General features: G+C 45.7%; 3 protein-coding genes across 4 annotated transcripts; 1 reads left to right on the forward strand and 2 right to left on the reverse strand.

Moving 5' to 3' along the window:
- Nucleotides 1-12,006: 12,006 nt before the first annotated feature.
- Nucleotides 12,007-22,800, reverse strand: SHISA7 (shisa family member 7). The gene is made up of 6 exons (XM_033962065.1): nt 22,712-22,800; nt 21,932-22,600; nt 19,746-19,900; nt 14,474-14,536; nt 13,508-13,666; nt 12,007-13,163 (listed from the first exon to the last, which is right to left on the reverse strand). Exons 2-6 carry the CDS (start codon nt 22,498-22,500, stop codon nt 12,541-12,543), a joined length of 1,569 nt encoding a protein of 522 aa, XP_033817956.1. The 5' UTR covers nt 22,501-22,600; nt 22,712-22,800; the 3' UTR covers nt 12,007-12,540.
- A 16,532-nt stretch (nt 22,801-39,332) lies between these two features.
- ISOC2 (isochorismatase domain containing 2) lies at nt 39,333-44,167 on the reverse strand. The gene is made up of 5 exons (XM_033961803.1): nt 43,806-44,167; nt 41,431-41,643; nt 40,994-41,064; nt 40,693-40,810; nt 39,333-40,548 (listed from the first exon to the last, which is right to left on the reverse strand). Exons 1-5 carry the CDS (start codon nt 43,935-43,937, stop codon nt 40,474-40,476), a joined length of 609 nt encoding a protein of 202 aa, XP_033817694.1. The 5' UTR covers nt 43,938-44,167; the 3' UTR covers nt 39,333-40,473.
- A 1,665-nt stretch (nt 44,168-45,832) lies between these two features.
- Nucleotides 45,833-49,259, forward strand: TMEM238 (transmembrane protein 238). Of its 2 annotated transcripts, none has more exons than XM_033961802.1 (3): nt 45,833-45,886; nt 47,094-47,593; nt 48,511-49,259. In XM_033961802.1, exons 1-2 carry the CDS (start codon nt 45,869-45,871, stop codon nt 47,583-47,585), a joined length of 510 nt encoding a protein of 169 aa, XP_033817693.1. In that variant the 5' UTR covers nt 45,833-45,868; the 3' UTR covers nt 47,586-47,593; nt 48,511-49,259. The 2 variants fall into 2 exon arrangements, with proteins under 2 accessions (XP_033817693.1, XP_033817692.1); XM_033961801.1 differs by lacking the exon at nt 45,833-45,886 and adding an exon at nt 46,625-46,894.
- The last annotated feature ends 21,360 nt before the right edge of the window (nt 49,260-70,619 follow it).

Raw genomic sequence — 70,619 nt, forward strand, 5'->3', positions numbered from 1 at the left:
TTACTCCTAAGCCTGTCGCCTTTCATCTTTATCCCATCTCCCTTCATCTTAAGCTTTCTTTCTTGTACAATCCCACTTTATTCCTGGACCAGTGGGTTTTATGCATCTCTGACCGCCAGGCACTGTGGAAAGCTTCAGATGATTGAAGCCATAACTCCTCCCTCTGCTAGCATATCTTGGAGCATGCTCAGTAGATTCTAGTCTTGCTTTCTACATGCCAAGTCTATAGGAGCTTCTGCTCGTGCTTTCTTTTGATAGTTTCATTAATGTTTCCCTTGTGGGATTGCCCTTGTGTTGTGAAGGTTTCCTGCAGGGACATCCTTGCGACGGGAGATTATCTGCTTCTGGGGGAGGGGGGTTCCCTGCGAGGCAGTAAGCCCTCTGGACAGCCTGTAGGACAGATCGAGGCTCCGGGATCGGGAGCTAGCCTTAACACAGTAAATGACAGCAGATAACCTACACAGTCTATGCAGTCTGACAGGCAAAGGTGTCCAGAGCTGTGCCTGCCAGTGTTTGCGGGCCCTGGTCACCCCTTGCTTAAATGCTGTTTGTCAGGTTTCCACTCTGCTACTAACCACGTAGGCAGCCAAATCTGATGGAGTCTTCTATGGTTATAACTGTCATCCCCAAGTATTGCTGTCAGTTTTCAACTTACCATTCAAGATGTCTTCCCTTATTCGCAGCATGTAACAATTGAACGAGGCCAGCGTTCTATTCATTTATACCAGTGGTCTCAAACTCGCGGCCCGCCAGGTCCTATTTTGAGGCCCTCGGTATGTTTATCATAATCACAAAAGTAAAATAAAACAGTTTCTTGATCATACGTCTCTTTAGCTATAAATGGCAATATTATTAAGACTTGGCCAAAAGGAAAGATTTATAAACTATAAAGAGTTTTACCTCATGCAAAATTGTCATTTCTTTAATAAGACATTAACTGTTTTTTTCTGAGGCCCTCCAAGTACCTACAAATCCAAAATGTGGCCCTGCAAAGGATTTGAGTTTGAGACCACTGATTTATGTTATAAGAACATAGCCTTACTGGATCAGACCAATGGTCCGTCTAGCCCAGTAGCCCGTCTTCATGGTGGCCAATTCAGGTCGCTAGTACCTGGCAAAAACCCAAATAGTAGCAATTGGGCTTTTTTTTTCACACATCCTGACAGATTTATTTTGTAGTCTTTCCACCCACCCTACCCCTTTTGCCCTCTCCAACCTCACACACAGATTTTTCTTCTCTCGGTTAGGTCCTAGCTCATTCTCACTGTCTAACACCAGCTCTGGCAGGAAACATATTTTAAATCTGACATATTGTAATCACAAAATAGAAAATGTATTTTTTTTTTTTTTTTTTAACATTCCACTGTCATCCAACATTTGTTTCTTTCCTACTATCTACCATCTCTCTTTTCCCCTGCCTTGTGCCCTGGGTCAAACCTCTCCATGCAGCGTCTTTCCCTTCCATTATCATGTGCAACATTTCTTTCTCTCTCCTCATGCACCATCTCTCCCTGCCCTCCACTCTATGCCAACATTTCTCCCTCTCTCTTATCCATGTATGTCTTCCTCCCCTCCACCATATGAAGGATTTCTCCCTCACCCCTTTCTATCTTTGTTTCATCTCTCCACCCCAATTCTTCATCTCCCCTCCCCACATGTGCAGCATCTTTCCTCCCCGCCCATCCCCCTGAACAGCAGCATCCCACCGATTTCCCCCCCCCCCCCACCATGAGACCTGGCATACCTCAGATATCAGATATATCCGTTCTGGTCAGCCCTCCTCTGCAATTTTTCCTGTCTTTATTGGTTTGAGATGTACAGTATTTCCAGATATGGTTTAGGGCAATGGTCCCCAATCCTGTCCTGGAGGACCACCAGGCCAATTGGGTTTTCAGGCTATCCCTAATGGATATGCATGAGAGAGATTTGCATATAATGGAAGTGACAAATCTGCTCCATGCATATTGATTAGGGCTATCCTGAAAACCCAGTTGGTCCAGGACAGGGTTGGGGACCACTGGTTTAGGGAACAAGTCAGAGAAAAAAAATCCACAAGACTTCATTTGGAAGTTTCTCTCAGGAAAATGGCTTTAATTCTCAGAAGCATTGAATTTTTTTTTTTTTTTTTACTTGAAAGACATTTACACTTTGGCAAGACAAACTGGGCAGCAAGTGGACTGATTCAGTCAGTTCAGATATAGCCAAATATTGACTTTTTTCTGACCAGTTTGGTAGTCATGGATCGACCAGACCTTGATCAGTTCACAAGCGTCTTACAACCCCTCTGAACTGGAGTAGGGACAGTGAGATGGCTTCCATGACCACCAGTGGGGGTTTCCTACTGATTTTCCTGGGGGGGCTCATGTTTCACCTCAAGGCCTTCTGGGATTTTGTAGTACCTCATCCTGCATACTTTGGCTCCTGCAGTTTATCTTATGCAATACAACAAAACTTTGAGATGAGATTGTCAAGTTCATCAGCACAGTTGTCTACTTTGTGATGCTTTGGGTCATGGCTATTGACCTTTTGCTTATTACAGCTTATAAGTACATAATCCACACTTGTGTTCTTCTAAAATGCCAATATTGAAGGTATTCCTGAACACTGCTTTTTTTTCTACCCTATCCCCATGCCATATTGTACATCTTGCATAATAACAGCCATCTCTTACATGTGGTCTTCATCATAAGGCATATGGGGACAGACTTAAAGATCTCAATCTGTATACTTTGGAGGAAAGACAGGAGAGGGGAGATATGATAGAGACGTTTAAATACCTTTATAATGTAAATGCGCATGAGTTGAGTCTCTTTCATTTGAAAGGAAGCTCTGGAATGAGGGCATAGGATGAAGTTAAAAGGTGATAGGCTTTGGAGTAATCTAAGGAAATATTTTTTACAGAAAGGGTGGTAGATGCGTGGCCCAGTCTCCCGGAAGTGGTGGTGGAGACAGAGACACTGTCTGAATTCAAGAAAGCCTGGGATAGGCAAGTGGGATCTCTTAGAGAGAGGAAGAGATAATGGTTACTGTGGAAGGGCAGACTGGTTAGGCCATTTGGCCTTTATCTGCCATCATGCTTCTATATAAATCTGCCTGAAGTTTGGCAAGACATGCTAAGTCATTGGTGTAGGCTTGCCTAGATTACTGTGGTTGAGGGTCCCTACCTCATTGAGCCTACATTTGAAGATGAGGGGGTTGAAATGAGCAGCGGTAACTTACTCAAAGCTACATATTGGCGATGGTGGAAGTAGTGAGATTAGTCTTTCTGTTAAGTTTGCACTTGCAACCTATAGCCTAGACCTTGTTTCCAAGGTCAGATCTTACAATAAATGAACCTTTTCCCCTACACATGCAGAGCATGTGTTGGAGCTTCATGTTACTGAATAGACCTCCTTTCTACAAATATGTCTCAGGTGTTCTGTGGAAGATTTTGGGAGTAAGTAATTGGAAATAAGGCAATTGAATACCTCCTTGTCCTGTGGGTATGCATTCAGAGACTGGTCTTTGGGTGAGAGAGAGGAATGGATCTTAATGATCCATTAGAAAGACCTTTTTTTGGTTGAAGACACCTAAAGCACAAATTTGTTTCTGGAATTAGCAGTATGATACTTCTAGGTTCCCCAACTCCAGCTCTGTTACGGTCTCTGTGGGAGACCTTGGGGCAAACGTCCCTTTTGTCTGCCTCCCAGTTCCTCTTTCCCGCAGCTCAACCAGCTAAAATGTTTTTCCTTTTATCACTGGCCCTTTTCTCCCTAGGTTGCCATCCTGACGTTGATGGGAAGGCCCAGAGGTGATAGTATTATTTTGAAGGGTGGGGTATTTTTGAAATAGTTTGGCACAACTCAATAAGGGGTCCATCTCTTTCTGAAGGGTATCATGCCCAGGGGTGTCATGTAAAAGGGAGCCAAAACTCAACCAGCCCTACTCCTGTCACATGATGAATGCATAGTTAAAACAGCGTGGAAAGCAAATGACGATATAGGTACCCCTCCCCCAACACACTTGTAAAATGTAGCTTCCCCATTCACCCCCCTTCAGTCCCCCCTCTTTTCCATTCAGCAAATCCGTTTACATATGGCTATAGTCCCGGAGGTCTTCTGCGGTCTTTGCGTCTTCTGTGGATCCATTTCTGTGATTTTCACTATCCACGGGGGAGGGACTGTTGGAGAAGTTATGCAAAGCAGATCTGGTGGCTGACAGTAATTGGTGTGTACTTTGGGGGTGGGTTGACACAGTAGGAGGTGGAGCTGGGGGAGGGGTAAAGGAGAAGTTGCATGGGAGGGGTGTTTATCTTGCAAGTTAAAAAAAAAAAAAGTGACCCTCCCATAATAAATGCATTTATTAAAAAAAAGAAAATTAAATATCCCCACCCCAAAATAAACATAATACCTATAAGCATGTTTTGAAGTTTTCATATAGAAATCACATATTGAAAGTATTTCCAATGCCCGCAAATATACCACGTACACAAGGAAACCCCACCGTCCCACCACAAAAAATATAAATTGAGTTCATGGAAAGTCTCTCGCCTCCCACCCTTTAAAAACAGACTCCCACCCGTTCACTCCCCCATCCCCACCACCACAATGATAAGAATCGATTAGCCCTTAATGTTAATCAGGATCTTGTCTTCTGCAGGCAAGATCCTTTGAATTACATTAGTAAATTTTTACATTTTTTTTTTTTCTAAGCAAGCTTTATTTACAAAAGAGAACACTCCCCCTCCCCCTACCAGCATCCTATAAGTATGATACACGCGTGTCAGAATTATAACTGTGGTGCAAGGTTTTGCTATGTACAAGTAGGCATGTTGCCACAGGTATATAAGGTTAAGCTGCATGTTTGTGGCATTGGAAGGGGGTGTAGGAGAGGATCCATCATGGCTGATGGTAGCTGCAAGGTTAGGGTGTGAGAATAGGTTGAGCCACTCCTGGTATTATCCTCCTTGCGTTGTGTTTATGAGATCTAAGGGATAATGGGAGGTAATTCGGCAGTAGCTCACCCTGCCTCTGCAGATCTGGAACCATTCACAGATCTAACTAAATGGAGCCCTGAGTTTTTACGTTTTAACTATGGCCACTAAAGTTGGATAGAAATACCCAAGGGATATAGAAATTTGAGGGTGGGTTGCCAACTCGCCCAAGAAAAATCCAAATAGGCTGATCAGTGCTAGATTTTTGCCATCTTTCCTCCCCTCCACCAGGTGCTTGCAGGCTATTTTTTAAGGAGTGAAAAAGGTACGGGATTGGCCTTTTTGGATTGACTTGAGTGAGACAGGAAGCCCTCCTTCCCATTCCCTTGGAAGGAAAGGGACATTTCTCCTCATTTTGCATGCATGGCACAAAATCTCAATACAGATAAGGCTGCTGGTGGGGATTTTAGTTTGTTAAAACAGGAAGTGGCAAAAGGTTGAAACACAACTTCTGCGCTATCTAGTTTTTATGTTGGCAGAGTGCTGGAAGGCATGAACCACACTAGCACTTCAAGAATTGGTTCTCTCTCATCCTCCTAACTACTTCAGGAACTCTGTGCATGGTCGATTCATTATGCCAAACAGAAGTTCACTGTAAGATTTTTACTAACTTCCCCAATTTTCGAAACATTGATCAACGACAAAAGCTGCCAAGCTCCAACCAATGTGGAAGACCCAAATAATTTAAAAGCAAAAATACATGAAAGGGAAAAATCAAAACAGTGAACCACAACCATGTCACCAGAAAGTCCAGAAAAGCTTTAAAAAATTATATAAATACATCACCTGCCCATTAAAAAAAAATATTATCCCACTCTTGGAAAAAGAGAAGGTCTTAACACACTTCTGAAGTGATTGTCACAATTCAGAAAGTAAACCTAAGCCAAAACTGGTATGGCTGAACAAACAACTAATTTTGTTTAAAGGCTGAGACAGGTCAAAACTCCCCTCTCGTGTCTGGAACAGTAGCAGTTAGAAGGATTTCCCTACAAATGAAAACTTTTACCCTAGTATTCTCAGCTTCTTGCTACTCTACCCACTTGTGCCTGAGTAAAAAATAAATCCCTCTTAAGCCCTCACTAAAGACTCCTTTGAATTTTGCAAAAAAGTCAACTTTAGTCTGCTTGCCCCAGTCTTTAATGAGCATCAGAAGGGCTAGGGGAAAGAAAACGACATTGGCTCTGAAAAGTTTGGTGGCAAAGGTTAGGGCTTTAAATCAGGCATTGACCTTATTTAAAAATACTATTGTGGAAGCCCAGAACAGATGTATTCCAGATATTAACAAAGGTGGGAAGAAGAGTAAATGAGAGCTGGCATGATTAAAAGGTGAAGTGAAAGAGGCTTTAGAGCCAAAAGAACATCCTTTAAAGAATGGAAAAAAGATCCAAATGAAGACTGTAAGAAGCAACATAAGCACTGGCAAGTCGAATGCAAAACATTGATAAAGAAAGTTAAAAAAATATGAAGAGACAGTTGCCAAGGAAGCAAAAACTCATAGTAACAACTTTTTCAGGCACATCAGAAGAAGAAAGCCTGTGAGGGAATCTGGACTGTTGAATCATCAAGGATCAAAAGGGGATCTCAGGAAGGATAAGGCCATAGCGGAGAGACTAAATGAATTCTTAGATTCGGTCTTTACAGAAGAAGATGTAAGAGATCTACCTGAACTAGAAATGTTTTTCAAGGGTGATGAAGTGGAGGAACTGAAAGAAATCTTGGTGAACCTGGAACATGTACTGAGCCAAATCGACAAGTTTGAGTGATAAATCTCTAGGACTTTATAGTATACATCCAGAGTACTGAAAGAACTCAAACATGAAATTGCTGATCTGCTGTTAGTGATCTGTAACCTATTTCTAAAATCGTCTACAGTACTTGAAGATTGGAGAGTGGCCAATTGTTATACCCATTTTAAAAAGGGTTCCGAGATGATCTGGGAAATTACAGAAAGGTAAGCCTAACTTCAGTACTGGGCAAAATAGTGGAAACTATTATTAAAATAAAATTACAGAACACATAGACAAAACATGGTTTAATGGAACACTCGGCAAGGGAGATCTTGCCTCATCAATTTGTTTTATTTATTTGAAGGTTTGAATAAACGTGGGTAAAGGTGATCTGATTGATGCAGTGTATCTAGATTTTAAGAAAGCTTTTGACAAAGTGCCTCTAATTTTCTCAGGTGAAAATGTTCTGTTGTGGATTAGGAATCTGTTATTGGACAGAAAACAGAGGGTAGGTTTAAATGGCCATTTTTCTCAAAAGAGGAGGGTAGATAGTGGAATGCGGCAAAGATCTGTACTGAGATCAGTGCAATATAACACATCTATAAATGGAAATTGAAACAAGTGAGGTGATTAAATTTGAATATGATACAAAACTATTCAAAGTGTTGTCAAAACACACGAGAACGGTGAAAAAAATTGCAGGAAGACTTTAGGAAATTGGAGGACTGGGCATTGAAATAGCAGATGAAATTTAATGTGGACAACTGCAAAGTGATGCACATCAGGAAGAATAATCCAAATCATAGTTACCTTATGCTAGGTTCCACCTTAGGAGTTGGTACCCAAGAAAAAGGTCTAGGTGTTATAGATTCTAAGCTGAAATCTTCTGCTCAGTGGGTAGTTGCAGCAAAAAAGCTAGGAATGATTGGTAAAGGGATGCTTTTGTTTCACTCCATGGTGCTTCCTCACCTTGAGTATTGCACACAGTTCTGGCCACTGTGTCTTAAGAAAGATATAATGGAATTAGAAAAGGTTTGAGGAAGAGCAACCAAGATGATAAAGGGGATGGAACTTCTCTTGTATGAAGAAAGGCTAAAGAGGATGGGGGACTCTTTAACTTAGAAAAGAGACGATTGAGGTCTACAAAATTCTGAGTAGTGTAGAACGGGTAAGAATGAATCAGTTTTTTAAAAAGTACAAAAACCAGGAGACACTCAATGAAATTACATCGAAATACTTTTAAAGCAGGAGGAAATATTTTTTTCTACTCAAAAAATAGTTAAGCTCTGGAACTCATTGCCAGAGGATGTGGTCACAGCAGTTAGAGTAGCTGGGTTTCAGAAAGGTTTGGCCAAGTTCCTGTAGTCTGCCATTGAAAGACATGGGGGGGGGGGGGGGGGATAAGCAATTACTGCTTGCCCTGGATCACTAGCATGGAATGTTGCTACTGTTTGGTTTTTGTCAGGTACTATGACCTTGATTGGCCACTTTTGGATGGGTTAGAGTAAGATGGATCATTAATCTGACCTAGTATGACTGTTCTTATGTCTCCATTGGAAATGGTCATTGGGCCTACAGGGATGCATTAGGGAAATGCAAAACTTTTGGCCAGTAAGGTGAGTAGAAGAGGGTAGCAAGCAGCAAATACAACAATAAAGGTGACCAATTGGTATTCAGTCTCTTTTATTGAAATGGACTCATCTATTTGCTGTTCACCGATGTGAAGGCAGTTTCTCCTGTTTGTATTCAAAAGTAGTAGAGGATGCTAGTTGATATATTCCATCCCAAATTGGTCAATTCAATACTAGTTTTGCTCTGGTGTACGTATGGCAGTGTAGCCCTGCTTCTCTTTGTAAATTCTGGGCATCTGGTTACATTGATGTAATTGACCTTGGTCCCTGTCTCATCTCCCTAGTAAGAGCTCCCAGCTGGCTTCAAATCATCTAGGTAAGCTGATCCAGGCTGTTGTAGTTTCCTAGTCTCATAAAAAAAAAACCCAAAAGTTTAAAGAAAGGAGGAACATCAAATCATTACATTAGAGATTTCTATTCCGCCAATGCCTTGTGGTTCAAGGCAGATTACATCAAAGTTAACAAGAATTACATTAGAAGTTTGCAGGAACAGCATAAGCGATGTCATAATATTTACTTAAGAAGTACCAAAGAGTTGTCAAGATCTTAAGGTGATAAATGTTGGGTAAAGAATTACCAAAGAGAAGTCGAGATCTTAAGGAGATAAGTTTTGGGTAAATTAGAAGCATTTTAGACTATGTTGGGTAGATAGAAGAACATTAGAGAGTATTAAGGATATAGAAAGGGTTGGGGGGGGGGGTTGGGTATGGACTGGTCGAATGTACCCTCCCTCACTATCCTAAAATCTAGGGCCTACTAGATGAGCATATAAAATTTGTAGTGGCATGATCTTGGTCTTAGAGGTTAAGCTGGACCTGGCTCTTCAGTTTCACAAAGAGGCTTTTGGACCTTACAAAAATATCATAAGCATCAAATTTGTGCTCCCTAAAGACTATCAGAGAATTGTTTGCTTTACCAACAAGCCATCAAAGACCTTAAAAGGTAGTTGGGTCTAAGCCACCGTATTTACACAAAAATTAAAGTGATGATGATCTAGCATTAAATAGATGTGTGGTAGCTTCTTGGGACACAATCTGTTCCAGCTAGACTTCATGTATTGTTTATTCAGGTTTAATATACCATCTTATATGAGAGGCATATCACGGTGGTTTACAACAGATAAAAACAAATATGCTTGAAGGACATGTGTGAGCTCTAAGTCTCTAATGCTGGCCAGATGTTCTAAGACCACCTCATCTACCCTTTACTTGATTACAAGAGAAGTGAAAACCTTTTGTGTTTATTGACCAGTTTTTCAGTTGGGACTTTGAAGATTCCAGGCCTTTGCTTTATCTTGTGCAGTCTGGGGTTTCAGGGTTTAATTATTGTTTCTGAGGTGTTAGATCAGATTACTTTATTCCATGAGGCTCTTGTATTTACATAATAGATACCTCCTTGCTTTTCTCTCATAAATTACTGGTGTCTTGCCTGACCTGTGGACACTGGAATTTTAATGGATTTCAGGAACACTTTTGCCATCTCAAGTGTCTGAATGATATGCCCTGTCATTCTGTGATGAAGGTTGGAATGCCGTTGATTCCATTTTAGGAAGGGGCAGGCCTGGATTTAGACATAAACAAAACAGCTGTCCATGATGCCAGATACCAGGTCCTCTGTCCACTGAAATCTTAAATGTAGCTCTGTGGAGGGGGCGACGACTGCTGCTCAAAGAATGAGTGTCTTCTTGGAGCTTCATTATATTGTGAAAACTAAAAGCCATTATTAAGAGCAATTCTTGACCTCTCATTGAAACTGCCCTGTAACTGGAATTTTCTAAGCAGATCAGTCAGTGTCTTCCCTTCCTAGAAAGGAAAATTGATTAATGCTTAATTGTACATGTAGAAAGTGCTGGACTGCATTTCCCAGAATGCAGAGTAATGAGAAATGAGGCTTGCACTTTGTTTTTCCACATTTATGTCCATCAAGATGTCACGTTCACGTTTGCTAACTTTAAGGATCAGTCACAAAGCTGAGCAACAGAAAAGTCTTCGCACTTATTACTGTTCCCAGGACGCTAAGGACAACATGACTATCCTAAATCTAATGCCACCATAAGTAGTTATGAGCCTGTCCCTCTGCCTCCTTCTTCTATATCACTGAGGTTCAGTTAAAAAAAAAAAAAAGCCCCCAGACATCCTTAGTCAGGGGTGTCCAATGTCGGTCCTCGAGGGCCGCAATCCAGTCGGGTTTTCAGGATTTCCCCAATGAATATGCATTGAAAGCAATGCATGCAAATAGATCTCATGCATATTCATTGGGGAAATCCTGAAAACCTGACTGGATTGAGGACCGACATTGGACACCCATGTGACCTTAGTGGTAGCAAAACATAAGATAGAAAATATACAGCGTGTGTTGATCTAGATCAGTGGTTCCCAACCCTGTCCTTGAGGACCACCAGGCCAATCCGGTTTTCGAGCTAGCCCTAATAAATATGCATGAGAGAGATTTGCATATAATGGAAGTGAGAGGCATGCAAATCTGCTCCATGCATATTCATTAGGGCTATCCTGAAAACCCGTTTGGCCTGGTTGTCCTCCAGGACAGGGTTGGAAACCACAGATCTAGATTGGAAAGGGTGGTCTGGTTCCTTCTAACTTAGCCATCTCCACAATTCCATTTTAGCCTCAAGAAAAAAGGACCCACCCTAACCACCTTCTGAACAACAAACCACCACAGGTCTTCCCCAGAGTCTGGTTGCTACGGGACTCCTCTAAAGACTGGACCCCATCATTTTAAGAGGGGACTTTGGCCCTTGAAGGAGCCTGTGGTCTGTGGAGACAAATGATGTTAGGAAAAGTTTGATTTCCTCAGAAACAAGGTTAAGTTAGAAGGAGTTTGATGGGAGAAGGGAGCATTCGCTTGCAAACTAAAAGCTCTCAGATAGCATGCCAAACTTCCATTTCCTCACCCTTCCTTCCCTGAGCCTCGGGTACTTGTTTGTGCCAGTGAAAGTCAACCTTTTCTTTTTTTCTGAAACTCACTATCTTTATTCTAGTAATCCAGTGAAACCCTTTCACTTAAGCAGTAAATCCCTTCATCTCTTCTTTTTTGTTGTCACCTAATGCTTTAGTTATTTGAAGGCCTGGGCATAGTATCTTGGCTGGGGGAAGAGTATGACATCCTACAAATGCAGGAGAAAGGGGACGACATGGGATAGTTTTGACTCTGTTCTGGGATGGACTCCAATCCTTGGTTTATTGCTTATGAACCTCAAGGTCTCTTCCTTCAGTTCTGCTCTGTTCATGATGGGGTGGCAAACTGGAATAAATGACCCATCCCTAACATCATCCTTTCCTACGGCACATGTTCTGGGATATAGGTGCAAATATGTATTTTTAAAAAGTCACTATATACAATATGGGTATATAAAAAGAATGTGGTAGGAGGAGAGTTTGAAGAAATATTGCCCACCAGTCGGGGAGGCTCAATACAGGCCTTCCCTGCTATCTGGATTTGCCCACAAAGGAGGAGCTAAGATGGTCATTCTGATTCATTTCCTAGGGTGAGGAATGCCTTTTCAACACTGTCCCTTCCTTCACTGCATGCACTTCATGGCTGTAGATTGTTTTTTTTGTTTTGTATGTGTTGACTAGGAGGAAAAGCAAAGTTTGAGAAAAAGACTCCCTCCCCTCAATGGAAACCCACCCACCTTATTCTCTAGTTAGCTCCTGTCTAGGAATATTGAGGATTGAGGATATCTCAATGTCCCAAATAGAGATGAAACAAATCCCTATTGGGATTTGGTTCAAATACACACATATGTGTGTTCAAACCTACCTTCACTATAATTATACTAAGGTAACAGTACTTTGTTACTAAAGGACCTTTGGTCACACCAACTCTTCTGGATTCAGGAAGCAACAGTCCTCCTCTCCCTTACTTCTCTCTTCCTTATCCATTTCTTCCTTTTTTTTCTACTTGTACTTTCTCTCTTTATATTGCCTGTCTCTGACATCATCAATGCATCATCTTATGATGTCACTCGGCACTAGGAAGCACCGCACCAAAATGGCCAACCAAGGAAGTTGGGCCGTTCAAATAAATATTTTGAACTATATATAAAAAAACCCCTCACAAATTAACTCATGCAATTATTTTGTTCCACAGGAAGCAAGGAAAGGGGTGCTGGAGAAATAGAAGGAATGGCCTCTTTTGTTAACAGAAACGACATAAAGAAATGGCCAACTGAAAGGGAAAGGTGTCAGGCTCAGACGGTAACTTCGTTCTTGCTACCCGTGCGGAGATGCTGCTGGTTGTGGCTGGGGAGGTGGCCAGGGATGAACTGAAGTTGTTCCACGGTGTTCTGCCGCTTGGCTGCAAAGGCCTGCCGCCTGCTCGTCGTGCCGCTGTTGCCCGCATCCCAGGTGGCCTTTGGCGAGCTGGCAGCAGTGGTGTGGGAGTTCATCTTCAGTGTGTGCTGGCAGTCCAGCATAGTGGTGCTGCCCGAGCACACGTTGCTGTGGGAGAGGGCCTTCTGGTGGCCCAGTCGGACATCGTGGAAGGGGGTGGGGCTGTGTTGTTGCAAACGCTCTGGTGAAAGCAGGTGTTCCTGTGAATGGATGACCTCACGAGACAGTAAGCGCTCATGGGACATGGGGCGCTGCTCCCGTAGAATGGTGTAGTCGTAGCGGACGGGAGGCTGGTTGTCAAGATAGGGGTTATTGTACTCGGTGAGGATGTGCTCTTGCGACATTACCCGGCGCGGTGTCTGCGACTTCTCTGGATAGCCCCCGCGGTCGTAGGTCATCTTCATGGCGTGCAGGGGCAGAGTCCCTCGCGTCAGCTCAGCAAGGTGCTTCCGCTTCATGTAGAAATCGTCTGTGTCCTTCTCTGCTTTGGGGGAGGAGAGAGAGGAAGTGAGCACATAAAGGATCTGCCCAGCTGTGGGGCACTAAGAAGTGTATAGAAACGGGGCCTGCGTAGAGGTGTTCCTATCAAACTCTGGCAGCCCTAGTTTTAGAGGTGCAGTGAACATCCCTGACCCAATATGGTAGAACTCACGATTGATTGATCTATTCTCCATACATTTCTCTAGTACCTTTCTGCTCTTACTTTTGATACATCCACAGTAACAATAATGATCTACCCCCCTTCCCCAAAGAACATCATATATCATACATGCTACACAACTCAACTAGGTAATGGATCAACACTACTATTAGGGAGGAGCTTACCGAGTCTCTTGAGGGAGCAGTACTTGCTGATGTCAGATTTCATGGCGGACTCATAGGATGGAGGCAGGTGAGAGAGGTTGTGAAAGGAACGAGAGAAGGAAAGTGTGTTGTACTTCATGGAAGAGCCTGGGAAATGGGCCTGGTTGTTCATGTGGTAATCTAAGAGGGACAGAGGTGGGAAGGAGCAGCAGGGGAAAAGGAGGTGGAGGGGATGAGGAGGAAGAGAGGGAAGATGCATGCATGTACATGACAAGAGAGAAGGTAGAAGAAAGATGGGTGAGGATAAGGAAAGAGCATAGACCAGGAAAAGAGCAGCATTATATAGGGAGAGGGGCGCAGGGTGAAGGAGAAATCCAGGTGAAGAGAAGGGGCAGGATGGGATGGGAAATGCAAGGAAAAGTGGAATAACAGCTCAGGAAAGTTGGGTTGGGAAGGGATAGAAAAGAGATAGAAAAAAATGGGGTAAGAAGGCAAGATGGAGATGGAGGAGGGAGAAAAATACATAAGTAGAGTGGAGAGAAGAGGGAGAAAAATACATTTTATTTATCCTCTAAAATACAGTACATCCTTTTGTGTTCCCCGTGTCTCTGGTTCAATTCAATTCCAAAAGTGAGTTGAATCATAGATCAAAAGAGTGAAGGTGAGGGGTAGGAGAAATCTCCATGTGCATTAATATCCCATAGTTGAACTCTCTCCCCCCCCCCAAACTAATTTCAGTTTTTGCTGGCATGAATCAATGTCAGGCAATGACTAGTCATCACATCCTTCCTCTCCCCCTCTTATCAAGAGAATATAGCATGTTGCAAAGGCTAGTGGGGGTCTTGCACTGTTCTTGAAACTCTAGGAAAGATGCTACAACCATCTTAGCTACCTAATATGCTAGTACGAGTCAGTTCTTAGCATCCCATAGCTTCTCCTATTGGATTTTCTGTCAGCTTTTAATAAGTAGATCTTTCTGTAACTTACCCAAAGTGGCCGAGTGTTTCGGGCTGTTGAGAGTCAGATGGATATAATTGTGGTGCATGTTATCTGGAAGAGGGGAATACAAAGAGGGATTTAAGCTGTGTACACAACAATGCCCCCCCCCCCCATAGTCCTATCTTGAAAAATAAAATAACATTCATTTGATCTTAGAGACATTATGCAAATTGATCAAGGATCCTTGGAATTCAAGACGCTGGGTTTGCTGGATTGTCTGTTGATCTAGAACCTATGCTCCCAGAAACTGAAGACCCTGTAGGTCTAGACCCCAGGCTCTCTACTGATCTAGAAACAGGAGACAACTACGAGGCTAAAATGTAGACTGAAGGTGCAGGAGACATTGTTGGTCTACAATCCAGGGCCCCTGATTATGCAATGATAGGACAACCCTGTTCATCTAAAGTCTGTGATTCAGAAATAGGAGACCATTGTCAAACTAGAACTAGAACCTATGCTGAACAAATGGAAGCTGCAGTCAATCTAGAACCCGGATATTTTGGTGATTCCGAAACTGGAGACCATTGTCAAACTAATACCTAAGCTGAACAGAGAGGAGCTGCTGTCAGTGTAGAACCCATGCTCTCTATAGATCCTAAAATAGACTTCCTTCAGTTTACAAGTCATCTCCAGAAGCAGGATATAGTACTGTCAAGTCTACAACTGGAGGAAAGACCACAAACTAAAGTTGAACACAGAGAAAACAAAATTTCTACTACTGGAAAAGGACAAAACCCCAACCATAAAAAAATTAGAAATAAACAGTACCAAGTAACCGATATAGCCTGCCCTAAAACTCCTTGGGGTAATGATAGATAGATGCTGCACCATGCAACTTCAAATCAACAAGACCATCCAGAAAGCCTTTGGAGTTTAGAGTCATGCGCAACCTAAGACAAATAAGAAAATTCTTAGGGAGCAATACCGTCTCATAGTTCAATCACTAGTCCTGGGACTTTTGGACTACTGCAACATCCTCTACCTGCCATGCTCCGCAAGTATGACAAAACAACTGCAGACAGTACAAAACACAGCCCTCAGACTGATCTACTCACTAAGCAAATATGACTACATCACCACCGCATACCTAGACTCACACTGGCTCCCCACACAAGCATGAATATTTTTCAAATTTTACTGTATATTATTCAAAGTAATGAATGGCATGGCCCCCTCCTATCTAATTAATCGCCTAAACCAGAACAAATCAACCAGACCTAGGAGAATTCGGACCCCATTTACTCATCCCCCAATCAAAGGCACACAGTGCAATGCAAGCAGCGAAACTAGACCACCACCTCTCAAACACTGACAACTACGTCCGTCTACAGAATATTCCGAAGGGAAATTAAAACCCTGCTATTCAGAAAATTCATCAAGAAAAACTTAAACAATCTTGTAATTTTCCAAGCAAATTCTCAACCCGGAGATTGTGATAGGGCACAGCACGCTACGGGGGTTCAAGGAAGGTTTAGATAAATTCCTGAAGGATAAGGGGATTGAGGGGTACAGATAGATTTAGAGATAGGTTATAGGAAAAGGCAGGAACCACTTAACAGGTCGTGGACCGGATGGGCCGCTGCGGGTGCGGACTGCTGGGCGCGATGGACCTCTGGTCTGACCCAGCAGAGGCAACTCTTATGTTCTTATGTAATTAGCACATTATCCTGTAACTTTTTCTGGAAATGTCTAGTTATTTTCCTCTGTAATCCGCCTAGAACTGCAAGGCATAAGCAGAATAGACGCCACTAATGTAATGTAACTGTACTGAAGAGATGAGGCCCTATGAGTCTAGATCCCATTCTCTCCAGCGATTCAAAAACAAGGGTACCACAGAACCTAGAATTACTAAACATAGGCTGGTAGAAAACTAAACCAAAATAGAAACATAGAAATTGACGGCAGAAAAGGGCCTCAGCCCATCGAGTCTGCCCACACCAATGACCCACTCCCTGACTTTTATTCCCCTAGAGATCCCACGTGAATATCCCATTTTCTCTTAAAATCTGACACGTTGGCCTCAATCACCTACTGAGGTAGCTCATTCCAATGATCGACTACCCTTTCGGTGAAGAAGTACTTCCTGGTATCACCATGAAATTTCCCTCCCCTGACTTTCAGCGAGTGCCCTCTTGTAACCGAGGGCCCTGCAAGACAGAAGATATCATCTTTGACCTCTATACGCCCCGTAATATACTTAAAGGTCTCAATCATGTCTCCCCTCTCTCTTCGTTCTTCCAGTGAGTACATCCGCAGTTTTTTTAGCCTTTCTTCGTACGTGAGTTCCCTGAGCCCCAAGACCATCCTGGTAGCCATTCGCTGAACCGACTCAATTCTCAACACATCTTTCCGGTAGTGCGGTCTCCAGAATTGAACACAATACTCCAGATGAGGTCTCACCATGGATCTGTACAGCGGCATTATGACTTCAGGTTTTCTGCCGACAAAACCCCTACGGATGCAGCCCATCATTTGTCTTGCCTTGGACGAAGCCTTCTCCACCTGATTGGCAGCCTTCATATCATCACTAATGATCACTCTTATGAGTTTCATTAACGTTTCTTATGCCGCTTGATACTGAAGCCTTTGTCGATTTAAGGAATGAGCACAATTAGGGTCTCTCCTTGCAGCTCCACCCCTTCCAAAAAGCCACGTAAAACAATTCTGCAGAGAACATTATGTCCATGCAAAAACTCATGCAAATAAACATTGTAAGGGATGAGCGGGGAGCAAAAATCCTGAGAGGTACTTTTGCACAAAAGGTTTGCTCCTGCCACAGTTGCTTTTCTCTAAAATGGGAAAATTTGTGCTGCAATAATTCAGGGTTTTCTTTTTTTTTTTTTACTGGGAGGCACACCTCCATCATCTGTTAATCATATCCCTTGGTTTCTCCTTTCAAGAGGTAAGTGGGCTCCCTCTCAACGGTAAAGATAAAAAATACCTCAAACTCATCATTTCCTAATTATTTTATGATGGTTTATGGTTTTCATATGACTTCTTTAACTGTAAGTTATTTTTTTTAACAGGGGTGGGAGCCCCGCTCCATCACACTACTGGATACATCCCTTGTATTTCTACATTGAAAAAATAACTCCTGAAATTTGAGGGTTTGGGGATGATGTCTTGGGCAGGATACAGGATGCAGGGTAAAAATCAAGCCTGATTTTCCCAAGCCACCTGTGAAACGATCGCTCATACAACTCCCCATCCCCACACACAAATTCTTCAGTTTCCTTCATCTGCCCGCTGGCTGGGGGGGATAGCAGACTGCAAGAAAAGCAACAGCTTAAGAGTGCCACTTTTGAAGGAGAAACACCCAGGCCACAGAGGAGCTTCTCCCCTTTGCATTAGGGTCAAGGGGATATCAAGGGAGCATCTGTGTAACCTGTTTCATCTTTTATCTCCACTCCTGCATACACGCATTGACGACACCGTGGATTTTTTGCCACTACCAGGAATTCATCGATGCCACACAATCTGTGTTCATCCCTGTCTTAGGAAAGACCAAGGAAAGATCTCCTTGGGGACAAAAGGGAGCAGTTATTTAACTCGAAGACATAGACTTTCCTGGGAATGGATGAATTGTTTGAAAGTCGAAGGCCAATAGATCAAAAACAGCCTATTTGTACAAGATCTGGGTACGAAAATGCATCTTTGTGGCGGAAGATGGAAGAAAAGGCTCGGTTGTCATGGTGACCATATTATATAACTCTGTGACTTGAGCTCCAAAAGAATATGTGTATCCTTGCAATGTGTCCCACAGGGGAAAATCAACAGTTAGCTTGGTGCAGAATGCACCCCAGGAGGAATTCGCCAGCCGGTGTCCGGCACAGGGTGTTCTGTTATAAGGGAAATCACCAATTAGTGTTTGGTGCAGCATAGGGGAAAATCTCTAGTCAGTGCTGACGCAGGGTGCATGGCTAGGGGGAGGAAATCACCAGTGATAGTGTGTTCAGCAGTAAATTGGAAAGGGGCTGACTTATCAATGGAGTGCTTGTTGCACCATCACTCTGAAACAATTCTTGTAGTGCTCAGAGTTGAACAGTGAGGGAGGGAGGGGGGGGCCCACAGGTATTCTAAGACAGTGTTCTTCAACCACCGGTCCATGGACCAGTGCCGGTCCACAGAAATTTCCTGCCGGTCCACATGGCCAGCACGTGCATCAGGCCCAAAACAGTGTTCTTCAACCGCCGGTTCATGGTGCGATCGATGCAGCGTTATCTTCGAGCCAGCTCCCTCTTCCTCACTGATTCAGTGCACAAAGCCACGGGCAGTGGCTCCTACGGGCATCCTGCGCCTGCATCGGAAGCCTTCTCTCTGGCGTTGCAACGTCAGAGGGAAGGCTTCCAGATGAGGCACAGGACGCGCAAGGTGCAATTAGTACTATTATGGGGGCAGGGTCTGGGATGGAGATTGGGTAGAGATGGGCGGGGCCTGGCCCACAACTTAGCCCAGTGTTCTTCAACCGATGCCGGTCCACAGAATAATTATTTTATTTCTGCCGGTCCATAGGTGTAAAAAGGTTGAAAAACACTGTTCTAAGACACATTAGGCGGACTAACCGGATACCAGAGGGTTCGCTCTCTGTTTCCTCCTGATCCACTCTGGTCTGACAGAGCCATGTCAGTAATTGACACTTGCTGGTGAACAGAAATGTCAGTCCTCTTCCCCTCAGCACCACCACATGGGCCCGTTAACATTTCTGGACACTGCCATTCAATCCAGCATCTTCACCCAGCAAAAGCAAAACCTGATATTAAAAATAAAACACCTCTGGGTTCTGGGAGAGAGGGGCGAGCTGTGCTACATGTTGCATTTCAACTAGTCTTTCTAAGAACATCACTTCCCAGTGCATCCCTGAAAACAGCAGAGATGTTAAAATATTCAGTGTGGCTGGAAATAGCATGTGTTATCTTCCTCCCACTTATCCACCTCTGGCTATCCTTCAGTTGTAACAGCTATCAGCAGAGTGTCATGCCTTCTGTTTGTTCCTGGCACTATACGTGAAGGACTGTGTTTATATCCTTCACAGGCAAACAAAGACATCTGCACAAAAACAGAGAAACCACAGGCACAGCAAGTGTGGACTGAACCTTCCCATGCCCTCACGGTTGAACTTGCACTCAAATGACTTTGGGGACATGCAACTCATCCCATAGGGGGTTTATGAAGGATTCACAAGACCTGCCACCAGCCTTTTTTTTTTTTTTTTTTATAAAGACTGGCCATTAATGAGAAACAGCCTTAGCCAGGCACTCACCATGGTTGCTCTTTAAGGGCTTGATGGGGTTGTAGAGATTCTTGGGTGGCCGGGCTGGCCCATTGTCTGGTGGGCCAGGACTGATAGAGGTGCTGTTGTTACGTTCTGAGCGGTTCACCGTGACAGTCTGATGTCTGAGAATATCCACCAGGGCTCTGCCAGCAATAATAACCATAATTAGTCTCTAGCTTCATACTAAAGATAGGTACTGCAAAGTGACAGTGGCAGGCAAAGTTAAGAATGTGTTTGACAAGTATGTAACACCAACTGTTAGCACATCCTCGTGTATTTGTTTCACAGTCCGTCTGCAGGAACTGTGTGTGTGTAAAAGGGGACTAGTAATTAGGAGTCAGAACATTCACATATCCTCAACGTTAAGATCACCAAAGAAAATGTTCATTATAACATGAAACACAGTCTGAGCTTCCTCTTCCACTGCTGTTCTGCAATAACTGTCTGAGATGGAAAGATTAGAAGCAAATCTATATAATATCCCTGCAGTAAGCTAAAATCCTGGGAAACTGGGTTCATTTCCCACTGTGGCTCCTTGTGACCCTGGGCAAGTCACTTAAACCTCCATGGCACCAGGTATGAAATAAGTACCTGTATGTAATATGTAAACCTCTTTAACTGTAACCAGATAAAGGCAGTTTATCAAATCCCAGACCCTAATTGTGCCATGGTCCGCCTCGTTTTTGTACTTTTGGAAAGACTAAACGAGCAATTCACTTCTACCCACTCCACACATGATTTTATAGGCCTCTTATTAAATTTTCCCCATCAGTTGTCTCTTCTGAGTGGACCGAGTGATTTTAACATGCTGATATCACCTCTGAATGTAGCTGAAAATTTGCAGGTTTGCTGGAATCTCTGGCCCAGCAAAGAGAGGGAGGGGAGGAAGCCAGGAAACTTGTATGGCGTTTCAGTAGTTGAAATGGGAATTTTGGCATTTAATAGGGAGATCCTAATGGAATTTATACAGCTGAATGACACAGGAAAGAGCTATTTTAAGAGAGTGACACCAGTGAAGTCTATGGGGGTGAGTGAATTGGGGGAAGAGATGTTTAGGAGTGTGATACCTTGGGGTTAAATGATATGGGGTAAGAGATATTTGAGAGGGTGAAACCATTGACGTCTATGTGGGTAAATGATGTGGGAAGAGATATTTAAGAGGATAATACCATTCAAGTCTGAGGGGGTAAATGATGTTGGGGAAGAGATATTTAAGAGGACGACACCAGTGAAGTTTATGGGGGTGAGTGATGTAGGGAGAAGATATTTAATAGGGTGACGCCATTAAATTTATGGGGGTGAATGATGTAGGGAAGAGATGTTTGAGAGGGTAAAACCATTGAAGTCTATGGGGGTGAATGATGTAGGGAAAATATATTTAAGAGGGTGATGCCATTGAAGTCTATGGGGTGAATGATGTGGGGGAAGAGATGTTTAGGAGTGTGGGGTAAGAGATATTTGAGAGGGTGAAACCATTGACGTCTATGTGGGTAAATGATGTGGGAAGAGAGATTTAAGAGGATAATACCATTGAAGTCTGAGGGGGTGAGTGATGTGGGGGAAGAGATATTTAAGAGGACGACACCAGTGAAGTCTATGGGGGTGAGTGATGTGGGGGAAGAGATATTTAAGAGGATGATACCATTGAATTCTGAGGGGGTGAATGTTGTGGGGGAAGAGATGTTTAGGCGGATGATACATTGAAGTCTATGGGGGTGAATGATGTGGGGGAAGAGATGTTTAGGCGGGTGATACCATTGATGTCTATGGGGTGAAAGATGTGGAAGAGATATTTAAGAGGGTGAATGATGTGAGGAAGAGATATTTAAGAGGGTGACACCATTGAAGTCTAAGGGGTGAGTGATGTGGGGAAAGAGATGTTTAGGAGGGCAATACCACTGAAGTCCATGGGGATAAATGATATGGGATAAGAGATGTTTGAGAGGGTAAAACCATTGAAGTCTATGGGTGTAAATGATGGGTAAGACATATTTAAGAGGGTGATGCCATTGAAGTCTATGGGGGTGAGTGATGTGGGGAAAGAGATGTTTAGGAGAGCAATACCACTGAAGTCTATGGGGTGAATGATGAGGAGAAGAGAGAAATAGCACTAAAGATCCAGGAAGTAGATGGACAGGGAAACTATTCTCTCAGTCAAATGCCAACTATCTCACCTGGGTACATTTATCTCCCGGGCTTCGGGCTGGTTGGATGCCCGGTTGAAGGCAATCTTGGCTCCAATACCCACAGCTAGGGTGAAGCTGATGACACCACAGATGACATAGACGGTGCTGTTGGTCTGGTCCTTCAGCGGGTTGTATTCCTGGACTTTCCCGTTGGCAATTGTGGTGCTGGCTTGAGGCTGGTCAACCCAGATTGGTGTCACATAGTTGCGGCAGCTCTTCTGGTCCAGCCGCTCGTGGCGGTCCTCACAGCAGAATCGGTAGTAGCAGGTACCGCAGCAGAAGCGGTAGGTGCCCGTGGAGCAGTTGAATGTGTTATCATAGTGGCCCATTACATCAAAATACCCGTAGCAGATGTCCGCCGCTGTGGCATTCTGCGGCGCTATCAGCTTCTTCACGTGGGCCAGTAGTGTGGGCAGTGGCCAGCTGTGGTTGGTAGGCCGGACACCACCCAGCACCTTGTTGGCCGCTAGGACATCCAGGAAAGTGCAAAGGAGCAATACTGTCATATGGCCCATTGCAACAGGTGCCAGCGCTGGCACCGAGACGCCAACACACATTTCTATAGACTCCTGCCCTGGCGCTCTGGAGATCGGTTGCTGGCTTTTGTTTCCCTCTTAAGGTTTTGTTCCTTTTTGCTCAAAATGTTTGTCCGTGATACTAACCGGGAATAATAAAAAAAAGAAAGCAGGAAGCAGAATTTTTTTAATGTCTGTCACAGTAGCAAGTGCTGGGGTTTTATTAACAATAATTTAGGAAAAAAAAAAACACCTTAAAATTGTATTTCATTGAAAATCTGTTAAAGGTTGAGTTCTAATTGGGGGGGGGGGAAGCAAAAATCTTTTCACCAAAGAAAACCTAGAGAAAGAGAAATGAATTAGTAAGAAAGATGCTTTGAAGGTTTGGTCTGAAAAATCCCAACATTATCCAAAGGGACACACCCACGATAAAACAGAACACCTCACAAGCTGCCACCGGTAGGCCTAGTGACACTCCCAAGTTTTCCTATAAAATTCCCAGAATGAACGCCAGTACCAGAATATAAACACTCTAGACCAGGACCTGTGGCTCTTTGACCACATGGCTGCGGCTCTTCTCTTGTTTCATTGGGTTAGTGGCAACAATTCCTACAGTCACTCCTCTGCCGCATCCTGCCATCTGTCAGTACTTCCTGTTTCTGCCTGGGCAGGTTAGCAGCAGGCAGCTGTAGGAACTGCTGCTGACCCATTGAAGCAAGAAATATTTGTGAGTGGGGTGGGGGTGGGGTGGGTGAGAGGGAGAAATGGACATAAGGGTGGAGGGGGAAGGAGAGAGATGGTGCATGAGGAGAGAGGGAGAAATGGACATAAGGATAGAGATAGTGCATGAGGAGAGAGGTAGATATGGACATAAGGATAGAGATGGTGCATGAGGAGAGAGGGAGATATGGACATAAGGGTGGAGGGGGAAGGAGAGAGATAATGCATGAGGAGAGAGGGAGAAATGGACATAAGGATAGAGATGGTGCATGAGGAGAGAGGGAGATATGGACATAAGGGTAGAGGGGAAGGAAAGATGGTGCATGGGGGAGAGAGAGATATAGACATAGGAGTGGAGGGGAGGATGAAATGGTGCATGGGGAGAGAGGGAGATATTTTTTATTTATTTACTTAATTTTTAATTTTCTGTAAGTACTTGAAGTTTTGTTTTTGTGTTTAATGCATATATACCCATATTGCATTAAAAATCGTATCTCAAACCCCCCTTCTCTACCCATTGCAGCTCTTTGTAAATCTTGGGTCAAACATTACGATAAAATGGCTCTTTGCTTTAAAAAGACTGCTAACCCCCTTCTCTAGACAAAACTTCATCCTTGTGACCCCCTTTCCCCGCTCCCAGCCCCCTTTTTTAGATTCCTAACCAAAGTCGGCATTTTTATCATACCATTCCTCCCAAAACAGTCACACAGAGATGCAGAATTGATTTCTGCCAACCTCATTCTGGTGCATTATGGGATTTGAATGGGTAGAATCATGGACTACAAATCCCACACTGCTTTGGGATGTAACTATAAAACCAGGACCAGCCAAAAAATTTCCCTCCTACACTGGGTAACTTGACAGCTCTGTATAGGAGGCAGATCTCTTTCAATTAAAGGGAATCGCTGGATTTTGGACAGTTAGGATGAGGGTGAAAGGTTGAAGATTCATGGGAAATCTGAAGAAATATTTCTTTATGGAAAGCGTGAAGGTTGTTTGGAAAGATCTCCCAGAGGAAGTGGTGGAGGCAAGGACTATATCTGAATTCTAGAGAGCTTGGAACAAACACAGGATCTCTGAAGGAGAGGAAGGGATTGTAGAGATTAGTAGTTGGTGTGGATGGACTAGATAGGCTATAGTGTCTTTTTCTTTTTGTATCATTTATTTATTCAGTTTTCTATACTGTTTTCTCAGGGGAGCGCAGAACGGTTTATATGAATTTATTCATTTTTTCCCTCTCTGTCCCGGTGGGCTTACAATCTATCTAATGTACCTGGGGGGTGGATTATGTGTTTTCCTTTTCAATGCTTCTCTAGAGTTGGGAGCAAAGGGAATTAGAGAGAATGAGCTCAAAGACTGAGAGAGCTTTCATAAATTACAAGGCATCACAGAAGAAAAAGATAACAGGCTACAATACTTAGAAAAGCTAAGAGCAGCTGGTAAAGTAGTCCGGCAAGCAAAGATGGAAATGGAGAGGAAATAGCCAATAAGGTAAAATTTGGAGACAAGACGTTCTTTAGATATGTGATAGGAGGAAGTTCAAAAGTGAGACTCAAAAGTGAAGGGGGGGAGGGGTATGTGCAATGCATAGAATCGGCTAAGGTGGAACTGCCCTGGATCTGGACTGAAAAGTCACTAAATGGGTTAGAAACTGGTTAAGTGGAAGAAGACAGAGTAAAGGGTAAATGGATTGGGACTTGATATACCGCTTTTTCTGTGTGTGGTTAACATCAAAACGGTTTACATGTCTTAGGTACTTATTTTTGTACCTGGGGCAATGAAGCATTAAGTGACTTGCCCAGTCACAAGGAGTTGCAGTGGGAATCGAACTCACAACCTCTTAGTGCCGAGGCAGCTGCTCTAACTACTAGGCTACTACTCAGAGGAAAAGGATGTTTTTATCAGTGGAGAGCCGTAGGGATCGAGCCTTGGCCTGACTCTTTTTAACATCTTTGTGAGCAAAATTGCAAAAAGGCTCTTAGGTAAGATTTGTCTCTTTGCGGATGATAACAAAACAATGGTCCAGAGATTGGCAACTAAGATTTACAGCTAAAAAAAACGCAGGGTCATGCACTTGGGCTACAGAAACCCGAGGGAGCAAGTTTATTATGGCTTGATATACCGCATTAAGTGAACCATTTACCTAAATCTCAAAAGCATCCTTAGAGACGTTTTAAGATTAGATTTGAAATGATTAGAGTTCGTTTCCAGTCTAACGCTATTGGAAGAGCATTCCATAGTGTGGGAGCGACTACAGAATAAATGGTTTTGTGAGTTGTGTCGTAAAATAACTGACAAACAGATGGAACTGTAAGAAGATGTTGCTGAGACGATCGTAGTGTATGCGAGGTTTCGTAAGCGATCAGAAGTCTGTCGATAAATGAAGGAGAGTGATTGGCCTGAACATTGAATGCAAGAAAGAAAATTTTAAATATGATTCTATGGGAGACGGGCAACTAGTAGGTCTTTTTCAAAAGAGGTGTGACATGGTCAAACTTCTTTGCGTTAAAGATAATTTTTATGGCAGTATTATGAATGATTTCTAATCTCCTGGTCTCTTTTTGGGTGATTCCATAGTAAAGGGAATTGCAGTAGTCTAAGGTAGAAATGACCAAAGAATGAATGAAAATATTAAGAGATTTTGCTTCTAGGATTGACGCAAGGGACCCTATTATCTTAAGTTTGAAGAAACATTTTTGAATTACAAAGCTAATTTGTGTTTTGAAAGAAAGTGCATGATCAAGAATCACACCTAAGAGTTTAATATTTTTGGTGTCAGGTCAAAAGCGCGCCGGGACAAAGGCGCGCCCAGACAATTGAGCACAGCGTGGAGGCGCGCCCCGCTCAAAATTACTGTTTTTAGGGCTCCGATGGGGGGGGGGGGCGTGGGGGAAACCCCCCCACTTTACTTAATAGACATTGTGCCGCATTGTGGGGGCGTTGTGGGGGGTGTGAGGGGTTGTAACCCCCCACATTTTACTGAAAACTTAACTTTTTCCCTGTTTTTAGGGAAAAAGTTAAGTTTACAGTAAAATGTGGAGGGTTACAACCCCTCAAACCCCCCCATAACGCCGGCGCGATGTCTATTAAGTAAAGTGGGGGGGTTCCCCAACAAAACCCCCCGTCGGAGCCCCTAAAAACTGTCATTTTCTTCGGCGCGCGCCTCCGTCTTGCGCTCAGTTGTCGGCGTGCGCCTTTGTCTTTCGCGCCGTTGTCTATGAACCAATATTTTTTACTAGCTCAATTGGGGTTGAAGAAATGCATAATGGGAAAGAAAGGAGAAGTACTTCTGTACCTGAAAGAAGAGGGAAACTTGAGGTGATTGTTTGACAATCTTAAGGTGGCTATGCAGGTAGAAAGGGCAACAGCCAAAGCCAGAAGGATGCTCGGATGCATAGGGAGAGGAATGGCCAGCATATAAAGCAGGGCTGCCCAAGTCTGGTCCTCGAGATCTAGTGGCAGGCCAGGTTTTCAGGATATCCACAATGAATATGCATGAGAGAGATTTGCCTGCACTGCCTTCTTGGTATGCAAATCTCTCTCATGCATATTCATTGTGAATGTCCTGAAAACCTGGCCTGCCACTAGATCTCGAGGACCGGACTTGGGCAGCCCTGATATAAAGGATATTTTTGATTGAGACATTTAAATCTCTGTGGCAGGTCTCTTTCAACTGAAAGGAAGCTCTAAAACAGGGGTAGGGAACTCTGGTCCTCGAGAGCCGTATTCCAGTTGGGTTTTCAGGATTTTCCCAATGAATATGCATGAGATCTATTTGCATGCACTGCTTTCAATACATATTAATTGGAGAAATCCTGAAAACCCGACTGGAATACGGCTCTCGAGGACCAGAGTTCCCTACCCCTGCTCTAAAATAAGAGGGCAAAAGATGAAATTGAAAGGGTAGACCAGGGGTAGGGAACTCTGGTCCTCGAGAGCCGTATTCCAGTTGGGGTTTCAGGATTTCCCCAATGAATATGCATTGAAAGCAGTGCATGCAAATAGTTCTCATGCATATTCATTGGGGAAATCCTGAAAACCCAACTGGAATACGGCTCTCGAGGACCGGAGTTCCCTACCCCTGGGGTAGACGCAAGAGCATGGGACAGGCATATGAGATCTCTTAGGGCAGGGGTAGGCAATTCCGGTCCTCGGGAGCCGGAGCCAGGTCAGGTTTTCAGGATATCCACCATGAATATGTATGAGATGGATTTGCATGCACTGCCTCCTTGAGTTGCAAATCTCATGCATACTGATTGTGGATATCCTGAAAACCTGACCTGGCTACGGCTCTCAAGGACTGGATTTGCCTACCCCTGTCTTAGGGGGAAAAAGAGAGAGTAGATGATATGGCCTTTATCTGCTGTCATTTTCTGTTTCAGTGTTTCTAAATAAGTTTGACGCTGCTAATGAATGAGAGAAGGGGCTCAAAAGACATTGAGAGAGCATTCAAATGAGTGTGACACATTCCTAGTGAGAGCCTTCACACGAGTGTTGACATGCTCCTAATGAGTGAGTCCCGGCATCTTGAGTCTGATTATCTCGTTAGTGAGAATGGGGTCCAATCACCTTCCAGTATTGATTTACAACTGGTTCCGCTGTCCTATACATCCAGTCCATCCTTCCTAGATCCTACAAATACGGCGACCCAGTCCTCAACCAGACCTTTCTTCCCAAGCCTTTTATCCTAAGATATACTAACCCAAACCCTGGCCCATCATTCCCGGGCCTGCCCCTCCAGTCCTGTTACCAAACTCCTCCTCCCTAACCTGTCTCTCCCGGGCGGGAGGCCTGCTATCATATAGATACCCACTCAAGCCCCCCCTCAACTTGCCTGTCCTAAGCATGTTACTTTAAAGACATAAAGATATATAAATAGGATGGTGCTGTAATTCCCACCATGTTTATGCTTATTAAAATCTGGTATCCTTCAATTTACAAGAGATCAATGTGGCTTACAAAACACAAGAAAATCAGTTAAAACAAGAAAAGAACGCTATTATCAACAGGAAAGGCCTAATCTAAATATTGAGGAGAAGAAACCCCCCCCCCCAAAAAAAATTTTTTTGTTGTGGTCTCGTGATTGCAGTCTTCTCATGTCCACTAACAATCTAAAAATTACCTCAAATTAAATGCCAAATTGAAAAAAAAAAAAAAAAGAGTTTTCAACATAGACTTAAATCTTGGAAAAGAATGTTCACTTCGAGTAACTTGTAGAAGGTCATTCCATAAAAAAGGAGATAGAAAGAAAAAAAAGCAGAATTACGAGTTGATTCATAATGAGCCATTTTTGGTGAAGGAAGTACCAGTCTCTGAGGGTTCATAGACAACCCTGCGAAAGACAAAGGCGCGCGCCGACAACTGAGCGCAAGACGGAGGCGCGCGCCGAAGAAAATTATAGTTTTTAGGGGCTCCGACGGGGGTTTTTGTTGGGGAACCCCCCCAGTTTACTTAATAGAGATTGCGCCGGCGTTGTGGGGGGGGTTGTAACCCTCCACATTTTACTGTAAACTTAACTTTTTCCCTAAAAACAGGGAAAAAGTGAAGTTTTCAGTAAAATGTGGAGGGTTACAACCCCCCACACCCCCCACAATGCGGCACGATCTCTATTAAGTTCCCCCCCACCCCACCCCCGTCGGAGCCGTAAAAACAGTAATTTTGTGCGGCGCGCACCTCCGCACTGCGCTCAATTGTTTGCGCGCGCCTTTGTCCCGGCGTGCTTTTGACCTGACACCGTCTCTGAGAGTCAACCGACCGTAATGGACATGTTGGGGTCTATGGAATAGTTACAGCAGCCACGTATGATGAAGCTGCTTAATATAGAGCTTTAAAAGTCTAACAAAGATTTCTTATTAATCTTCCTTGCTATGTCTGGAGGAAACTGGTGGGGACAAAAAGGGGCTAAATTTGATCTGGGCAGGCAGGCACATCTCCTATAACACTAGCACTGATAGGACCAGTGGCATAGTGGGGGGGATAGGTCTGCCTCGGTTGCCCTCATGGTGAGGGTGCTGGCACCCCTCATTCCTCTCCGCTCCTTCCCCCCACCGTACCTCTATCCCTCTGCCAGCATCGGTTCTTCCTCTATGACTGCTGGGTCCCATGACTAGGAACTGATGTCAGAGGAAGAGTCGGCGCGGGCAGCGAGTTGGTGATGCTGCTCGCGCTGGGGAAGTTAAGAGTTACAGGGTAGGGAAGGAGTGTGCGTTGCAAGGGGAGGGGGCGAGGACAGTGCTGGTAGATAGCTAATGGACATAGCCCCCCCATGTATGCAAATGCTCCCAGAGGAGGGTGGAAGTGAGGAGAGACACTCAGGCAGCCTTTGGGTGCCTGTCATAAAACATCCACTATTAAGTGTTTCCAAATTATTACTGAAGCTGTCCTGTGTCCACTGCGTGGTTGCTGATCAGAAGCAGCCATGTTTGGGGTAATCATAGCACAAAGCATGGTGGAAAGGGGAATAACCCAGTAAGGGAGAGAAATAAGACATTATTTTAACATTTCCAAAATAAACATTTAAAACCAATTATATATGACATCTACAGCTGTTAAAATTAGAACAGTTAATTAGAAGGTACAGAAGAGACAGACAATTCAATTCCAGAGAGTGAAAACTCAGGAGGTTGGATGGGGTGGGGGCATGAAAGGAAATGGAGGAAAACAATGGAAAGTGGGAGAGAAAAATGTGAGAAGGGAGGAGGGGGAGCAAGAGAAAAGGGATGAGGGAAGGAAGAAGTAAGGAAGTAGTGGGAAACAGGAAAGAGGGAGACAGGGAGGGAAAGGGAGGCGGAAACATAGGAAGGGGGAAGAGAGGGAGAGAATTGAGACAAAGGAAGGCAGGGAGAAAGAGGGAAAGAAAGGGAGACAGGAAGAGGAAAGAGGGAGACTCACAAGAAGGGGAGAGAGGGAGGGAGACAGGAAGTGGGGAGAGGGTGAATTGAAAAATGGAAAGGGAGACACAGAAAGGGAAGAAAACAGAGGAAATATGGGGAGCCACAGGAAGCAGGAGAGAGATGGAAAGTAGGAGGGGGGAAATAAGGAGGGAAGGAGGAAAAAGGGAAAGGGGGAGAGGCATAGAAAAAAGGAAAAAGAGTGGGAGCAGGGTGGGAGACATATAGAAATAAGGGAGGGAAGGATACAGAGGATTATATTCCATGAGTTTTGGGGATGAGGGATCATAAAGTCCATCCTAAGCTTCTGTTTACTCCCCTATCCCCTTTCTATCCAGCCATCTGTTTCTCTCTTCTTTCTCCCTCTATCAATCTTTCTTTGCTCTCTTCTCCCCCTCTTCCTGCTCATTACTTTGGATCTTTCCATTCCCTCTCCTTCTTTCCATCTATCCCTCGGTTTCTTGTCTTCCTCCATCTCTTCCTCAGTGTGTCTATTCTCCGTCTCATGGCTCTTTCTTCTCTCTCACCCCCCCCCCCTCATCCCTTGCAGAATGCGCCCATCGCAAACCCAACCAGGCAGCCTCTACTGTTTCCACAGCAACCATGAAATGCAAAATCTGCCCTCCCCGACCCTGCTGTCTCTCTCCCCCTTCTCCCTAGTGCCATGTCTCTCTCCCCCACCCCAATTCATTTTCTCTGGTCCCTTCTCTGTATGCAAGACCCGTATAAGAGACCGCATAGTCATACAGCTGCACAAATATGCACACACACATGGCCATATACATAAAAACGCTTATAGGGACATTAACAGACCCCACAGGCTGGCAACACTGTCAAATCTATTACGCTCCCCCCCCCCCCCATGAAAAACAGTCAAGATGCTGACAGCCATGTGCCCCCCTCAAAAACATTGTGCTGCAAAGGAAAAGGTGTGGGATGTGGTCCCCAAAACATGGACCCCCTCCCCACTCCATCCTGGGGGTGGGGGGTGAGATGTTTTTTATCCCCTAAGGATTGCATTACAGATTCCAGACACACTGGCTTCTCTCCCCATCCTAGCTACAACACACACACACACCTCATAATAAACCAGAAAATGTCTAAGATAGCAACAGTTAACAAGGCATAGCGATATACAGCATTTATTACTCCCATCCCCATCAATCCATTGTACAAGTTGTGCAAGGAAAATCAAATCCATTCCCACTGGGGAAGGGAAGACAGGTTGATGACAAAGCCTCCTGCATATTCTGAACTGAAAAAAATAAAAAATAAAATATATATATAATATAATTCTCTCTCTTACCTCTTTCAGTAGAAAATTCAGCATCCACAAAAATACAAAATAGTAACCTTTGATATTCCAAAGGGAATTTCCATCCATGCAAAAAATAGAGATATTTTTGTCATTTACAATAAAAAACAAACAAACCCCCAAACAACAGTCTGTTGCTATTTTTCTGGGGAGGGGGATGGCGTTTCCTTTCTCTCCTTCACCTCTTTGGGGTATGCATCTCTTTTAATCTGTTTGAAATCTGTTGCTTTTTTTGGAGGGGGGGGAGGTCTTTATTAGATTTTCTCTTTCCCTCTACTTCCCATTAAAAAACGAACCTTAGAAAGAGCAAATAAAAAAAAAAAAAAAATACAACCCCCCCCCCTTTTTCTCTCTCCAAGAATATTTTTCTTCAATTATCAAAAGAGAAGGAAGTCCAGAAAATAACCCCCACCCCCCCAAGATTCCCCCCTGCAATGAAGCGCCTGCATTTAAAAGGAAAAGAAAATAACAACTGAAATTCCCCCCCCCCTTTTTTTTATTTCAGGTCCAAAAATACAAGCCCGGGCGAGCTTGTGCTTGTGTTAAGACATGATGCTGGGGGCCTGCCATTGGGCAGCATCTTGAGCTTCCCATTGGCTGTGGGGCTTCCAATGGGGTTTCCCATTCATTCCCTCCCACCCTCACCCTTGGGAAGATTTCATTAAGAACTGGGGAGATGTACCCCCTCCTTATACCTGGCCCAGAGTAAGCATTGGGGGCTTGGACGGCACTCCCCACAATTCTATTCCTGTCTTGTGTTCTACACTGATATAAAACATGTGCCCCTCATTTGTGGCTCTGTGCAAATTTTTGGAGCAAATGCTTCTGTGCAGACCTATGTGTATGTCCACCTGTGTCTATGGCCACCTTAAGAGGATCAAACCCCACAAAAGTGGATCCATTTCTGACCTGACCCCAAAGCATGCATGGATTCCATAGTCCTGATTCCCCTGTGAGAACAATTATCTTCCTCCCGACAAACGCAGCAGCACCACCAAGACTGGTTCAGCTGTTGATTTAGGCGATATGACAGCCTGAATACGTGTGTGTATGCATACGCAGACAAATATTCATATATTTACATGTATTTCTGCAAGTGTGGGTTTGTACCGGTATCCTGTTGCTCCCAAGATCTGAATAGATGTGACAACGGAATAGTGATCTGGGGAAAGACGTGTATAAACATCAGGCACAATAAAAACTGAGCTGCCAAATGATGCAGTTCCAGTGGGGAAATTTCAAGCCAGTCCTGGATGTCTGACAGCCCATCATGATGCATTGTGGGACCGACAGCACTAATTTCAACAGGCAGAATCAGAGACTACAAATCCCATAATGCAATGTGAATTGAGTTCAAAACCAGTACTGTACCAACCTAAATTATCCCGACAGGACATGGATAAGTTGGTAACGGCTGTGCTTTATTTAACTTATTATCTTCCCTTTGTTTCTAGGAAGAAATAAAAATACACACTGAGTACTCCAGTCCTAGAGGTAACAGGCACTGTATTCCCATCCCCATCCCCTGAACCCTCCAATCCCAAATGTGACAGGCTCTGTATCCATCTGTAGAGTTCTAGAGGGACTAACTGTGTACCAGTGTGTCCATCCCCTGAGCACACCAGTCCTAGAGGCTCTCTCTGGGCAGTTACATTTTCCCCAAATCAGACCTAAGGTACCTGTAAAAAAGCAGAAATTTTTAATATTCATAACACTCTACATTTTGCTTGAGTCTCTTCTGGTATTTTCAGCCTCTGTGCTCTCTGCATTTTGCTGGAATATGCTTTGATATTTTCAGACCCTATGCTCTCTGCACTTTAGTGGAATATGCTCTGGTATTTTCAGCCCCTCTGCTCTCTGCATTTTAGTGGAATATGCTCTGGTATTTTCAGCCCCTCTGCTCTCTGCATTTTGCTGGAATATGCTATGGTATTTTCAGATCCTGTGCTTATTCACTTTAGTGGTATTTTCACCCCTGTGCTCTCTGCATTTTGCTGGAATATGCTCTGGTATTTTCAGCCTCTGTGCTCTCTGCATTTTGCTGGAATATGCTCTGGTATTTTCACCCCCTGTGCTCTCTGCATTTTAGTAGAATATGCTCCGATATTTTCAGCCCCTGTATTCTCAGCATTTTAGTGGAATATGCTCTGGTATTTTCAGACCCTCTGCTCTCTGCATTTTAGTGGAATATGCTCTGGTATTTTCACCCCCTGTGCTCTCTGCATTTTCCTGGAATATACTCTGGTATTTTCAGCCTCTGCGCTCTCTGCATTTTGCTGGAATATGCTCTGGTATTTTCAGCCTCTGTGCTCTCTGCATTTTGCTGGAATATGCTCTGGTATTTTCAGACCCTGTGCTCTCTGTACTTTAGTGGAATATGCTCTGATATTTTCAGCCTCTGTGCTTTCTGCATTTTGCTGGAATATGCTCTGGTATTTTCAGACCCTGTGCTCTCTGTACTTTAGTAGAATATGCTCTGGTATTTTCAGCCCCTGTATTCTCAGCATTTTAGTGGAATATGCTCTGGTATTTTCAGACCCTCTGCTCTCTGCATTTTAGTGGAATATGCTCTGGTATTTTCACCCCCTGTGCTCTCTGCATTTTCCTGGAATATACTCTGGTATTTTCAGCCTCTGCGCTCTCTGCATTTTGCTGGAATATGCTCTGGTATTTTCAGCCTCTGTGCTCTCTGCATTTTGCTGGAATATGCTCTGGTATTTTCAGACCCTGTGCTCTCTGTACTTTAGTGGAATATGCTCTGGTATTTTCAGCCTCTGTGCTTTCTGCATTTTGCTGGAATATGCTCTGGTATTTTCAGACCCTGTGCTCTCTGTACTTTAGTGGAATATGCTCTGATATTTTCAGCCTCTGCGCTCTCTGCATTTTGCTGGAATATGCTCTGGTATTTTCAGCCTCTGTGCTCTCTGCATTTTACTGGAATGTGCTCTGATATTTTCAGACCCTGTGCTCTCTGCATTTTAGTGGAATATGCTCTGATATTTTCAGCCTCTGTGCTTTCTGCATTTTGCTGGAATATGCTCTGGTAGTTTCAGACCCTGTGCTCTCTGTACTTTAGTGGAATATGCTCTGATATTTTCAGCCTCTGCGCTCTCTGCATTTTGCTGGAATATGCTCTGGTATTTTCAGCCTCTGTGCTCTCTGCATTTTACTGGAATGTGCTCTGATATTTTCAGACCCTGTGCTCTCTGCATTTTAGTGGAATATGCTCTGGTATTTTCAGACCCTGTGCTTTCTGTGTTTTGTTCGAATATGCTCTGGTGTTTTCAGACCCTGTGCTCTCTGCATTTTAGTGCAATATGCTCTGGTAGTTTCAGACCCTGTGCTTTCTGTGTTTTGTTGGAATATGCTCTGGTGTTTTCAGACCCTGTGCTCTCTGCATTTTAGTGCAATATGCTCTGGTAGTTTCAGCACCTTGGTTCTCTACATTTTGTCTGTGTCTCCTGCTGGTATTTTCAGCTCCTGCGCTCTCTGCATTTTGCAGGACTCACCTTTTGGTATATTTAGTCTATGTGCACTCCAAGGTACGATGCCCCAAACCTTTTAAAATTCTCCTGTGAAGCAATGAAATGTATGCTGAACTAATTGCTAATGCTTTTTAAACAATAGATCAGAACAATATTTGAACATTCATAGGAACATTGTATTTTAACATATTAAAACAATGGCATTATAATTTCTGTAGAAAAAAAAATGGATCAAAAAATATATAGTAGCTGGAATGATTCAGGAAAAATCAAAGCAGCATTAAAATGACTTAATAATAATAAAAAAGCCTGTCCGATGGTGCAAAAAACAATAGTAGTAGAAAAGGACCTAACACGGTGTGCTTTGGCACTTGGCCTTCCTCAGGAGACCATGTGACATGAAGATTAGTCCAAAAAGATAAAGGACGGGTAAAAAGCAAAAAATGATGCAGCTAAACGCACTAAAATCTGCTCTATGTAAAACACAGTTTGAACAATCTCAACAGAGTAAAAATGATGGATGCTCTGTTGCGCTTGCACAAACTGTGTTTTAACTTAAGAGCGGATTGTATTGCATTCAGCTGCCTGATTTTTGCTTCTTACCTGTTCTGTATCTTTTTGACCAATCTTCGTGTCACATGGACTCCTGAGGAAGGCCAAGTGCCGAAACGCAGACCGTATCGGCTCCTTTTCTACTATTGTTTTTTGCACCATATGTTGTCTATATGACACTTTAAAAAAATTATTTTTAGAGCTTGTTTGATTTTTCCTGTATCAGTCTAGCTACTATATATTTTTTGATCCACTGTTTTTTTTTTTCTGTGCTTCTTCCTTTGTGGATTCTTTCCCCCCCCTTTTTGGGGGGTTGGTTAGTATAATTTCCATAACTGAAAAATATTTCTAGGGTGAAAACGCTGCAGGCCCCTTAATTTCAGATAATGCTGAAATGACATTAACTGATTGTAACAACCCCAAATCGCCACAAGCTACCCTCTCACCAGTAAAATGTGTATGGAAGCTTAAGAGAGAGAAATTTGGATTGTGTTGTGCCCCAGCTGATTCAGTACTTGTGGCTGCAGGGTTGGCTGGTGGAAGGGAATAGGGAGGAGATGCTAGATTCAAGGAGAGAGTAAGGGAAGGACAAACAGGAGGTGAGTAGGGAAGAGATGAGGTGCTCAACGCCTTAGTAGGAAGGTAGACAAGGGGATAGCAAGGGGGAGATCCTGACCATCAGGGGAGGACTGGGAGGGAAGATGCTGAATCAGGACGTGAGTAGGGACAGATGAGGTGGGAGAACAGCAAGATGCAGGTGACCTGGTGTAGGAAGGGAGGGAGATGCTGGTCAGAGGGGTAGAGGAATGCAGGAGAGACTGGGCTCCAGGCATGAAACCCAGATGAAGGTAAGCCTAGGCTGTCAAGACATCCCTGGACCTGGCCCTCGCTGTGCTGTGTCTCCTTGAAACTATCCATGACCATTCTTGGTACCACGCTGGTCTGTGTTTTGATCCCTCTCTTCAACCTTGCGTTCTGCCTCAGAATCCCAACCCAGATTTGACCCTTTCCTTAGGTCTGCTTTCACAAATGCTGCGGCCCCCATTTGTAGTGGCAGAAGAGCACCTAGAAACCACAATCTCTTCTGCCTGCTGTCCAGTTAAGTCTTGTCCCAGCGGCAGCAGGATATGTTAAAACCCCCTCTAACCTGAAACTGAGGAGAGGCTTACATATCAGGAGTAGAGAATGATGCAGGGAAAAATGTGTCCCCGTCCCCACAAACTATCTGATCCCATTTGCACAAGCCTCGAATAGTTATGATTTTATACTGAACTTATTTTACTAATGTATAAAAAGAAACAATATTTTGTACAATTATCATTTTATAAATCAGAGCAAGAATCAAAAATCCCCATCACCCCTCTCCTCCCCCTCGCAAATATCCCCTCCACTATTGAGAAAACTGAAGTCAAATTACTACAGATGCTACATAGAAAAATCAAGGTAACAGAATACTACAGTCACACTTGGCAGGAAAAGTGTTAGGGGAGGGCAACTGCCCCATGGTCAGAGAGAGAGAGAGAGCCCTAAGCCAGCTGGAAGCTAAAGAAGCACAGCTTGGGCTTTGCGGTCCCCAGTTATGTCTAACATCAGCTCTAGTAGGATACATATTTCAAATCTGATATATTCTAATGACAAAATTGAAAATAAATTTATTTTTTTTTTCTACCTTTTGTTGTCTGGTCATTTTATTCTTCATGTAACATTGGTCTTGGGCTCTGGTTTCTGTTTCCATCTCTCTACTCTTAGCTCACTAGGGTCTTCTTTCTCCATGCTCACTATCCATCTTCTATCTCTGTGTATGTATTGTTCCACATGTTCAGCATCTCCCTTCTCTGTCTCCTATACATCCCTTTCTAGTATCTCCCCATCTTCATCATCTTTCTATTGCAATACCCCATGCACAGTATCTATATCTCCTGTCCAGCATCCTCCTTATTCTCCATGTTTAGCCATCTTCTGTGTCCATATACCCTCCTATGTCTATCATTACCCCTCTGCATCCATATACCATCCCCATGCATTCCCCTTTTTGTCCTTGTTCCTATGCTCCCATCCATTCCCAACATCTCCCCCCTTTTTATATATTTCCGTGTCCAGCTTCTCCCCTCTCTTACACCAATGTGTCTGTCATAACCTCTCTTCCTTCTGCTATGTTCAATATTTCACTCACTCTTCATCCATCTCCTTAATTCAACTTTTCTCTTTCCCTATTCCGCCCTGCAGGTCCTGCACCTTTCTCCCTTCCCATGGGTCAAATATCCCTATCCCCTTCCTTCAGCGTGCAGGTGTGAGTCTGGCACTTCTCCCTTCCCTCCAGCTCCACTCCACCCACATGGGCCCAGCACTTCCCTTCTCCCCTCAATCCCCAGACCAGATCCAGTAACTGTTACCTTTCCTTTCAGCAGCCCAAGAAAACCCCTCCCTCCTTCACGGGTACAGCAGCAGCTCCTCTCATGGTTCCCACAGCCCTAACACCCTCCCTCTCTCTCCCTAATTGTCGGCGGGAACAAAAAGAAAAAAAACCACACAAACCCACAACTGTCCTGGGTTGGTCCCTTCCCACCCCACCTACCAGCCAGTTGGAAGCATCCTGCATACATCGCTGCTCCGAGAACCTTCTTGCTGCCCTCCTTCCAATGTAACTTCCAGTGAAACCGGCAGCAAGAAAGTTCCCTGAGCAGCGCTGCGTGCAGAAAGCTTCCAACTGGCTGGTAGGTGGAGCGAGAAGGGGGCCGATCCAGGAGAGTCGTGGGTTTGTGGGGTGTTTTTTTTCTTTTTGTTGCTGCTGGCAATTGGGGAAGAAGGTTTGAGGGCTTTTAGAACCGCAAGAGGGAGGGGGGGGCTGCTGCTGGGAAGGGAGGCAACTCATGGCAGATTGTTTACGGGGCGGTGAATGGCCTTGTCCCTGAATCCGCAGCAACCAGTTGATTTCTTCCCCTGTTCCTGCAGGTTACCCATTGGAAACAGTCACCGTGTCATTCTCTAATGGGCCCACGATTAAAGAAAACGTTAAGGAGAGAGGATAGGAAAGGGAAAAGAAAAAGCTTTTCCTGTCAGCTCCTTTTCACTTCTTAGATTCCCCCCCCCATCTTCCTCCCTTTCACTCTGGAACCGCCACCCCCCTCCAAATTTGGGAATTATGCTTAGGAGAAATGTGCCAAGCACCAAACATTAGCTGTGATTTCTTTATACATATTCAAAGAGAAATCAATACTGGAAAACACTTCTGGCTAATATATGCAAATTGGCATGCACATCAGACTCTCTCAGCTTCGCAGGCAGGCTGCTGTAGATTATACAGGAGAAACAAGCATTCTTTACAGCAGATGTGCTGACAAAAATAGGACTTTAATATCTATTCAGTCAAAATAAAAGTAATTTCTTAATATTCAGTTTAGATGCTGATGTATAAGGAAATCAGTTCGCTTAGCAGTTTAAAAAACATAAGAATTGCTGTTGCCTGGTCAGACCAGTAGTCCGCTTACGCGGCAGCCCTCTGGTCAAAGACCAGCGCCCTGAGACTAGCCCTACCTGCGTACGTTCTTGTTCAGCAGGAACTTGACTAACTTTATCTTGAATCCCTGGAGGGGGTTCTCCCTTATGACAGACTCCACAAGAGCGTTCCAATTTTCTACCACTCTCTGGGTGAAGAAGAACTTCCTTATGTTTGTTCGGAATCTATCCCCTTTCAATTTTAGAGAGTGCCCTCTCATTCTTCCTACCTTGGAGAGGGTGAACAACCTGTCCTTATCTGCCAAGTCTATTCCCTTCACTACCTTGAATGGGCTTGGATTACGTCCTGAAAGAGAGGTCCATAGGCCATTATTGAGATGGCTTGGGGAAATCCACTGCTTGTTCCTAGGATAAGCAGCATGAAATCTGTTTTACTCCTTGGGCTCTAGCTAGGTATTTGGGACCTGTGTTGGCCACCGTTGGATACTGAGCTTGGTGGCCCTTTGGTCTGTCCCAGTATGGCAATTCTTATGTTCTCATCGTTTCTTACCCTCCTCCCTTTGCCTGGCTAAGGTGGTCATCGATTCAGTGGGAATTTAGGACAGAAGGGAAGTGGTGGCATCACTGTGCTGTTCGTCATCAGCCCAGCAGGGTTGCACCGTTACCTGTAAGCAGCGATTCTCACCCAGTCCTCAGGACACATCAAAACGCATTAGCTAGATTTCTATACAAATCTATGTCATGGGAATCCTTAAAACCAACTTGGTTGGTTGGGCATGTCCAGAGGATCGGGTTGAAAAGCACTGCATACAGCACGGAGAGCTGAAGCACAAATCTTCTTCAGAAACCCTTTTGGTATCACATTGATAGATGATGAGTAAATACAGCACGGACAGCTGAAAAGTGGATGGTCCTCAGAGCCACCTGCAGTCATCAGTGATAGGTGTAAGGTGTGGATACAGTATAGACAAGTGAAATGTGCATCTTGATCAAACCCTGATGCAGGCATGCACACAGCTGTGTGGGCAGTTTTACAGTGCTTCTGCTATATATGCACACAGAAAAATCTCTTAAATCACATTTGAAAGCCTATTAACACTTCAGTTTAGTTCTGCCTTTGCTTTCTTCTTCTCGCATTTCCCCCCCCCTTTCCTCCTGTTCTTACCTCTTGCTTAAGTAAACCTTTCCTGCCCTTGATTTGTCATTTTGTGTCTAGTATTGTTAATTATACAGAGTACATGACCCTGTTGTGTTTATTTTATTGGTTTTTATTTTTTTAATTATTTCCCTTTGATTTTTATCTATCGTTAACCGCTTTGACTTTTTTTTTTGTTACTAATGACAGTATTTCAAATAAAATAACTGTAACTCTGCATTTCCCTTTAAGGTAACCAACTTTGAAAAAAGACTTCCTCCTAAATCGGAAGCAGCAAAAATCAGGGGATTTCAGGATAACAAAACAAGGCAAAAATTTGGGCAACGTTCTCTGGCTCTTAAGTGATTTTACAAAGAGAAATGGGATACAGTGCTTCCACCCTGCTCTCCCTGCACCATCCTTGAGCTCCGATTCATCCTCCCAAGTTCAGCCGTAATGGAATCAGCCGAGAAGAGGACCCTGGAGGAAGGACAGTAGGCCGCTGTCTGGGGCTGGATCTTTGATGATTCCTTGAAGCTTGAAAGAGAGAAAAGCAAAGGGAATCTATGTGAAAGAGGCCAGCTCACAGTACTCAGATCAAGAAGCAGAGCGTGATACAAGGGGAAGAGGGAGAAAAGGAGATGACAGCTGGAGAGGGAGAAGGCATGGGGGAGCAGTTACCTCTTTAAACCTGGGGTGAGCGGCATCCTTAGCCAGCTGGAGGATGGCACCTTCGCTTGTGGTAAGAAAGGCTCCGCTCTGTTTCAGTCGAGCAAAAGCCAGGAACCGGTCCACCTGACTGTAGACGGGAGAGAGAAGAGGTGAGCTGATGTGCCCTTGGAGAGAGACAGGAAACCTCCTTGCTAAGATCAGCACTCTGAAAACTATATAGACAATGGAATAACACAAGCCTTAGGGCAACAGCTCGATGCAGATGTGGCAGGGAGAGGCTAACCACAAAGGACTTTTTTACTCACTTTACCTTCGAGAGGAGCATGCGTCTGCCACGATGTGGACATCCAAGCCCTTTTCCAACAGATCGAGGCTGGTGCTCTGCAAAGGGGACAAACCAGAGGATGTATAATCAGCAGCACAGAGAAACAAAAAAAAAAAGAAAGAAAGAAAGAGGATTTATACAGCAGGTCCGATACCCAGGGCAAAGCTGAATATGGCTTCTAATTCACACCAACGGCTGCACTATAACTTCACGAGTTAATCAGTGCCAGGGATTAGAGAGGTGAATGGCATCTTTGCCCATTTCTCTTGTCTGTCTCACATGACTAACAGCAGTGAATGCTGTGAAGCATTCTGTCCTAAACAGTCTTGGAAGCTTCCAAGTGCAAATTTAGACCCACCACAACATCTCAGCCGACACAAAGATATCTGTCTTATTCTCATCCCTGTTGCCAGGGTCTATACCATGATGCAGGCTTGGGTCTCAATTCCACACAGAAGCACGGAGCGTAGGTCTGGGACAGCACGCAAAGCCTCCTCCACCTCAGGTGTCAGCATACTGAAGCAGGTCTTGCTGTATTTCCTCAGGTCCTGGGCACCCAGCTCTGGCACCGTGGGACCCAGCCCCTTGGGGTACTGCTCTGTCACAATCACCGGGATGTCCAGCACCTGAGCTGCCTGAAAAAAGAACCCCCACAAAAGAAAAAACCTCAGAGACAGTAGGTCTTATCTCTAATAAAAAAATTAAAAAAAATACAAGGCCTAGATCAGTGGTTCTTAACCTGGGTTCGACCGAACCCCAGGGGTTCGGTGAGTCAGTCTTGCGGGTTCAGCGGAGGTCAAAACACACCTCCGACTCATATAGCGCGCAATCCTTTTCGAGGATGCTGGACATAAAAACGAAGAAAAGGAACAGACTTTGTTGCGAGAATGACATGAGAGTGGCACTTGCCAAGGTAAAGCCGCGCATTTCTGAACTGGTCTCTGAGAGGCAACAGCAGAAGTCACACTGATTTGCAGTAAATTTCATTATTATGTTATTATTATTTGAAATATAGGAGAACTTTTTTGTTTTCAAAATTGATATAATTTTTTCCCTCACTGTATACCTATGTTTTGAATTTGTAAAAATCATATTTTATTTTTCCAATAAAGAAGGGTTCGGTGAACACGCATATGAAACTGGTGGGGTTCAGTACCTCCAACAAGGTTAAGAACCACTGGCCTAGATGTAAATTAAGATGCTACAAAATACATTTCCAACTAGGGGCCCTCCAGTCCTAGATGGGACAGGCTCTGTATCCCCCTGTCCATCCCCTGATCCCCAAATCCTTGAGGTGACAGGCTCTATATCTGTGTCCATCTCCTGATCCCCCCCAGTCCTAGAGGTGACAGGTAGAGAATGACATGGGGACAGATTTTCCCTGTCCCATTCCTGCAAGCTCTGTCCTCATGTGCAACAAAGCCTCAAACACTTTAAAATCATAAGTGTTGGAGGCTTGTGGCGGTTAAGGCCTTCTGGTCAAAAAAAGCTTCACCACCTTATGGAAGCTAAGATCCATCAGAAAATACTTTGACGCCCCCTCATTCCGCCTACTTGTGCAATCCTCCATCTTAAGTCTAGTCAACTACTGCAACATCATCTACCTGGGATCTTTCAAAAAAACCACACAAAGATTGCAAATTATTCAAAACACGGCAATCCGACTGATCTTCGGACTAAAAAAATGGGAACACAACTCCCTATTACCACAAACTTCACTGGCTACCCCTAGAAGCAAGAGTACTATTCAAGTTCGCCTGTTTCTGCTACAAATCCATCCTTGGCTCGGCCCCCCTTTACTTAGTACCCCATTTTATCCTAGACTGCCCATCCAAACTCACACGTAGAACCCACCTGTTTAGCTACCCTACCCTAAGGACCTGCCGTTACAAAAGATATCTAAATAGAATTCTTACCTTCCTAGCAGGTCATCACAATAACTGGCGGGCCCACATCATCTCACGCTCTTCATCCTACTTAAACTTCAGGAAACTACTAAAAACTAATCTTTTCACCCGATTCATACCCTAAGACCCTATGCCCACCCTGGCCCTCTATCTCTATATGTCCTTTACGCAGATTGTCTTGACCTTCTTCCCTGTACCATTTCATTGCCATAATTGTATCCATCTTTCTTTCTGTTTGTACCATTTTTTTTCTCTCTGTTGTACCATTTTTTTTTCCCTCTAACACCTAATTTTATCTGATTGTCCCATTTTTGCCGATTGTCCAGCCCTTCTTCGTTGTAAACCGCCTAGAACAGGGGTGTCCAATGTCGGTCCTCGAGGGCCGCAATCCAGTCGGGTTTTCAGGATTTCCCCCAATGAATATGCATGAGATCTATTTGCATGCACTGCTTTCATTGTATGCCAATAGATCTCATGCATATTCATTGGGGAAATCCTGAAAACCCGACTGGATTGCGGCCCTCGAGGACCGACATTGGACACCCCTGGCCTAGAACTACTATGGCTTTGGCGGTATATAAGAAATAAAATTATTATTACAGGGATGGTCAACTGTGTCCCCGTGTCATTGTCTAGTGCAGTGGTTCCCAACCCTGTCCTGGAGGACCCCCAGGCCAATCGGGTTTTCAGGCTAGCCCTAATGAATATGCATGAAGCAGATTTGCATGCCTCTCACTTCCATTATATGCAAATCTCTCTCATGCATATTCATTAGGGCTAGCCTGAAAACCCGATTGGCCTGGTGGTCCTCCAGGACAGGGTTGGGAACCACTGGTCTAGTGCCAGGCTGTGTACGCCTCTAGCCTTAGGCAGGGCAGGCTGCTCCTCACCCGCAGCATACGCGCCGCCACCGACACGATCTCGGGGAAAGCGGCGATATTGGGGCGGAATTTCTCTTGCATGTCGCAGAGGAAGAGGACGCTGGACTTCTGGCTCAGCTTGCCGAGCTTCCGGAGCGCCATGGGCGGTGCAAGGCGACTCTAAACCCGTCCGACGGCTCCTCTTTGCACGGCGAGCGCACGAGCTCTTTCCCAAAGTCCAAGGGCTCGCGGGCAGCCGTCCGATCACGCGCCTCCCCCTCGGCTCATCGGAACGCGGCCGCGCGACCACATGGTCCCGCAGAGGACAAGGGGGCGTGGCTCGACGCGGCGCCTCGCCTACTGCGCAGCCAACGGGAAGGCGGCGTTCTGAATCGCGTGGCCGCCCGGCAGTTCAAGAGGGTGAGGGGGCGTGGCTCCAACCCTTCGCCTTTCTACAGCCAATGGGAGGCGGAGAGGGCTGCTGATTGACAGCTTGCGGCGGACTTAGTACTTTTAAGGCTCTTAAACCCCTGGCTTTTGTGCGCCACGCGCAGCTTTCCGTGCTTTGTGTGATGCTTTGCAACCCGGTCCAAGGATTCCCATGAGCTGTCACTTTACCCTCGGCTGTTGATTTTCACCGGAAAAAGGAGCCCGGATTGAGACGTCCGGGTTTTAGTTCCATGGCTTGCAATGGTAGTAAAACCCGGACGTCTCAATCCGGCCTCCTTTTTCTAGAGCAGGGGTCTCAAAGTCCCTCCTTGAGGGCCGCAATCCAGTCGGGTTTTCAGGATTTCCCCAATGAATATGCATGAGATCTATTTGCATGCACTGCTTTCATTGTATGCAAATAGATCTCATGCATATTCAGTAGGGAAATCCTGAAAACCCGACTGGATTGCGGCCCTCAAGGAGGGACTTTGAGATCCCTGTTCTAGAGCCATATGGTAACCCCTACACTAGGGTCCTGTCAGATGTCACTTAATGCAGTGCTGCAGTCTGAAGAGGGAGGGAGGGAGATCCTTTGCACACCCTCATCAGGATCCAGTGATCTCTCTCTTTATGGCAGTGGTTCCCAACCCTGTCCTGGAGGAACACCAGGCCAATTGGGTTTTCAGGCTAGCCCTAATGAATATGCATGAAGCAAATTTGCATGCCTATCACTTCCATCATATGCAAATCTCTCTCATGCATATTCATTAAGGCTAGCCTGAAAACCCGATTGGCCTAGTGTTCCTCCAGGACAGGGTTGGGAATCAGTTTATGGAGTGTATGCATAGCCTAAATCAGGGGTAGGCAATTCTGGTCCTCGAGAGCCAGAGCCAGGTCAGGTTTTCAGGATCTCCACCATGAATATGTATGAGATGGATTTGTATGCACTGCCTCCTTGAGATGCAAATCTATCTCATGCATATTTTTTGTGGATAGCCTGAAAACCTGACCTGGCTCCGGCTCCTGACCGGAATTGCCTACCCCTGGCCTAAATGGTTAGTGGAGCAGCTTGAGGAGCTGGGTTTGATTCCCACTGCATTTCCTTGTGACTCTGGGCAAGTCACTTAACCCTCCAAGGCTCCATTTACGAAAGAAAAAGTCTCTATATAATACAGGGGTAGGGAAATCTGGTCCTCCAGAGCCGTATTCCAGTTGGGTTTTCAGGATTTCCCCAATGAATATGCATTGAAAGCAGTGCATGCACATAGATCTCATGCATATTCATTGGGGGAATCCTGAAAACCCAACTGGAATATGGCTCATGAGGACCGGAGTTCCCTATTCCTGATATAATATGTAAAAGGCAGTGTCTCAAACCCCATTCCCTTCTCCCTTCCCAGTGCAATCTGCAGATGGAAAGAGATCTTATTGTATAATTCTCTTATAAGAGCTATTCCTGACTGCACTCTGAAAATCCTCACAAATGTCTACTCTTCAGAGTTTCTTTCCCTCCAGAATATTTCTATTCAAGACATATTTTATAAGCAAGACTAATCCCTGGTAGACCTAATACAGTGGTCTCAAACTCAAACCCTTTGCAGGGCCACATTTTGGATTTGCAGGTACTTGGAGAGCCGCAGAAAAAAAGTTGTCTTATTAAAGAAATGACAACTTTGCATGAGGTAAGTGGATTATCTGAAATCTGATAGTGAATTATCTGAGATCTGAAATTATCAGAAGCAATTAAGGAAATATTGCTTCTGATGTCAGCTAAACACAGCTGAAAGCAGTGCAACTTGCAGAAAGTGAAAAACTATTAAAGTATCAACTGCAAGAGACAAGATTTTGGACCTCGGTATTACAAAGAATGATTCTTTAGGGCAGACCTGCACAACTCCGGTCCTCGAGGGCCGAATCCAGTCGGGATTTCCTCAATTAATATGCATTGAAAGCAGTGCATGCAAATAGATCTCATGCATATTCATTTGGGAAAACCTAGCCTGGCGAAGGTTGAAGTTGTGCAGGCATGCTTTAGGGAAAACTTGTGCCTTAAGTGTCCGGCGGTCATGTCTGCAACCGCCTCCACCTCTCACCTCCTCCAGCACTGGACATACGCACAAGCTGCACTGCCTTACGTTCTGGAACATTGTCCGCCTCACTGCTGTAACCTCACGCAAGCGCTTTCCTGCGTCTGTACGCAACTGTGAGGTGGAGTGAAGAGGACAATCTCATACAGATGCAGGAAGGCGCTTGCGTGAGGTTACAGCAGTGAGGCGGGAATGTTCCAGAATGCGACCACCGGACACTTAAGGCACAAGTTTTCCATACAGAATCATTCTTTATAAGGGCCTCAAAATAGTACCTGGCGGGCCGCATGCGGCCCTTGGCCCACAGGTTTGAGACCACTGATATATGTTTTATGAAAGGTGGGTGTAATGAGTGCAACAGTTCTCAGCTCCCCCTTTAGGGTTGCTGGACTGAAGATATTAAAGGTGCAGATGCAAGGTATAGGTGAACTTCTGCCCCTATCTCCCATTCCTCACCCTTCCATCTGCTTGAGAAATTCCTGTGAGCCGCTGACAGAGTCTGGGATTAGAGCTGAGGCAAAGGGAGATAAAGTGACTCCCCTAAGGCCACACCCTCAGTCAATGACAGAATCAGTGATTAGAACAGAGGCACAGGGTTACAAAGTGATTGACTTTGTAATTTCCCTTCCTCTCTCCTTCATCCCCTTTCAGTCTCTTTTCTTCTATCCTGTTCTCCTTCCTCCCCCCCCTTTTTTCTTCCTATCTCACACTCTCTTTTTCACTTTCTCTGTCTCCTCCTCCTCTCATGATCTCTCTTCTGTCATAACCTGTTGAACTGGTTTATCTGTGTTCCTTTTTACAGTTCTCCCTGTCACTAGACGTGCCCAGACACTGGCAGGCACGGGATGAGGAAGCTATGGCTGCAAGCCCCTTTGCCCGCTGCCGCATGGCGCTTCTTTTTGCTGTTCTCATGGACCTGGCAGGGGTGGCATCCCTCCTGGTAGGCATCTTTGCCCAAATGCAGGTGAACCAGCGCGACTTTGGTGACCTGCTGATCTACACGGGTGCCATCCTCGTCTTCCTCAGCCTCATTGGGTGGATCTTCTGGTACACAGGCAACCTGGAAATCTCCCCAGAGGAACTGGAGCGGGATTATGCTGTGAAGGGCGGCACGCTGGCTCGCCTGGCCCGCAAGATCTCCCGTCGTTTATCCCAGGGCACCCTGAGGACAGCTGGTAGGAGGAACAAGGACGGCGCCTCTGCGAAACCCATTGCCAAAGCCACCGATAGCCTGCGTTTAAGCCATGTCAGGGTCCCTCAAGGTGAGCCGCCTGACCCCAACAGTGAAGCCTGACCCGGAAGGTAAAGAGTTTTGACTTTTCTTTAACTCCCCTCCCCCCTTGGTCTATACATCTGGAGCAGGGATCTCAAAGTCCCTCCTTGAGAGCCGCAATCCAGTCGGGTTTTCAGGATTTCCCCAATGAATATGCATTGAAAGCTGTGCATGCACATAGATCTCATGCATATTCATTGGGGAAATCCTGAAAACCCGACTGGATTGCGGCCCTCAAAGAGGGACTTTGAGATCCCTGAATTAGAGTCTCTTGCCCTTACCACCCAACCTTTTCCTTGGAGAGGGGCCTCTTCCCCAAACCTAAAAAGTAGGTATGGGGCTCACTCCAGTCACCTCCAGCTCACCATAACCTACCAGAGAGAACCCCTTCCCCACCTCTTTCTGCATCCCCATGGCATCCTAACCAGGCCATTTCCTTTTATTTATTTTTTTAAATTGTCCACTGGTCTTTCTTTACCTTCAGCCCATCCGGTACTCACTTAGCATTTGAGCACCTTAGAAGGGTAGTAGGGAGGGGGTGTAGGAATTTATACTGGCCCTGAGCTCTCTCTCCCCTCTGATGCTGGCTTGGGCCACACTGGGATGATTTAGTGGTTCCCAACCCTGTCCTGGAGAACCATCAGGCCAGTTGGGTTTTTGGGATAGCGCTAATGAATATGCATGAGAAAGATTTGCATATAATGGAGGTGACAGGCATGCAAATCTGTTCCATGCATATTCATTAGGGCTATCCCAAAAACCCAACTGGCCTGGTCCTCCAGGACAGGATTGGGAACCACCGGTTTAGATGTATTGATATCCATGAGGATGAGTTGACATTTGGTGAAGGCAGGAGCTTTCTAGTGCTACTGTGTAATGCTACCTGGGTTTTGAAGGTGAATAAAATACACTTTGTTTTGAACACCTCCTCTTTGCTTAATTTCAGGTCCTGCACTCTTCCGGGGACCCTACCTCATCCCACCCCACCCCTGATCTCTGCTGCTCCTCAGATCCTGTGTTTGGAATTGCATTCTGAAATTCCTGCACTCTCGCCGACGGAGTGATTTTGGATGAGAGGACATGAAGGACAGAGAGAGTTGAACAGATGGAGAATGGTAGATGAAAGCTGGGCAGTCCATGGAAGTGGGGAATCCCTCTGAAATTCCAATCAGCTGGACAGGGACCCCGCCGACAACAGGGCCTTTAGGTGTCTCTCCCGTTGATTCAGTCACTAGCAGTAACTTCAGTTTCCTGTGGCTGCCCATGGTGGGGTGTGCCGGACCTCCATCCCTGAGGACTACTGCCCCGGCCACTCACCCATCTCGCCTGCCCCTCTCAGTGACCTTGGATGGAGGAATATGCTAAGCAACGGTATGACTGACAATGTATTAAGCGATAAGTAAGAAGTGGAAGGAATTAGAGAGTGAGGGATGAGGGATGGTGGCTTCATCAGGGAGGGTTGAAGCAACACCATCTTTCTCCTGCGCCAGTTCCATTTCCCCAGGCTGCCTCCCTCCCGTGATGTCCCGGACCTGACCACAAGAGCTGTCCTCACCCCGGGACCTGACAACTCACCCCGGCCCTTCCATCTGACACTGAACCATACCTGATGCTGTGGGGAGAGAGAGACAGGGTGAAAGTAGAATATTTCTTGGACTGTTAGTGTTTTACACAATAAATGTTGGATTTCTTCAATGCGTTGTCTTGTGATTCTGCCCGGTGGCATCTGGGTGATGTAGGTGAGTGGAGGGTACTTCTCCTTCTCGCCACCCCTGGTGACTTGGCAGAGAAAACCCCGATCCTCTGCTCTACTCAGGCCCGCTGCTGTAACTGCTGAGTGGCGTGATCTGCTGGACTGGGGTCCATGGGGTCAAGAGCCCTCTGCAAGGCTGTGGTCGGGAAAGGAAAGTGAGGCTGGAATAAGCTTCCTGATCGCAGGCCACTTTACTGAATTCTGTGAGATTTAGGGATAGCATCCAGGGGGAAGGCATACAATATGAGCTGTAGAAGAGATGGGCAATGCTCCTCTCTCCAAACTTGATTTCTTCCTCTCTTCCACCGTGTCACTCTTCTGTGCCGCTCACCTTGTTAAGTAAAAGTGATAAGCCCTGTGGACAAGAGCAGAGGAAATTTAAAGTAAAGACTGTGAATCTCCCTTTCTAAACCCCTCCCCCATCCTCACAACGCTCTGTCTGATAAGAGCTTTGGCTCTCGCTTCTAAGCTCACCCCATCCCACTGCTCCATCCTGGGAGTTGTGTCCCTCTCTCCCCCTCCCTCTCCTTCCTTTACCCTCTCCATGGACCTCATTCTTACCCTTTCCAGCTCTCCCCTTCACCTTTTTCTCCCCCTCTGTTACTGTCATTTCTCTCTCCCCATCTTCCTCTCCCACCGATCTCCCTTTGGTAAATGAGGCGTGCCCACCTGTCACCTCAGTCCACCTGTCATCCTCCCTCCCGAGGACATCGCTGAGCTCCACTCCTTTGCACCATTCCTTTTCGTCCTCTCCTGTCTTCTGCTGTCTTCCTCGGACTCCTCGAGCAGCTCTAGCAGGTAGGCACTGACATCGTCCTGCCTTCGCTTCTCTGCCGAGGCCTCCTGTGCTTTGAGCTTTTGTCTCTTCCTGAAGGAGACAAGGAGGAACCTCGGGTGACGACCGACTCCTGAGCCAGGGAATATGGGATCGCCTGCAGATGGCCAAATGAGGGGATCTGTATCCCACTGACTAATGCCCTCGCAATAACACTCTGCGTTCCATTGCCTGATACACCAACCCTAGTCATTCCTCTATAACAGGGATCTCAAAGTCCCTCCTTGAGGGCCACAATCCAGTCGGGCTTTCAGGATTTCCCCAATGAATATGCACTGAAAGCAGTGCATGCACATAGATCTCATGCATATTCATGGGGGAAATCCTGAAAACCCGAATGGATTGCGGCCCGCCAGAAGGGACTTTGAGACCCCTGCTCTATAACACTGTATCCAGCTGTCCGATGCACTGACCTCATTCCCTCCCTCTCCATAACACTTTCTATCTTTCCATCTAATGCACTTCTCCCTTCGGTCCCTCCGTATAGTACTGTGTATTCTACCCTTTAACCTACTGGTATAGATTTAATATCCTGTTCCTTACGTAATGAAACAGAAGGCGACAATTGAGCAGAGCAGCAATCCGCCTCCCACGATGGCTAGAAGTCTGTACCGTTGCATCGTTTCTGTAAGGAAATTAAATTAGTGAGAGAAGTGGAGCAGGGACCCCCCTCCCTCCCCCCCACACACATTGGGCTCAGAATTAATGGAACTAGGCTGAAAAGAGGGTCCTGGTGCCATGAGCTCTGTGTCCCCTGTTATTGATCTCCCTTTCCTCTTTCTTCATATAGTTCAGCAATCATAATATTAGTTCTCAGTTAGGGAAGTCCCAAGCGTGTCTGATAGTATAGGTGAATCTTCCGCTGTGACAAAGAGTAGTTCAAGGAACCTCCCCCTCCATGTCGAGCAGCTTTTTTTTCCTATTCGCCCCCTTCTCCTTTCCTCCCCATCCCAAAGTTTGCACCCACTTGTGTGCTAAGGCCTGCTGGATCCATTTGTGGAGGGGGTGGGAGCGTGCAGGCACTCAAAGTCCATCACCAATTGCACTATCTCTTCTGTAGACATATTGACTGCTGCTTTAGTGCCCTCCCCTAAATTGTGCCACCCTAGGTAGATGTGTAATCTGCCTAGTGATCAGGCCAGCCAGGGGTTCTCAGACTCCCCTTTGGAAGGCAATTTCCAGCCTGGCTGGTAGGTGTCATTCTTGAAGAAGAGCTGGCTCTTTACCATCCCTACGATTGCGACCAGCTATGTGGGTGTTCTGGGAACTTGAAGATGCCCAAGTTTCTATCTGCCTCCCACCTCTCCTCTCTTTCCAGCTGCCACAAGGGTCCAGAAGATTTTAGCAAGTGGTGCTGATGCCTAATCCCCTTAACCCCACTACCAAGTGCCCTGGAGGGCAAAAAGGTGCTGAGTACTCACTGAGCAGGGAGGGCAGGACACAGGCCGCAGCTCGGAAGCAGCAGTCAGCCTTCTTGCAGAGCTTAAGGTCGGTGATGGCCTTTTTCCAAACTGTGTGGCATCTGTTTCCAGGATTGGGAGGGCCACACTCTGCTTTCATCAAAAAAGAGGAGAGAAAAAGACGCATACTGTAACCAACTGACATGTTGGGGCATCAGGTCTCTGCTAGGGTAGGTGAACCGAGAAACCCAGAGCAAGGATTATATGCAAGGGTGTGAGTGCCTTTATTAAAGATGCAGCTTACTCCATCTCTGTCCTGTGTCTTTCCATTTCACCTTCTCTCTCTCTCTCTCTGAATCTGTCCGTTTTCTCCCTCTCTCATTTTGTGTGTATCTATCTTAGGGTGACCAGGTTACCCATTCCAGAGGGGAGGCTTTTTTTGACCAGTCCTGGATTTCAGCCAACCTCATCCTGGGACCTGCAGCACTGATTTCAATGGATAGAATCATGGACTACAAATCCCACACTGCTTTGAGATGTAATTTTAAAACCAGGACTGGCCAAAAAGTCTCCCTACTGGGATGGGTAACCTGCTCACCCTAATATATCTCTCTTTCTGTCTGTCCCTCCTACTCTCTGATTCTGCCTTCCTCTCTCTCGGAGTTGGATTTGGGAAATGTCCCCAGCTTAACACATTGTCAATGCACCATATAAAGTGGTTATAAACCTAGGGTTGCCATACGGCTCCAGAAAAAGAAAAGACGGAATGAGACATCTGGGTTTTACTTCCACTGAAAGCAATGAAAGTAAAACCTGGATATCTCAATACATCCTCCTTTTTCTGTAGCCATATGGTAACCCTAATCAAAAAGTGTAGTTACTTACCTGTAATGTAGGTTCTCCGTGGACAGCAGGATAGTCAACCACATATGGGTGTTGTCCCAACAGCTCCCAATTTGCGGATAAGCTCTCCAATAGCTCAGAGAGATATTTTTTTTTTTTTTTTTTTTTTTGCTCTGAGCACGTGCAGTGCCCGGGCTCCACGGGGTATGCCCGAGCACTACCCATTTTCCACTGCTTCCCCCTAATCTCCAGGATGTTCCTAGCTGTGGCTGGGTCGGCCGTACGGGGAGGCGGGTGGGACTGACTATGTGTGGCTGACTATCCTGCTGTCCACGGAGATGATGTCAGTGCCCATACTCTGTGAAGAGCTCCCCGGGACTGCCCCTGTTGCCGGGGAGGAAGGGAAAGTCTGTGCTGTAATTGGTTGGCAGCAGTTTCCATCATGGCTGGTTGCTGAGGCAGGAAGGAGGGGCACTTCTGGGATTGGTTGCCTACTGCCCTGCACATGGCTCAGCTCCGGAGCTTAATGGAGTTCTAAGAGAGGAGAAATGTACTGAGATTCAGACCCAGGTGCTGTAGAGGTTTCTCCCGACATGAGGGTCATCCCAGGTGGGGTTTTCAGGGAGATGGGAGAGGTCTGCAGGCCCCTAAGAGGGAAAGAAGCATGGGAGTTACTTTCTCCTTTTTTTTCAGATCAGGAGGAGGGGCTGCAGGAGTTTATCAAAGTTTCCCAAAGCAGTCAGAAACTTACCTTGATGCATGCAGGGACTCAGGGCAGAGCCTGGGCGTCCTGAAGGCTCCTTACCCCTGCCAATTTTACATACCCCATTGCTGCCTTACGATCAGGCTAGCTGTGCAGGCTGATTCCCAGGCTTCACTCCTTTCCATGGAGTTTCTCAGTGCCCTCTTCCTCAGCTGGAGTGCTCACGAAACCAGGTGGGCACAATTCCAGGGAGGGCTGGTTTGGCTTACGTGCGTGAGGATACAAGCAGGCACAATGTAAGCAGGGGTCAGCTTGCGTGCTCATGAAGACATGTGTGCACAATGCAAGCAACACGGAACCTCATGCACCGGATCCAATCCGTGGACGCACAATTCATGAGGGTCCAGTGCATTAATCCTTCTCCTGCATCCCAGGTATTTCTTTGATGATTAAGGCATCTTCAAGGTGATGAGCAGAAAAGTTGTAATGGAGATCTGTAGAAAATCCAACCGATGGGAATGGGCGGAAACTAAAGACTGGAGATTAGGGGGAAGCAGGGGGAAATGGGTAGTGCTTGGGCATGCCCAGTGGGGCCCGGGCACTGCACGTGCTCAGAGAGAGAGAAAAAAAAAATCTCTCTGAGCTATTGGAGAGCTTATCTGCAAATTGGGAGCTGTTGGGACAACACCCATATGTGGCTGACTCATCCTGCTTGTCCTAGGCTAGGAGAACCGCACATCTGTGATCTGCAAATATGTTAATGCTGGGAGACCCCCAGCCAGTCAGGTTTTCAGGATATCCTAATGAATATGCATGAGAGAGATTTGCATATAATGGAAGTGACAGGTATGCAAGTCTGTCTCATCCATATTCAGTACTATTGAGAGTTTTAGAAGCTATTAATCAGGAAATGGTGGTCCCACAATAGGAGATAGTTTGGTATTCCATATTCACTAGGGATATCCTCAAAACCCGACTGACTGGGGGCCCCCCCAGGACAGGTTTGAGAACCACTGCGCTAATGTACCTCTGCAGAATCCTGACTGGCTTTGATACCTGAAAAATGTGGATACAAATGCAAAGGGGAAATTTGTTGGGGCAGGGAAGTGTCAATTGCCCACATGTATTTATGAAATATGTGGTTCTCCCCTACCCCCCAAATGCTTTCCTCAAGATCTAAAAATCTAGTGCAGATCAGACTTATTTATTTTTCTATACTGTTCTCCCAGAGGAGTGAATGGTTTACATGAATTTTTCCAGGTACTCAAGCACTTTTCCCTGTCTGTTCTGGTGGGCTCACAATCTTCCTAATGTACCTGGGGAAATGGGGGGATTAAGTGATTTGCTCAGGGTCACAAGGAACAGAGTGGATTTGAACCCACAACCTCAGGTGGGAGGGGTAGATATTGGATGTAGAAGGTGAGAGGAGACAGACTCTAGATAGAAAGGGGGAGGGATCAGACACACTGGATGAAAGGGGACAAGTAACAGATAAGCTGGAATGTCTGGGGGAGAGAAAAAAACAGATGATGGATGTAAAGAAAAAGAGAGGGAGGAAGACATTGAATGGAAGGGAGGAGAGGTGGGAAGATGCGGATGGAAGGGAGGAAAGAGAAAGATGGGGCAGACACTGAATAGAAGAGAGAAAGAGAAATTAAGCAGATGCTGGGCTGAAAGGGGAGAGAGAAAGATGAGCAGATGCTGGATGGAAGGGGGAGAGAGAAGGATGAATGATGGATGGGGTGACAGAGAGGGCAGAAAGGAGGGAGAGAGGAGATAGATGCTGGGCAGATGCTGGGTGGAAAGAGGGGCAGATGCTGGATGGGAATGGAGGAGAGGGAAAGGACAAATGCTGGCTATAAGGAAATGCTGTAGAGAGGAGGAAATGCTGAATGATGGAAAAGAAAGATGATATAATTAGTGACAGACTAGGAAATAAGAAGAAGTTGAATAAGAGAGCCAGAGTGAGGGAAAGAAATGGGAAGCTAAACGTAGACAGAGAAGACCATCCAAGCTCATGGGACTTCGGGAAGCTGGATCATTCCAGTAGCAGCAGAGCAGCTTTCATCCTTGCTTGCTGCATTCCAGAGTCTGTGTGCCTACATGACAGAGACTGTTGCTGCTGATTCGTCGGGAGCTCAACGTGTGCCAGACCCAGACCGGAAATGAAGTAGGCCTCAGTATAGGAACCCCGGGTCCATCCCCGTGGGAGTCCCATGGGTCTTGGAGGGGTCTCCATGGGAGTCCCGTTGACCTTGGGGGGATTCCCATGGGATTCCCGTGATCCCTGTACCCCGTACCCATGCAGGCCTCTAGTCCCTACAAATTTTGGTGCTCAATAAGGGCAAAACCAGGTCGACCTCTCAAGGGGTGGTGAGGCCACTTTCTCCTTTTGGGAGACACAACCAGAAAGGTCTACAAGTTTACGCTATGCCTTTTGGGGTTAACTGTTAAGAGTGGCTTGGTAAAAAAGCAGCTCATAAGAATAGCCATACCGGATCAGACCAATGTTCCGTCTAGCCCAGATGATACAAGGGTTTCGAAAAATAGTCCAGATTCCAGAACCCTGGACAGAGATTAACAGTGTTGTAGCTTGATAGGGCATTTGTGCTTGCAGGTGGAATGTAAGAAGTAAATAAATAAGGAGACAAGGTTTAAGTCTAGGCTACTGACACTGGTGGGCACACCATGACCATAAAACCCATTGACAACCTTTAAATTTTGCTCATAATATCCTTAGAGAAGAGGGTAAAGCCTACCTTCACCTTGTTTTTTATAGCAGAGATTCTCCAGGTAACAACAGCCGCGTTGCTCGCACACACTGCGCTCGATAATGGTCTCGTTGTGTTCACAAGCCTTGGTGTTCTCTTGGGACGTGTCGCAAACTGAGGTGGAAGGGAAAATAGTTAAGTGAAAATCTGGTTCAGCCTAGCCCAAGCTGTAGGGAGAGATGAAGGAGTGGCAGTGCTGGGGACCGAAGCCCCTCTGTGTATCCCCCAGGACAGGAACAGCTGGGGAGGGGCTGAAGCCCCCCTGTGTATCCCCCAGGACAGGAACAGCTGGGGAGGGGCTGAAGCCGCCCTGTGTATCCCCCAGGACAGGAACAGCTGGGGAGGGGCTGAAGCCCCCCTGTGTATCCCCCAGGACAGGAACAGCTGGGGAGGGGCTGAAGCCCCTCTGTGTATCCCCCAGGACAGGAACAGCTGGGGAGGGGCTGAAGCCCCCCTGTGTATCCCCATGATAGAGACAGGATTGGGGAGGTGGGAGGAACTTACAGCATTAGGTAAGGGCTTGAGACAGACAGAGATAAAAAGTACAATCTTTTCCTTACACAGTGGCTTTAAAAATGTCCCTCTGTGCTCTGTGAAATAATAAAGATGGTTAGTGAACAGCGATACAGCACCCCTTTATTACAGTAACTCCTGATTTCCAGTATTGCACCCAGATCCTTCCATTATCCTGTATTCTCCGTTATATCATAGAGCCTTCCCACCACGGGGAGCATTTGAGGGTGTAGACTCGAGTCTGATTCTCACCTATCTGTGATAACCCCTGTGGTATGTACCAAGCCAGCAGCCAAAGGGCCAGAGCCAGAGTATATGTGGCCCCTCCCCCAGCCATCATTCCCCTGCCTTTCTCACACTCCCATCGCCAGCTGCAGAACTGCAGTCTTTGGGTTCAGGAGCCAGAGCAGGGGTGCGCGTGACAAAGTTCTCCCCCCACCAGGGAAAAGTGAGGAGGCTTTCTGTGCATGATGTCGTAACGTGGGTTCCAGCGGGGATGTCACAATGGGACATTCTACTGGTAATGTCACAGTATCCCAGCTTCAGAGCGAGAGACACCACTGGAAGCCTGGTGTGTTTACCTCTGGAGAAATGGGGTTTGATGATTGCCTCCCCGTCATAAAATGGGTGTGCGCCAGACGACAGCGGGTATGCTTTTACCTTTGCCAAAAGTGGGCAGGGACAGCAGAGATGCTCCTACTGAAATGCAAAAAAATAAAACAAAGGACCCACAGCCTTGTGTCCAGCTGGAATTTTCAGAGGAAAACTCCGTGGTGCATAATTATTGCTGTTAATGTGGTGAAAAATGAAAAACTAAGGGGTCATAAGAATATAAGACGTTGCCTCCACTGGGTCAGACCAGGGGTCCGCTCCCGCGCGGCCCATCAGGTCCATGGCCTGTAAGTGATCCTTTGTCTAAAACCTTTCAATCCCCATTATTCTATCTATACCCTTCCATAATCCTATCTCTACCTCTATCTATATCCCTCAATCCCCGTATCCTTCTCTATGCCCTTCATGATCTTGTAAGTCTCTATCATGTCTCCTCTGAGTCTCCGCTTCTCCAGGGTGAAGAGCCCCAGCCTTTCTAGCCTGTCTGCGTGTGAAAGGTTTTCCATACCTTTTATCATTCTTATCGCTCTTCTCTGAACCTTCTCAAGTATCTCCATGTCCTTCTTTAGGTACGGAGACCAATATTGGACACAGTGTTCAAGATGCGGGCGCACCATCGCGTGATACAGCGGCATGATGACTTCCTTCGTTCTGGTTGTAATACCCTTCTTAATAATACCCAACATTCTGTTTGCTTTCTTTGAGGCTGCTGCGCATTGTGCCATTGACTTCATTGTTGTGTCCATCAGCACACCCAAGTCTTTTTCAAGGTTACTTCCCTCTAGCACTAATCCCCCCATTTGGTAGCTGAACATCAGGTTCTTTTTCCCTATATGCATGACCTTGCATTTCCCTACATTGAAATTCATCTGCCATTTATTCGCCCACTCCTCCAGTTTGTTCAGGTCCCTTTGTAGGTCCTTACATTCTTCCACAGTTTTAACCCTGCTACAGAGTTTAGTGTCATTCGCAAATTTTATAACTTCACACTTCGTCCCCGTTTCTAGGTCATTTATAAATACATTGAACAGCAGCGGTCCAAGTACTGACCCCTGCTGAACTCCGCTCGTGACCCTCCTCCAGTCCAAGTAATGGCCCTTCACTCCAACCCTTTGCTTCCTGCCTGCCAACCAGTGTTTATCCCATCTGTGTACGTCCCCTTCCACCCCGTGGTTCCACAGCTTCCTAAGTAGCCGCTCATGGGGTACCTTGTCAAAGGCTTTTTGGAAGTCGAGATAAATGATGTCTATGGGTTCCCCTTTGTCCATCTGGCTGTTTACCCCCTCAAAGAAGTGCAGTAAGTTTGTTTGGCACGATCTTCCTTTGCAGAAGCCATGTTGGCTCGCTTTCATTAGTCCATTTTTTCCAATGTGCTCACAGATGCTATCCTTTATCAGTGCTTCTACCATCTTTCCCGGAACCGATGTCAAACTTACCGGCCTGTAGTTTCCCGGGTCACCTCTCGACCCCTTTTTAAAGATAGGTGTAACATTTGTTTTCTTCCAGTCCTCCGGGAGCTCGCCAGTTTTCAAGGATAGGTTGCAAACTCGTTGGAGCATTTCCGCTATTTCGTTTCTTAGTTCTTTTAGTACCCTTGGGTGGATTCCGTCCTGGCCTGGTGATTTGTCGCCTTTCAATCTATCTATCTGTTGGAGGACATCCTCATGGCTCACCTCTATTGTCGACATTTTTTCTTCTTGGTCTCCATTGAAGATCTCTTCGGGTTCTGGTACACTGAACAAAGAAACATGATGGCAGATAAAGGCCAAAAATGGCCCATCCAGTCTGCCGATCTGCAGCATCCACTATCTCCTCCTCTCCCTAAGAGATCCCATGTGCCTGTCCCACGCTTTCTTGAATTCAGACAGTTTTTATCTCCACCACTTCTACTGGAAGACGATTCCATGCATCTACCACCCTTTCTGTAAAAGAGTATTTCCTCTCATTCCAGAGTTTCCTTTCAAATGAAAGATACTCATCTCATGAACATTTATACTGCTTAGGTATTTAAATGTCTCTGTCATATCTTCCTTCTCCCTCCTTTCCTCCAAAGTATAGAGATTGAGATCTTTAAGTCAGACCCCATACACCTTATGATGAAGACCACACATCATTTTAGTAGCCAGAGTCTTATAAAGGGGCATCGATACCTCCTTTTTCCTACTGGCCATACCTCTCCCTATGCACCCTAGCATCCTTCTAGCTTTCACCGTTGTCTTTTCAACCTATTTGGCCACCTTAAGATCATCACATCCAATCACACCCAAGTCCCACTCCTCTTTTGTGCACAAAAGTTCTTCACGAAGCTGTGGTGAAAGGTAGACTTAAGGCTAGATTCACAAACCTGCCCGATCAGGCAGGTCCGATGAATTCGCGAAGCCCCAATATGCAGATGGGGGCGATCATAGTAATGTCTCCATCTGCCTTCCCGGATCGCTCGAAAGCGATCCCTGCGCATGCGCTGGACCTCAGGGCCGGCATAGATTTTTTTTTTTTTTAAAGGTGATCGTTTTAATGGAGCCTGTGGTTTTATCCCGCTTAAGCCCGCGGGTTAAAACCACGGGTTAAAACCACGGGCTTGCAGTGCGGGGAAGGGAGGCAGGCAGGCAGCGTGTTCGGGGCAGACAGGCAGGCAGCATGTTCGGGGCAGGCAGGCAGCGTGTTCAGAGAGGCAGACAGGCAGCGTGTTTGGGGCAGGCAGGCAAACAGCGTGTTAAAGGCAGGAAGGAGGCGCGTTCGGGGCAGGCAGGCAGCGTGTTTGGGGCAGACAGGCAGGCAGCATGTTCGGGGCAGGCAGGCAGCGTGTTCGGGGCAGGAAGGCAGGCAGCGTGTTCGGGGCTGACAGGGCAGAGAGCAGGGCGGCAGAAGGCAGGGCAGCCGGAAAGGGCTTCAGCGACTGGTCCTCAGCAGTCGCTTTCTTTTGATTGGCCAGCCCAGTCGGTGCTGGAGGGTTTTCTTTAGTGAATCAGGTCCCTGCCTACTTTGCATGCTGTTGCCCTCATTTGCATGCACGGATTGGAGGATGGTCGGAAGAGAGGTAAGTGAATCGGGCCCGTGTCGCAAACCGATCGGTACACGATCGGTTTGCTTAGTGAATTTAGGCCTTAGTGTGCCTTTAAGTGGGGTTTCCCCACTTGCTAAAGACATTTTTACCACAGCAGTAAAACAGCCAAGTTTCCTGTTTTTGAATCCTGTACTAACCAATCGGTGCACTGTAACGTAGCTTTGCTAATTAGCACAGGAATGCCGACTCTCTACCCCTTCCACATAGATGCTAAGGGTGAACCATCCCAAAGACAGAGATCTACCATGCCAAGGACCAAGACTGAAAGCCATAGTGTGAGGTTTTTCAGATAGTACACGTGAAAGGTCACTTGGACACACAAAGTCAGAGGCGTGAAGAAAGTACAAGAAATTTATTACGGTATACCGGACTCTAGTGCAGTTAATAGCCTGCCTACTAGAGTGTCAGAAACAGGAAATACACGGACTTTTATGCCCTTTTTGCAAACTAATATATGCAAAAACTACAATTTTCATTTGTTACTTCTATAACTTTTCTACAATTATTATTGGTCCTAAGCTCACACTAGCAGGTCACTTATCTAACTCTTACAGTTCTAAATGTAAAATGTACAGAAGGGCAGGGTACATCATGGCTCAAACTCTTATCTATTTAGCTTACAATGTGGTAAGGCAGGGACATACATTTTAGGCAGATGAAGTCAATAGATTGTACACTTTCTTCAGCTATGTAGGCCAGAGCAATATTTTAAACAACAGTTAACCATTTCATGACCCTACACGTGCAGGGTATAAATCTAAAGTGATTTAAGTGTATCACCTCTTTGCAAATGGATCAAATCAGCATTACATGATATTAACTTTTGTTTGGAGCCTCTGAAAGAATACAGTTAAGTGGGGAGCAATTTGGGAGCTGAAAATTATCTTCCACTCAGTAGTTAAACATATATACACTGGTTTCAGAGCTCATATATTTGAAATATAGGAAAAGGGACAAGGCGAGAAGAAGCAGTGCATAACATTAGAGTTCCCATACAGCGCAGCCTAAAGGTCCATCAAGCCCTGTTTCCAACAGTGGCCAACCCAGGTCCCAAAAGAATAAAATAGGTTTTATGCTGCTTATCCTAGGAATAAGCAGTGGATTTCCCCCAAGTCCTTCTTAATAATGGCTTATGGACTTTAGTTTTAGGAAATTAGCCAAACTTTTTTTAAAACCCTGCTAAGCTAACTGCTTTTACCACATTCTCTGGCAACAAATTCCAGAGGCAGGAAGGTGTACTCAGATTTCTTCTTATGGATTGGACCATTTGGTTTACTTCTCTAAGGCTTCCCTCTCATGAAAGCAGTGATCAAGATGAGTGAGAGTAAGAAAGCTTTCAAATGAGTGTGATATATTCCTAGTGAGTGAAACTTGGCATCTCTGCCTCCACCAAAAATTTTAAAAATAAGCTTGCACATGAGGGGAGAGTAAGAGAGACAGGTTCCAGGTTCTAGTGCAGGTCTGGATTGTCCTATTTTGGCCCAGTGGCAGGACACTACGGATTCTGCAACTCTGGTGGATTTTTATTTTCTTTTACCTATTTTACCTTGATTATTCTGGAACAGGACGAGGGGGAATGTTAGGGTAACCATGATTATTGGGGGCAGGGGGTGCAAGGTCCTTAGTAATACATTCCAGGCACAGGGAAAGATTGCAACGTGGGACCAGTTCAGCTCATGAGAACTGGCTTGCCTGGGGGGGGGGGTCTCTTTTCCTATGTGGCTGACTATCCTGCTGTCCACGGAGAACCTACGTTACAGGTAAGTAACTACACTTTCTCTCTTCTCTTTGGAAATGTGCCTCTTCTCTCTCTGGATTTTGCTCATTACAGGAGGAAACATATTTCTCCTTCTCTTTGTTGAACTTCTACAGACAGACTCTGACTTCTCAGGGTTTCCAGCTCAGTTTGTGTCTGCTTGTTTAAATTTCTTATTTATGGTCTCTTTTTTGGGTGTTTGAAAAGGGTCTTCCCCTATTCTTTTTAGTAAGGGGTTCTCTTCTACTAGTGTATAGCTTCTGCGTAGGGATCTGTCACAGTCTGGCTGGTTCAGCTTTCCCCCAGGAGCTGTTTTTCAGTTCTAGGCCCGGTGTAATATCTGCGGTGCTGCCTTTTCCTAGTTAGGCTTGTTGCTTTGCGAGTCTTGGGAGTTTGGGCTGCTGTAATGTGGCAGGTCACCTTCCCCTCCCCCCCCCCCCGTTTCCTCTTTTCTCCGTCTTCCCTTTGTGCTTGTCTCTCTGTGTCTAGATCGATGGCTTACAGCTCACAGTCATGCCACTGACCGGAATTGATGACCGGGAGGAGCTGGGACATGTCACCAGAACACACACCAGCCACCGTCACAATGCGCCGACGCAGTGTCTCTGCCTCCTACGCCTGATGATGCCACCCTCGATCTCCAGGAGTGGTCATCACCCTTAAGGGTCTCCTTGGAGAGGCGCCATCCTAGAATTTATGGAGATGGAGGAGGATGACCCGGCTCGTGGGCTTCGGCTGAGAACGTGCTTGGCATTAATCTAATCTAATCAGGGATTTATGGGTTGAGCTGTGCCTACGATGTAGGTTCAAAACTTTTCTCTTCAAAGATGTCTTCAACATCTCTCCATCAGACACTGACAAATACATTAGCAGAGAATGACAAATGTTTCCTAAGGAGTGACCCCCCCTCCTACTTCCAGATGCATAACATGCTAATGTCTTCTCGAAAGTTTTTTGTAATATCGCTGTCTGTATTCAGTCTCTTCCTCTGTAAACCACTCTGAACTATTTGTGGTATTGTGGTATATAAAAATAAAGTTATTACTGTACTTTCCTTGCCCCCTCCCTGTAATTTTATTCCCCAGTGTCGTTTTCCTTCTGATCATGTTAGTTTTCAAATCCCCGCTTATTATTTTATTGAACATTATATTGCTTTTATTTCCTTTTAAGTTACATTTTAATATAAAACTTATTGTAAACCGTTTAATTATTACATGATAGACGGCATATCAAATAACAAATAAACTTGGAAACTTACAAACTGAAATACAGCAAAAGGAAACTTAAGAATACATTATGGCAAAGAGAAGCATAGGCTAAGATCATTGGGGATTGAAAAGATAGAGAGGACATATGGTGCTCCTACTGACATCACTTCCAGGTGCCGCGCACAGGAAGTGACATCAGAGTAGGGTTAACATATGGCTCCATAAAAAGGAGGACAAATTGAGACATCCGGGTTTTACTTCCATTGCTTTCAGTATTCAAGGTTTATTAAAAATTTGATTAATCGCCTATCATAATTCTAGGCAATATATAATAATGTTTAAAAAAAAGGGACTTACAAATTTAAAATAATCAGCAAAGCCAAAATGAAGACAAAAACCAGACGAACAAGGAACGAAAGGAATAGGGAAGGGTAAAACAAAAAGGGATATCTCAATCCGTCCTCCTTTTTCTGGAGCCATATGGTAACTCTACGTCTGAGGGAGAGCCAAGATGGTCACGAGGAGCACGTTGAAGTTGTTGATCACGCGGTGAACAACAAGCGGTATGGGAGAAGGGAAGGGGGCCTACGCGAGCGCAGCAGGGGGTGGTGGTGGAGATGAGGGCAGGGGAGGGGCACTCCCGCCCCGGGTGAGGTTTCACCCTCGCTGTGCCACTGATTTCTCCCATCGCATGCCATAAGGAAAGCAAGACTAAAAGTCCCAGCATGCACTGGAGTAAACCCAGGACCAGATCAGCCCTGCCAGGTGAATCTGCATCCAGTTGGAACCTCCTATCTGAATGTGTGTCTCCCTCATAGCGTGGTGTCTCTCCCTGGATTTGCCCTCTCACCTTTCACAGTTTGCGGAGGGGGGGGGGAGGATAGGGTTACTATATGGCTGCAGAAAAAGGAGGATGGATTGAGACAACCACGTTTTACTTTTATTGACAGCAATGGAAGTAAAACCCGGATGTCTGAATCCATCCTGCTTTTTCTGAAGCCATACGGTAAACCTAGGTGGGGGTGAATTAAGAACTAAAACTTTCTGGTGCACCAGGGGCAAAACCAGGGACTGGATTGGCTCTTTGGGTTGACCTGGGTGTAGTGGAAACCAGCTGGGTGTGAGACATGTACTCTCCAGGCCTCTAAAGGAACCCAAACATTGAGTCTTTGGCTTCTACTTTAGTTTCTGTTCCCTGATTTCAGCACAGAAAAATGCACCTGGGAAGGGAGGCAGGAATGGAGAGGATGGGGGGGAGGGAAGAGAGAGAGAAAGGAGCTGCTGACTCAGCATTCTTCCCATTTTCCTGCCCCTCGCAGATGTGACTTGAGTCTTTGGCTGCCAGTCTGTGATTCCTACCCCCCCTCCCAACCACATCACTGCATTGTGAATTTCATCTGTGAGAGAAATGTAGACCAAGGAGAGAGTATGGAGCTGAGCTCTAATCCCCAGCTCTGTCCCTGACCCTATGTGTACAACCTGGAAGTGAGTCATTTTATCTCCTTGTACCCGAGTTCTAATCATAAGAACATAAGAATTGCCCTACTGGGACAGACCGAAGGTCCGTCAAGCCTAGTATACTGTTTCCAACAGCGGTCAGCTGCTATCTTTGATATACAGTATTACCTCAGACAGTATGCACAATTTGATTCATTTATGTAGCATATATAATTCTTTATAGCATGCATACCTCTTTGTTTAACTCTATACGAAAGAAGGTATCCTGCTGCTGTATCGGGCGATGGTGCGCCCGCACCTGGAATACTGTGTCCAGTTTTGGTCGCCATACCTTAAGAAGGATACGGTGTTACTCGAGAGAGTTCAGAGAAGAGCGACACGTCTGATAAAAGGGATGGAAAACCTTTCATACGCTGAGAGATTGGAGAAACTGGGTCTCTTTTCCCTGGAGAAGAGGAGACTTAGAGGGGATATGATAGAGACTTATAAGATCATGAGGGGCATAGAGAGAGTAGAGAGGGACAGATTCTTCAAACTTTCAAAAAATAAAAGAACAAGAGGCCATTTGGAAAAGTTGAAAGGGGACAGATTCAATACAAATGCCAGGAAGTTCTTCTTTACCCAACGTGTGGTGGACACCTGGAATGCGCTTCCAGAGGACGTTATAGGGCAGAATACAGTACTGGGATTTAAGAGAGGATTGGACATTTTCCTGCTGGAAAAGGGAATAGAAGGGTATAAATAGAGGATTACTGCTCAGGTCCTGGACCTGTTGGGCCGCCGCGTGAGCGGACTGCTGGGCAAGATGGACCTCAGGTCTGACCCAGCAGAGGCATTGCTTATGTTCTTATGTAACCCACCTAGAACTCTAATTAATGAGGATTTGGTGAGACATAAGATTGCACCATAACATAACGTATCTTTGGTAGATCCTTGTCCAGCTTCTCCATCTGTGCTGGAGGTCTGTAGATAACCCCTGCGCGGATACAGGTTCCATCTTCTCTTTCCAGGATGATCCATATACTTGTAGCTTCTTTCTTTTCCCCATGTTCCCTGCATTTCTACCACTCGGATATTATTTTCCACAGACAGCACCACTCCTCAACCTTTTCGGCCCTCCCTATCCTTCCTAAGATAGTCGCATCCCATTTATGGGAATCATTGAACCATTTCTCTGTATTAGCAACAATATCCAAGCCTTCCTCAAACATCAGGGCTTGCAAAAGGTTAGTTAGAGCATTTGTGCTCCCTGCTTTCCATGTTTGGATGCTTTCAACTATTAGCTTTGCCCTTTCCAATTCCTGGGAATGACTTTCTGAATTCCCTTTCTTCTATTTATAAACTCCCACTCAGTAGCTTTAAATGTCTAGAAACACTGCATTTAAAGCATCCTTTCCATTATCACTCTGCCCCTCCTCAGGTTCATTGTGTAGCTGGAGCTCCTCTACTCTAAACATAAAACTTCTTTAAGACTGCCAACTGGGTCCAGAATAGCAGGATAGGACTGATCCAGTTCTAGTTTTACCTCAGTGCGTGCAATGTCATGCTTTTCGTAGGGCATGCAATAGGGAACTCGGAAGTCCAAGTCCTTGCCTGCAAGGGAGTAAACCCAGCACTGGATCCAGTTGGAAGCCTTACAGATGTTTTATGTTTAAAAGTAGAGGAGCTTCAGCTGCACAGCCAGTTTGAGGGCAGAGCAGGCAGTCACTCTGCACAGATGAGAATGACCCTATTAAGATTTAAGCAATTCAATCTGCATTCTGAGGAATGACCACAGGAGGACAGCACTGAGCTATTAAATATAGTTCTCTCTAAAGTAATTGGTACCCTCGTGTGGCGCTATCCAGAATAGCACCTATAAAACTTGAGGTCCATCCCAATCCAGGACATTTGCAAAGTAGCTACCTGGTAGTCTGTACATACTTTTACCAAACACAACTGCTTAGACCAGAGGTGTCCAACCTGCGGCCCCGTGAAGTATTTTGTGCGGCCCCGGTCGAAGGCGATGCAGTGTTTTCCTCTGCTGCCCCCGGGTGTTCACCGTCTTGCCGGCTCCCTCCTCTGTCTTGCTGCAGCGTTTGCACAGCCCCAGAAACATTTTTTTCAGCCAATGCGGCCCAGGGAAGCCAAAAGGTTGGACACCCCTGGCTTAGACCAAGGTTTGGCTCAAGATGTTTGCTTTGGACAGTCAGTTTTATGTAACCTCTTTGAATTATAGACTCTTTCCACCTCCCGTATGCTTCCTCAGCTTGGGACTCACCAACAAGTGGGGCTGCATATTCCCTGCCTGTCTCTGGAGAAAGCATGGTTGCTTACCTGTAACAGGTGTTCTCTGTAGACAGCAGGGGAATGCAGCTACACTTGCCCACCCACCGTCCCCTTGTCTCCTCTTTTATGCTAGGAACAAAACTGACAGGAACGGGGCAATCCTGCTCATGGTCAGTAAGCTAAAAAGCTTACTCTAGCTAGGGAAGAGCCCGACGCGATTGGCTCACTCAGAGACTTCACCTTCTAGGAGAATATGGATCTGCAGGTCTAACCCCCAGCTCTGTCCCTGACCCTCTGTGTACAACCTCGAGGTGAGTCATTTTATCTCCTTGTACCCGAGTTCTAATCATAAGAATTGCCATACTGGGACAGACCGAAGGTCCGTCAAGCCCTGTATCCTGTTTTCATCAGTGGCCAACCCAGGTCCCAAGTACCTGGCAGAAACCCAAAGAGTAGCAACATTCCAGAGCTGAGATTGTGATGTCATAATGCCTCATTCCACCAATGCCTAAGAGCCAACCTCAACAGTGATGTCACAACGTCTTCACTGTCCTAGACTTGGCTCACATAAGAACATAAGAGCTGCTGTACTGGGTCAGACCAATGGTCCATGAAGTCCAGTATCTTGTTTCCAACAGTGGCCAACCCAGGTCCCAAGTACCTGGCAGAAACCCAAAGAGTAGCAACATTCCAGAGCTGAGATTGTGATGTCATAATGCCTCATTCCACCAATGCCTAAGAGCCAACCTCAACAGTGATGTCACAACGGCTTCACTGTCCTATACTTGGCTCACATAAGAGCTGCTGTACTGGGACAGACCAAAGGTTCGTCAAGCCCAATATATTGTTTCCAGGTCCCAAGTATCAGGCTGTGTCTATCACTTTTTGTGTGTGCAACCCTGTGGAGAGTCATTTTAGCTCCCTGTGTGCAGCATCTGAGCGCTAATGCATAGCTCTGTTGCTACCTACCAGTAGTATGTCTGAATTAGTGGGTCTAGGTGGAGATTCTCCTGTGTTGCTCCTTCTCCTGCAGACAGCATGGATGATTTTCCTCCTCCCAGAATTTGGGTTTGTCTGCTCCTGGTTTTCCAGAGTTGTGTAATTGCGTTCCTGTGTGCTTTGTTTAGTTGCACCTACACAATCCAGGTTGGTGGCATCACACACAATAAGGAGTGCGATCTTCCTAAGGGAGTGGCATCCCTCTTCCTCTCTGTCCTGCCGCTCCTCTCCTTGCCACGCACGCACCTGTTGCCTTCTCCCGTACCTTTCCTACTTCCCTGGTGCGAGGTTGCTGCCTGCGTCGGCATTGGCGCTCTCTCTAACGTCACTTCCGTCTAGGAAGGGACGCCAGAGGGCAAGCCGCCACCGACATGGGCACGCTGCTCACACCGTAAAAGTTAAAAAGGTGCGGGGGAAGGAGGCGTGCATGGCAGGGGGGGTGGGGGAGGGGCACCGCTCACCCTTACTAAGCCCCTGCCTCAAGCCATCCTCTTTTTTCTGGAGCCAAATGGTAACCCTATGAAGGAGAATTTCATGCTGACAATGGCCAAGTCACTGCTTCAGGACATGATCCTCTTATTTAAACTGTCCACCTTCTAGCTTTTCAACGGTCACGCCCCGAAGCAGTGACTTGGCCGTTGTCAGCATGAAATCCTCCTTCAGCGCTGTTAAGCTAAGCGTTGCAATATCGGAGACCGATGACGAAGCAAGTGAATCAGGAGGTCTTAAATCCCTACGTGAAACGAGTCGCTTCCGAGGTCTCAAAGAGATACGTTTGCCAGTACAGCGCTGGGATACTATTGTTTTGTTGGGGATGTAAGCTCAACCCCAGGACTGGCCAAAAAGTCTCCAGCCTGGAACTGGGTAACTTGGGTATCTCTGTGTTCCCTACAGCAGTAGACTTAGATGTCACCAGACTCTGCATGCTTCCAATCAATTTCCTATCCACCCCTCCCCTTAACCACTGTCTTCAGCACCAGTAGACCCCCCGCCTTCTCCTGTGTCTTCCACAGCCTCCAGAGTTGGAGCAATGACATGGTTTTTCAGACTATTCACACACTCTAAGCTAAGCTGTCATGTCTGTGTCAGCCGCAAGTCAGTCAACCCCCCCACCTTGAGACCACAGTCTCACCTCCAATCAGTCACTCTATGTCTCTCTCCAGCCCTATTTTTATACCACTCCTAGGCTTAATCCTTATTCTGTTAAAAGTAACTTTTCCCAAGATTCAGAAGCTGCCTTCTTCTCTCTAATGTAGTCAATACTCTCCCCTCCCCATTTCCTCATAATTTTCAAAAGAATTTGTAATGGGTAAAGTTTCAGGTTTTATTGAGGCCTGGATCCACTTTCAATATGGCTTCCACAGGCCAGCTAGGCCTTTCGCCTTTCCCACCTCCCTCTCCCTTGACTCTTTTACACCCCAAACAAGTTTAAGCCTAAAAAGAGGCCATTTTGTTTATTCCACTTTGAATCCTCCTGCACTACCTTTTCAAACTCAGAAACCATGAAGAGTGCCAAGGTCTTTTTGGTGATACTGTAATAATTTCAGAGTAATGTAACCTACTTTTTTCATTTCCCCCTCCCAAACACACAAATGTAGAGCCATCAAGAGACCTAGTTCCAGAGGAGAGATTTTTGGGCTAGTTTTGAACTTGCATCCCCAAGCAGTGTGATATTTCTACTCATGCTTCAGGATAGTGTTACTTGAAATCCAGGTTTGACCTAAAATCTCCCTCGTGGAACTGTGTAACTTGGGGCCTCTGTAAAGTTGTATTCTTGGAAGTCCTGTCTTGACCTACAAGGTTACATAGGTTGTCTGCTGTGAATTTGGAATCCATTACCTGCCCTCAGGAGCTTCCAGACTTTGCAGAAATTGCTGGGACTGAAAATACCAGAGGAGACTGAAGCAAAATGTAAAAAAAACACAGGGGCTGAAAACTACAGAGGAAAAAATCCAGCAAAATGCAGAGAGCGCAGGGACTGAAAATACCAGAGGAGACCAGTAAAATGCAGAGTGCAGGGGTTGGAAGGGTTTTGCCACAGAAGCTGGAAATTCGAGATCATGGAAAATCCATCTATTTCACTTCCATTGGTGAAGTTTTTTCCTTTGATCTCCCATCCTGACCGCCTGCGTAGAAGACGAAGACCAGGTGTGTGTGTATTTGTGTGTTTGTGGCTTATGTTCAAAATTTCAAAGGCTTCAAGTTCCCAGCACCTCCTTGCAAGAGACCCTCAGGGCGAGCTGAGTCACAGAGCTCACCTGCTCCTCTCTTCTCCTTGCTCCAACCCTCTCTCTACCTGAGTGAAGGCTTTACAATTATAATCCCTCTCCATAATCTCCAACAAGAACCAGCTCCCCACTCACTGGTGTAGTAAGGGGGGGGGTGATCCACCCCAGGCATGGTCTTCTCGCCCCTCTCCCCCCCCCCCCCGCAGCTCACATGCGTCCCTTCCTTTCCCTCGTATCTCTTTAATTTTGCCTGCACGAGCAGCATTACGAACTTAATGCCTGTGTCGATGTCGCCTCTCTCTGATGTCACTTCCAGGCCCTGAACCTAGGAAGTGACATCAGAGGGATAGCCGACACGATGTGGACAGCAAGTTTGTACATGGAAAATGAAAAATGTAAGAGTGAAGGGGGGCACGCACGCGGAAATGGTGGTTGGGAAGGAATGGAGGGGGCCACTTACCATCGCTATGCCCCTGGGGCACCCTCCACCATCTCTCTGCCTTGCCCTGGGGGCTTCAACTTTGCAATCAGATATCACTTCTACAAGCCATTTCAGCCAGTCAGATGATGCGTCTCTTGGATCACAGTCCATGCTGCCCCCTTTGCATGGCTCCATCTCGGATCAGCTCAGTGGACCCCAGCTT

This window comes from Geotrypetes seraphini, chromosome 10, assembly GCF_902459505.1.
Source record: "Geotrypetes seraphini chromosome 10, aGeoSer1.1, whole genome shotgun sequence".
Classification (NCBI taxonomy): domain Eukaryota; kingdom Metazoa; phylum Chordata; class Amphibia; order Gymnophiona; family Dermophiidae; genus Geotrypetes; species Geotrypetes seraphini.

Excerpts from the sequence above, each read along its gene's own strand:
- ISOC2 (XM_033961803.1), bottom strand. The coding sequence starts at position 43,937 with ATGGCGCTCCGGAAGCTCGGCAAGCTGAGCCAGAAGTCCAGCGTCCTC. Across the intron at positions 41,065-41,430 it reads AGACCCAAGCCTGCATCATG|AGCACCAGCCTCGATCTGTT; the intron begins GTATAGACCCTG and ends TCCCCTTTGCAG. Across the intron at positions 40,811-40,993 it reads GACGCATGCTCCTCTCGAAG|TCAGGTGGACCGGTTCCTGG; the intron begins GTAAAGTGAGTA and ends TCCCGTCTACAG.
- SHISA7 (XM_033962065.1), bottom strand. The coding sequence starts at position 22,500 with ATGTGTGTTGGCGTCTCGGTGCCAGCGCTGGCACCTGTTGCAATGGGC. Across the intron at positions 19,901-21,931 it reads CGGGAGATAAATGTACCCAG|AGCCCTGGTGGATATTCTCA; the intron begins GTGAGATAGTTG and ends TATTGCTGGCAG. Across the intron at positions 14,537-19,745 it reads GCCCTTAAAGAGCAACCATG|ATAACATGCACCACAATTAT; the intron begins GTGAGTGCCTGG and ends CCCCTCTTCCAG.
- TMEM238 (XM_033961801.1), top strand. The coding sequence starts at position 46,640 with ATGAGTGCAACAGTTCTCAGCTCCCCCTTTAGGGTTGCTGGACTGAAG. Across the intron at positions 46,895-47,093 it reads CAGAGGCACAGGGTTACAAA|TTCTCCCTGTCACTAGACGT; the intron begins GTGATTGACTTT and ends TCCTTTTTACAG.